This window comes from Oncorhynchus tshawytscha, linkage group LG09, assembly GCF_018296145.1.
Source record: "Oncorhynchus tshawytscha isolate Ot180627B linkage group LG09, Otsh_v2.0, whole genome shotgun sequence".
Lineage (NCBI taxonomy): Eukaryota > Metazoa > Chordata > Actinopteri > Salmoniformes > Salmonidae > Oncorhynchus > Oncorhynchus tshawytscha.
In genome coordinates, this window is record NC_056437.1 from 46,203,094 (window position 1) to 46,275,182 (window position 72,089).

The 72,089-nt window shown below is 42.4% G+C and overlaps 2 protein-coding genes and 1 long non-coding RNA gene across 7 annotated transcripts in view; 1 reads left to right on the forward strand and 2 right to left on the reverse strand.

Moving 5' to 3' along the window:
- The window catches only part of LOC112258045 (smoothelin-like protein 2), a 16,254-nt gene extending 7,968 nt beyond the window's left edge, over positions 1 to 8,286 (reverse strand). For 4 of the 5 annotated variants that reach the window (XM_042326959.1, XM_042326961.1, XM_042326960.1 and 1 more), the window contains exons 1-2: positions 8,097 to 8,285; positions 7,153 to 8,015 (exon numbers count right to left, since the gene is read on the reverse strand). In XM_042326959.1, coding sequence (XP_042182893.1) covers positions 7,153 to 7,650 — 498 coding nt within the window. In that variant the 5' untranslated portion in view covers positions 7,651 to 8,015; positions 8,097 to 8,285. Of the gene's footprint in view, positions 1 to 7,152; positions 8,016 to 8,096 lie in introns of all 5 variants that reach the window. The other variant, XM_042326962.1, reaches the window with a different exon arrangement.
- Positions 8,287 to 29,877: 21,591 nt separating this feature from the next.
- Positions 29,878 to 59,165, reverse strand: LOC112258046 (ceramide synthase-like). The gene is made up of 5 exons (XM_024432113.2): positions 58,577 to 59,165; positions 45,153 to 45,239; positions 37,272 to 37,491; positions 32,559 to 32,654; positions 29,878 to 30,620 (listed from the first exon to the last, which is right to left on the reverse strand). Exons 1-5 carry the CDS (start codon positions 58,696 to 58,698, stop codon positions 30,300 to 30,302), a joined length of 846 nt encoding a protein of 281 aa, XP_024287881.1. The 5' UTR covers positions 58,699 to 59,165; the 3' UTR covers positions 29,878 to 30,299.
- Positions 59,166 to 67,607: 8,442 nt separating this feature from the next.
- LOC112259369 lies at positions 67,608 to 69,189 on the forward strand. Its single transcript, XR_002954832.2, has 2 exons — positions 67,608 to 68,056; positions 68,199 to 69,189. It is a non-coding gene; the product is annotated as an uncharacterized LOC112259369 (long non-coding RNA).
- Positions 69,190 to 72,089: the final 2,900 nt, after the last annotated feature.

Genomic DNA, 72,089 nt, shown 5'->3' on the forward strand with positions numbered 1-72,089 from the left:
AATCATTGTAGCTCTACATAAAGATGGCCTGGGCTATAAGAAAATTGCCAAGACCCTGAAACTGAGCTGCAGCACAGTGGCCAAGACCATACAGCGGTTTCATTGGACAGGTTCTACTCAGAACAGGCCTCGCCATGCTCGACCAAAGAAGTTGAGTGCACGTGCTCAGCGTCATATCCAGAGGTTGTCTTTGGGAAATAGACGTATGAGTGCTGCCAGCATTGCTGCAGAGGTTGAAGGGGTGGGGGGTCAGCCTGTCCGTGCTCATACCATACACCGTACAGTGCATCAAATTGGTCTGCATGGCTGTCGTCCCAGAAGGAAGCCTCTTCTAAAGATGATGCACAAGAAAGCCCACAAACAGTTTGCTGAAGACAAGCAGACTAAGGACATGGATTACTGGAACCATGTCCAGTGGTCTGATGAGACCAAGACAAACTTATTTGGTTCAGATGGTGTCAAGTGTGTGTGGCGGCAACCAGGTGAGGAGTACAAAGACAAGTGTGTCTGGCCTACAGTCAAGCACGGTGGTGGGAGTGTCATGGTCTGGTGCTGCATGAGCGCTGCTGGCACTGGGGTGCTACAGTTCATTGAGGGAACCATGATTGCCAACATGTACTGTGACATACTGAAGCAGAGCATGATCCCCTCCCTTCGGAGACTGGGCCACAGGGCAGTATTCCAACATGATAACGACCCCAAACACACCTCCAAGAAGACCACTGCCTTGCTAAAGAAGCTGAGGATAAAGGTGATGGACTGGCCAAGCATGTTTCCAGACCTAAACCCTATTGAGCATCTGTGGGGCATCCTCAAATGGAAGGAGGAGTGCAAGGTCTCTAACATCCACCAGCTCCGTGATGTCGTCATGGAGGAGTGGAAGAGGACTCCAGTGGCAACCTGTGAAGCTCTGGTGAACTCCATGCCCAAGAGGGTTAAGGCAGTGCTGGAAAATGATGGTGGCCACACAAAATATTGACACTTTGGGCCCAATTTGGACATTTTCACTTAGGGGTGTACTCACTTTTGTTGCCAGCGGTTTAGACATTAATAGCTGTGTGTTGAGTTATTTTGAGGGGACAGCAAATTTACACAGTTATACAAGCTGTACACTCACTACTTTACATTGTAGCAAAGTGTCATTTCTTCAGTGTTGTCACATGAAACGATATACTCAAATATTTTCAAAAATGTGTGGGTTGTACTCACTTTTGTGATATACTGTACCTACTGTATAACTGTCGCTCTCGATCTGTCTCCCCATCTGCTTCTTAACCTCTTTATCCCATACCCTCTCTCCGAATCTCTTTAACTCTCTCCCTCTCTCAGAAACAGGCGACACACAAACATAGTCAAACACAGTCATACACCCACATTCTAACATGTTATTTAGAGTCACAAGGAAATACAGGGTTAGGGTTTCAAGATGCGCACACACACACGTAGGAGCGCATTTCTATCAGACTGGCTCATTGAGTAGTCAGGTATGATAAGGGAACAGCCAGGTGATAACAGTGCTGTGGAATGTTGGCAGGGTGTGTGTTTTCAGAGGGGAACAGCTGGCAATCTGGCTCTGGGGGATATTGACAGGGAGTCGGAATTCTACTTTCCGTCTTGTCAGGACGCTCAATTCAGGACTGGGATTGGTTGGATGAAGCACTCCCTCGTCCTGAAGTGAAGAGATATGGAGACCCAAAATAGCTCCTTTAGGGCCTCCACATGGTACTTGCTGTGTGTTAGTGTGTGTACCCCTTGTAAGCCTAACTCTTTATTTGATTGTAGATCCAAATAACAAATTCAAGTGTGTCTGCTCAGTGAGTGATAACGATAGGGGTGGGAGTCAAATAAGATAACAATACATGTCAGATTATTACCTACCATTTTCCTATCATAACCCTACCAACCATTAATCCTATAATCGTTCTAATAACCAACCCTTCTCATACCCCAAGAGCAGTTGATATGAAATACAAACAATCCAGACCTGACCAGCTACAACCTAAAAGTACCTCTTATCTTCATACTACCAGATACAGTTCATTTGGAAAAAATTCAGACCGCTTGACATTTTCCACATTTTGTTACATTACAGCCTTATTCTAAAATTAAATTGATTTTAAAAAATGGGTTTCTCTTCATTAATATACACACAATACTCCACAAAGAAAAAACTGGTTTTAGAACAACAACAAAAATACAAACTGAAATATGACATTTCCGTATGTATTCAGACCCTTTACTCAGTACTTTGTTGAAGCCCCTGTGGCAGCGATTACAGCCGCAAGTTTTCTTGGTATGACGCAACAAGCTTGGTATACCTGTATTTGGGGAGTTTCTCCCATTCTTCTCTTCAGATCCTCTCAAGCTCTGTCAGGGTGGATGGGGAGCGTCGCTGCACAGCTATTTTCAGGTCTCTCCAGAGATGTTCGATCGGGTTCATGTCCTGGCTCTGGCTGGGCTACTCAAAGTTACTCATGCGTTGTCTTGGCTGTGTGCTTAGGGTCGTTGTCCGTTTGGAAGGTGAACCTTCGCCCCCAGTCTAAGGTGCTGAACCCTCCGGATCAGGTTTTCATCAAGAATCTCTTTGCATTTTGCTCCATTCATCTTTCCCTCGATCCTGACTAGTCTCCCAGTCCCTGCCGCTGAAAAACATCCCCACAACATGAAGCTACCACCACCATGTTTCACAGTAGGGATGGTGCCAGGTTTCCTCCAGACGTGACACTTAGAATTCAGGCAAAATAGTTAAATCTTGGTTTCATCAGACCATAGAATCTTGTTTCTCATGGTCTGAGAGTCCTTTAGGTACCTTTTGGCAAACTCGAATCTGGCTGTCATGTGCCTTTTACTGAGGAGTTGCTTCCGTCTGGCCACTCTACTATAAAGGCCTAATTGGTGGAGTATTGCAAAGATGGTTGTCCTTCTGGAAGGTTCTCCCATCTCCACAGAGGAACTCTGGAGCTCTGCCAGCGTGGACCATTGGGTTTTTGGTCATCTACCTAACTGTTATGGGATTTTTATGAATAATGACTAAATTATGTATACATCTAACTTAGAACTATAACTAAACAGAATACTATGTTACTGTATGGATGTATGAATCTTATTATAATCATAATACTGAATATAATGTGTGTAGTTTTAGTCAAGAACTAGAACAAGGACTTTCTGTTCCTTGTTAGAAATTAATGGAGCTATCGTCAGACCGGCTGGAATACTGTGTTCCTTACAGGACATTCTGTCTCTACCCAGGGAGGGGAGAGACCTTGGGCTTGTAGTAGATTGTTTAACAGGTAGCAGACAATGTGGGAAGGCTTGTGAACTATATTGCCATTGTATCTGAGAGGAGGAGAGACATTTATGACAAAATGTGAGGTATATAAACTAATGTACATGGTATTATGACCAGCGCTCTCGAGAATAAATGCTATTGGCTAATTTTGGTAGACTGGTCTCTGTCCATTTTATGCAAATAAGGATCTTACAAATTCTTAGAAACAGACAGTGATTTAAATTGAATTGGTTAATGAACCCATATAAGAATTGTTAAATTCCTTTAACACTAACCAAGGCCCCTTTCCCCCGATTGCTCAGTTGCCCGAGCGACCAGATCTAGGAAGAGTCTTGGTGGTTCCAAACTTCTGCCATTTAAGTATGATGGAGGCCACTGGTCTTGGGGACCTCCAATTTTGCAGAAATGCTTTGGTACCCTTCCCAAGATCTGTGCCTCGACATAATCCTGTCTCGGAGCTCTACGGACAATTCCTTCGACCTCATGTCTTGGTTTTTCTCTGACATGCACTGTCAACTGTAAGACCTTATATAGACAGGTGTGTGCCTTTCCAAATCATGTCCAATCAATTGAAATTACCACAGGTGGACTCCAATCAAGTTGCAGAAACATCTCAAGGATGATCAATGACAACAGGATGCACCTGAGCTCAATTTCGAATCTCATAGCAAAGGGTTATGTAAATAAGGTATCTGTTTTTATTTTTAATACATTTGCAAAAATGTCTAACAACCTGTTTTTGCTTTGTCATTATGAGGTATTGTGTGTAGATTGATGAGGAAAACAATACATTTAATACATTTTACAATAAGGCTGTAACGTAACAAAATGTGGAAAAAGTAAAGCGGTCTGAATACTTTCCGAATTAACTGTACATGCAGTGGTGTAAAGTACTTAAATAAAATACTTTAAAGTACTACTTAAGTAGTTTTTGGGGGGGTATCTGTACTTTACTATTTATGTTTTTGCCAACTTTTACATTACTACATTCCTGAAGAAAATAATGTACTTTTTACTCCATACATTTTTCCTGATACCCAAAAGTACTTGTTACATTTTGACAGGAAATTCTCAATTTCACACAATTCCCTACTGCCTCTGATCTGTCGGACTCACTAAACACAAATGCTTAATTTGTAAATTATGCCTGAGTGTTGGAGTGTTGCCCTGGAAGATAAATAAAATAAAATTGAGCCATCTGGTTTGCTTAATATAAGAAATTTGAAATGGTTTATAGTTTTACTTTTGATACTTAAGTCCATTTTAGCAATTCCATTTACTTAGTATATTTAAAACCAAATATTTTTACTTTTACTCAAGTAGAATTTTAGTATTTCATTTTCTATTAAGGTATCTTCACTTTTACTCAAGTATGACATTTGAGTACTTTTTACACCACTGTGTACATGCTGACATTTCAGCAAACCTTGTAGTGGCAATCTCAGACCTCATTTTCTCATCCATTTATCTATCCCCCTCTCACATTCTTAGCATTGACCTTCACCTCCATCCAACCATGACAAAAACTACACAGCTGACTGTGGTGAGGTCACCTGTGTACAACTTTGTTAACCCATAACAAGGCTGACGTAAACACTCATCAACCTCACTATACGAGCATTATGGGAAATATATGGAGAGCGATGAGGGTGCTGGGAAAGGTGGAGTTGGGTTACTACTATGTCCGTCTCTTCTTCCAGTCTTTCTCTCTGGTCCCTCCCCCTCTCTCTCTGTTTCTATACATCCAGAGTTGCAACATGATGTAAGTTATGGGAAGTTATGTTAGCTGGGAATTTGTGGTGCTACTAAAATGTATACTGAAACAGACACACCCAAACCACCCCCAATCCAAACGTCCGGGACCAGGGCCACCAATCAGGCCTGCCCTGCCAAAAATACATGTGCCCTCTTGGGGGGACAGGAGGAGCGGAGAGAGGGGAATGGGTAAAAGGGTAAAAACACACAGACAGAAATAAATCTTTGGATTCAATGAGAGATTAGCAGTAGTACGTACACGTGTCCAGTTAGTTTAAGGTGGAGGGTACGAAATGTACACTTAAAACTAGCCATGAAAGAAAAATAGATACCCATACATAGACAGAATAAATAATAAAACTGTGAGAGCATTCAACAGTGTACGAGTATCTTCTTTCAATGGGAGGTACCAAAAGACAGACAGTGAGAGATCCTCTGGATGTCACACTCAAGGCCCCACTGGAAAAACCACCAGCAGAGATGCTCCATTGAATGTGCAGAGTTTGGGTGTCTGCAAAAATGTGTGTTATTTAAATAGTTATTTTCTGTGTATTTGAGTATTTTCAAATAATGTGGCCCGAATCAACTACTTCTATCGGAAGGATTTGAAAGTATTTTCATATCATTTCCTATAATTAGCCTACTATTTTAAATTATTTTTAAATACTTATTTCCAAATACATTATTTTGAATACCAAACCAATTTCTAGGATTGTATTTTAATCAGTGTATTTGATTATACTTTCAAAGTGTATCTCCAAATATATTCAACTACTTGTCAATTTTATTTTGTCTAAATACTAACTTACCCTAAATAATATTTGACCTCAGGTCTGGTGTGTGTGTGTGTGGATATTCATGTGTGTATACATAGACTGTTTGAATTAGTTGAATTAGTTGTTTTTTGGAGTGTCTCCAAATTTAAAAAGTGACATGTTTATATTATATCATTCAGGTAGAGAGGATGGGTAGCTTGCCCTTGTCCCATTACTGCCTAATGTAGTTACACGCAATTAGGGGTTCACAGTGAAGCTGCAGAAATGCTGTAAAACCTATTGGTTATTCTTAGATCATTTTCCCCTTGACATGGTCAAATAACTCCAAGTATAGATTGGTTAACTCTTTTTGTAAACTAAAGGCACGGATTGGCCTATAGGTGGCGTGCTATAAGCATTCTCACTTAAACCGTCAAATCCGCCACCCCGTTTGATTAAGAGAGGTGTAGCTGTGTCTGTACTGTAGGTGTCCTTCCTCATGCTAAACAAATGGTAAGGTGATTCCCTGCATTATACAACACAATTTTCAGTCACCTTTAATGGCCCATTGTGCTAGACCTATTTTAAAAAATATTTTTGGCAAGTGTGCTAAAAAAACAAAACTGTCCTACTTGTTTGAAGGACAAGTGGCTAAAAAAATGCACGCCAAGCCCTGTAGCTGATTCCACCATTGGCAACAACTGGCTACTAGAACTGAACTGATGGACATGGGGCGATGACATGTGGTATGTAAACCTTTTGTAAATGTCCTTAGAAGCTGTGTGAATATATTGTGATTAGTACATCTGTATAATCACATATTGTTGCCCTGTTATGTGGTCTGAACGTAGTGAAAAGTGGATATTTTATTCTGCAAAATGAGAAACCGGAAGTCCTGCCACTTGCACAGTCAGTGTATTACAGCTGTGAAAGTGTATTGAAGTATTTTGGAACGCTAATGTGGATTGTACCAATTAAGATTTATATCAGCATGGTAATGCTTTCACAGATTGCACATACAGGAAGATAGTTCCTACATGATAGAGTGCTTGCTTTGTTATCCAACTGATCTTGTGTCCTTTCGGTATCCTGTAAACCGAATATATTGCTGCTCACAGCTATATTTCATTAGTACCGCACTAAGACGAGAGCTTTAGAGTGAATGACCAGGGGTAACACTTTCCCCGGCTGGAGACAACAGATTTACAACTTAGCACTGTCTCAATCTCTCTTTCACACACACACGCACGAGCGAGAGGCTTTCAGTTCTCCCAGATGACATTCCCTTGCATTCTACCAAATTATACTAAAATGGGACAATATCTTCTCCAGCAACAAGGTAATACTCACATTAGACATGCTGGTATCCCCCATTGGCTCCCTGCTGGAGAGAGAGGCTGATGTAGAACTAGAGGCATCAGAACCAAGACCAGAAGAACCAGACTCCGACAGTCCAGAGGGGACCGTGGTGGAGGGGCTCCCCTGGCTTATGTTGACCGTCCCCTGGGACGAAGTCATGGGGATCCATCCCCTACTGGCCCTCTCCTCGAGGGCGCTTCTGTCCACCACTCTTCCCGTCAGACCCTCCATCAGGCAGGCCAGCACCTCCAGCTGGCTTCGGAGCTGCAGGTTCTCCTGCGTCAGCCGCTGAAGAGCCTCGGCCAGGGGTCCCTGTGCCCGGCATGCCTCGTCCACCCGCCGCTCCACACCCCGCTTGAAGGCGCTCACATCCACATGCACCTCGCGCACCGCCGCCGCCAGTGTGGCTTCGAAGTGGCCCAGTGCCTCGCACACCATCTTGTCACACACTTTGTCCCCGCCAGCCAACACAGGTATAGAAGTGTCCATGTCCCCACTAGCAACAGTAACCCCCAGATTACAGGAAATTAAGCGGTGGATAGGTTCAATGGACGGTGGCGCCAGCTCTTCCTGTTCTTTCCTCCTCTTCTCCTTCTCTCCCACAGGTTCTCCTGCCTGGACTGCTGAAAGGAGGTGATGAAGGGAGGGATAGATAGGTCTCCCTCTTTCTCTGCTGTTTAGTCCACAGAGAGGTCTTAAAAGGGAGAGTTTTAGGTGTTCTATAACCGTTTCCCAGCACAGTTAGAATGGTATTAAAGGAATGTGCATTAAGATGGCTGCTTAGGAATCTAAGCCATTTAAGCCCAATTAAACTCCATAGAGGACAAGAGCTGTTAATTATAGGCTCCGTGGCTCTGTTCAAAAAAGAGAGGAGATGCAAAATGATACCCTGCAAAATCAAGTTATCATTTGAGGAGGTAGACGTATCAACAAACCTTTCGGAGGGTACTGCTGAGTGAGAGGTCCAGTAGTGGAGCAGTCCAGTCCACACATGTGTATGTTTATATGAGTGTGTGTGTTTATGTGTTTGTGTGGAGTGCATCCACACACCTCTAATGTAATGTCATGAGACTTGCTCTACTGTGTGTGAGTGTGTTCTGTATGCTGTGCAGCTCTGCTTTAAACCAACAGCCTCGTGAGCAGGTACATTTTTGTATCAGGGGAATAAGGGGGAGGAGGGAGTAAGAGGGGAGGGTACAGACTTCATGCAGCACCCTGCCCTTCTTCACACTCTGCTTGAAAAAGTGTATGTGTCTGTGTGTGTGTGTGTGTGTCTGTAGGAAGGAGAGGGAAGTTTACATTGCCTTAATGTGCCCAATGTAAAATAAGGGAATGGCAAGCCTGAACAAGTGATTTCACATGACTGTGCCCTCAGAAAGCATTTACATACCATTGACTTTTTCCTCATAATAGTGTTTAACATGAATTTTGAATGACTACCTCATCTCTGTACCCCACACATATAATTATATGTAAGATCCCTCAGCCAAGCAGAGAATTTCAAACATAGATTCAACCACAAAGACCAGGGAGGTTTTCCAATGCTTTGCAAAGAAGGGCACCTATTGGTAAATGGGTAAAAAAAATCAGACACGGAATATCCCATTGAGCATGGTGAAGTTGTTATTTTTATTGTGTATCAATAGACCCAGTCACTACAAAGATACAGGCGTTCTTCCTAAATCAGTTGCCAGAGAGGAAGGAAACTGCTCAGGGATTTCACCATGAGGCCAATGGTGACTTTAAATGTTACATAGTTTTATGGCTGTGTTAGGAGAGAACTGAGATTGGATCAATAACATTGTAGCTGCTCCACAATTATAACCTAAATGACAGTGTTAAAAGAAGGAAGCGTGTACAGAATAAGCCAAAACATACGTCCTGCTGGCAATAAGGCACTAAAGTCAAAACTACAAACAATTTGGCTAAGAAATGAACTTTTTGTCTTGAATACAAAGTGTTATGTTTGGAGCAAATCCAATACAATACATTACTGAGTAATACAATCCATATTTTCAAGCATGGTGGTGGCTGCATGATGTTATGGGTATGCTTATCATCGGCAAGGACTAGGGAGTTTTTGGGGACTCAAAAAAAAAACTAATACAGCTAAGTAGAGGCAAAATCCTAGAGGAAAACCTGGTTCAGTCTGCTTTCCAACAGAGACTGGGGAGACAAAGACACCTTTCAGGAGGACAATAACCTAAAACACAAGGCCAAATACACACTGAAGTTGCTTACAAAAACGACAATGAACTTTCCTGAGTGGCCTAGTTAAAGTTTTTCATTAAATCTGCTTGAAAATCTATGGCAAGACTTGAAAATGGCTGTCTAGCAATGATCAACATTCAACTTGACAGAGCTTGAAGAATTAAAAAAAGTATAATGTGCAAATATTGTACAATCCAGCTGCCAAAGTTATTCTATAATGTATTGACTCAGGGTTGTAAATACTTATGTAAATGAGATATTTCTGTATTTCATTTTCAATAAATGTGCAGAAATTTTAACAACAAAAAATGACTGTCATTATGGGGTATTGCGTGTAGATGGGTGAGAGAAAAATATCAATTTCATCCAGGCAGGGATATGAATACTTTCTGAAGGCATGGAATAGCGAGCCTCCCATGATTCCTACTCTTATCTGATGGGGCACATAGACATAAGTCAGAAGGAGAGTGCAATCTCACCACTGGGAATGAACAGGCATCAGATATCACTGATCTCTGTAGGTTCAGCTTCACTGTGAAAGCAGAATGGGATGTTATGGAGACAAACGTTTTTTTTTTATAGCTATATCTAATGTTTCATATAGCCCCGATGTCTACCCACCAGGCCATGCCAAGTTTGCATATGATACAAACAAACGTGTATAGACATATCCCGCCGGTGCTTTAGGAGAATCACACAGTCAGGTAGATACACACTGGAGACACCAAAACACAGCTTCCTTTGATGTGCTGACAAACCGCTATAAAACATGTCTATCAATGACGGATTGATGTTGGTGTCTGTTCTGTCTCAGCCATTACATAACGGTTGCCATGAGAACTCAAGGTTAAGCTCCTCTGATATTATGAGTGAGATACACTACATGGCCAAAGGTATGTGGACACCTGCTCATCGAACATCTCATTGCACAATCATGGGCATTAATAGTTGGTCTCCCCTTTGCTGCTATAATTACCTCCACTCTTCTGGGAAGGCTTTCCACTAGATGTTGGAACACTGCTGCGGGGACTTGCTTCAGCCACAAGAGCATTAGTGATGTTGGGCGATGAATAGGAAAAATGCCAAGGGGATGAATACTTTTACAAGGCATTGTAATTGTCTATGTAGGCGGAGACTCTCAGGGGTGCGAGAGCTGCCTCTACTTCGGGAAGCTAATGCTAGCATGAAGGACACTTGGGGGGGGTAGAGTGGGCTCCCTCAGTGTTGTGAGCGAAATTAGTTGCTACACGAAGGGAAGGATTCTAGAAGCACAGATGCCTCTTCCCCATTGTGATTGGGGGAAGGGGAGTTTGTGCTCCACCTGAGAAGTGTCAGGCCAGGACATGGATTGAACTGTTGGCTACCCCTCTTCACAGGGGAATCAGCTGGGCAGGACCTCAATGCGGCTGCAGCAGAGGACCGCTTCCCCCACTGTCTGCCTCTGTCCTCAGTCTTGGACTGTGGGCTTGCAGCCTGCTGCTCGTGGTCGCTCAGTTAGCAATAACGCTAGTGAACTGCCACTCTCCCTGATCCAAAGAGTGAGTGGAGAACGGGTTGCCACGATATATGTGTCTGCCGTGCAGGTGGTGGCAAGGCTAGCCTAGACGCGATAGTTGACTTGGTTTTTGAGTCTCTTGGACTGGAAAACCTAGTATGTGGAGCCGGTAAAGTCGGTAAGTACAAAAACAGAGTGCAATGTAAATCGTGCAAGCTAGTGGTGAGCTAGTTGAGGTAGGCACAGTGAGCGTTTCGCCCAGCGTACGTTAACAGTGATGATGCAGCCAGCCTTGCCACATTAGCTAGCCTGTTACAGGCCATCTCGTGGACCAGATCACCGCATGGTGCTTAGTAGGAACAAAGCAATTTAATATTAGGCGAACTAAAAACGAGAGCCACGCTAACAATAGATAAATGGTGGTTAGCAAGCTAGCATTCGTCGTGACGGCTAGTAGCGTAGCTAGTTTCCCATGGGGTACGGGGGCCCGTGAGGCTTTTGTGTTAGCCACATTATCCCAAGAAAGTTGCACAAGTATTATTTTCGGTCTAGAGAGTCTCTTATGATCGTCGCATGATGCGGTGTAACCGGTCAGTTTAGCCAACGAAACGAGTACTAAATGAGAGAGTAAGCTGGAAATTCCCCCATAGGTGGGAGAGCTAGTAGCAGCCAGCATCGTCGAGCCGCCGGCGCAAGAGCGAGGGAGTTCGAGTGCCTGCCTCGAGCGGGGTAGCAGTGGCCATAATTCGTTGAACCGGGGAGTCAGATTGGGCCGCGGGCAAGCCACTGTTACCCTTCCTACATCCCTATAAAAAAAGGCCTGCTAACCCAGTAGTGCCTGTAGTGAATTAGCCTTGACAGACATAAGGTAGTTTATTACGTGCCACAAGGCTAATGGCTAGCTGGAGTGAGCACTGTGTATAAACGCTATAGCCATGGTGGGCTAGTGAAGGCGTTAGTTAGCTAGCAACCAGCACGTAGGCCAAGATTGTTAAAGCTAGCATGGTGCTTGGTTCCCCTTGGGCAAGGGTTGCGGGCTCCATGGCTCCATCAAAAAAAAATCAAATCAAATGTATTTATATAGCCCTTCGTACATCAGAGCAATGCAGGTGTAGAAGCACGGTGGCTAGGAAAAACTCCCTAGAAAGGCCAAAACCTAGGAAGAAACCTAGAGAGGAACCAGGCTATGTGGGGTGGCCAGTCCTCTTCTGGCTGTGCCGGGTGGAGATTATAACAGAACATGGCCAAGATGTTCAAATGTTCATAAATTACCAGCATGGTCGAATAATAATAAGGCAGTTGAAACTGGAGCAGCAGCACGGTCAGGTGGACTGGGGACAGCAAGGAGTCATCATGTCAGGTAGTCCTGGGGCATGGTCCTAGGGCTCAGGTGGAAACTGCCAGGTGGACTGGGGACAGCAAGGAGTCATCATGTCAGGTAGTCCTGGGGCATGGTCCTAGGGCTCAGGTCCTCCGAGAGAGAGAAAGAAAGAGAGAAGGAGAGAATTAGAGAACGCACACTTAGAGTCACACAGGACACCGAATAGGACAGGAGAAGTACTCCAGATATAACAAACTGACCCTAGCCCCTGACACATAAACTACTGCAGCATAAATACTGGAGGCTGAGACAGGAGGGGTCAGGAGACACTGTGGCCCCATCCGAGGACACCCCGGACAGGGCCAAACAGGAAGGATATAACCCCACCCACTTTGCCAAAGCACAGCCCCCACACCACTAGAGGGATATCTTCAACCACCAACTTACCATCCTGAGACAAGGCTGAGTATAGCCCACAAAGATCTCCGCCATGGCACAACCCAAGGGGGCGCCAACCCAGACAGGATGACCACATCAGTGAATCAACCCACTCAGGTGACGTACCCCTTCCAGGGACGGCATGAGAGAGCCCCAGCAAGCCAGTGACTCAGCCCCTGTAATAGGGTTAGAGGCAGAGAATCCCAGTGGAAAGAGGGGAACCGGCCAGGCAGAGACAGCAAGGGCGGTTCGTTGCTCCAGAGCCTTTCCGTTCACCTTCCCACTCCTGGGCCAGACTACACTCAATCATATGACCCACTGAAGAGATGAGTCTTCAGTAAAGATTAAAGGTTGAGACCGAGTTTGCGTCTCTGACATGGGTAGGCAGACCGTTCCATAAAAATTGAGCTCTATAGGAGAAAGCCCTACAAATTCTTATTTTCAATGACAGCCTAGGAACAGTAGGTGTGCACAATTTACATTGCACTCTGTTTTTACACCTACTGACTTCAGCGGCTCCACATACTAGGTTTTCCAGTCCAAGAGACTGCCTGTTCAGGGGCAGAATAACATACCTTGTCAGCTAGGGGGTTTGAACTTGCAACCTTCCGGTTACTAGTCCAACGCTCTAACCACTCCCCGTGTCAACTCCCATTTCTTGGTGTCAAGATTCGATTCTGTTAGGAATCATCTCCTCGACTCCTACGATTCAGTATCTTTGCAACGGAGGAAACTTTTCCAAATGTCGCAGCTTTCACAGCAGACAAAAAGAGCAAGTGAGGGAGAGAACCCTTTGAATTGAATGTAGAGATGGGAGGGGCACAGCCAGGCTTAGCTACTCTTCATAGTGCCAATGAATAGAAATTGAACATGTGCAATAAAATTGATTTCCTATAGCTTATTTAATGACTTTAAACCCGGCTGGCTGTTGATGTCCTAGGTCAGGGCTCTCCAACCCTGTTCCTGTAGGGTTTCACTCCAACCCTAGTTGTAACTAAGATGATTCAGTTTATCAAACATCTAATTATTTAATCAGATGCGCTAGATTAGAGTTGGAGGGAAAACCTGCAGGATGGTAGCTCTCCACAAACAGGATTGGAGAGCCCTGTCCTAGGCAATGGATTGCAATGCAGAATCCCCGCTAAACCTTTTGGAAATGGCAAGTTCACTTTCTCATCCATAATCACAGTCAACTGCAAATACGGTTCAGCGGCTCAAATCAGCATGATGTGGTGCATGTTACTAGGAAGGACGTCTACCATGGATGGATCGCTAAAATAATTATGATCACACTTCATCAATTTAAATAATATGGGGAGACCTATACATTTGGCAGCCAAGCACGAGTTATCAGTGTAGCCTATTATCGTCTAGACATGGCGTTGAAATATCTTCACGCTTGCAGTTTGGAAAAAACGAATCCCGTGTGAATCGTCCTGTGGAATAACTCACATGCTTGGAAAATAATGACAAAACCTAGTAATACCCGTCCCAATAGGGCTATAACATGGCAAAGAATAGGCTTATCAGTGTAGAGTGTGCCATGTCATCCCATGGGATCGTTCAAGGCTGCACACAGCAGAAATATCACTGAGCAAGAGTCGAATCCCTTCGACTCCAATCACAGGAGTTGGAATTGACTCCAAAATCATGGAGTCGTGCACCACTATTGACACGCACCGAGACATAACATAAACTTACATCACATAGGTGTCGTTCCACCTCAAAATGCACAAGGAAAAGGATTCACACCCACCATCTTGGATTGTGCGGAAATTGTTTTTGTAGTTAGAAACAAAATAGATAAGCATTCCTGAAACATTATTTTGTTATCTGAGAAGTTAAGATAATTGATTGCACCCAAATTGGCCATTTTAATGTATAAGATTCATATAATCAATAAATATAGTTAACTTACATCCGATTTGGACCATAATTCTTCTAAACAAGGAGTAAGACATTAAGAATCCAATATAAATGGTCAAAAGCCACCCATGGACCCTCCACTCCAATCCCACCCCAACAACCAGTACACAGTATTAGTTCTTTGTCTAACAAGTAGTTTGGAGCTGCGTCTTGGAGTATTGCTTCTTTTTTTAAATGTATTTTACCTTTATTTAACCAGGTAGGCTAGTTGAGAACAAGTTCTCATTTGCAACTGCGACCTGGCCAAGATAAAGCATAGCAGGTCAACATATACAACAACACAGAGTTACACATGGAATAAACAAAACATAGAGTCAATAATACAGTAGAGAAAAAAAATCTATATACAGTAGAGGTCGACCGATTATGATTTTTCAATGCTGATACCGATTATTGGGGATCCCAAAAAAAAGCTGATTAAATGTTTTTGTAATAATGACAATTACAACAATACTGAATGAACACTTATTTTACCATAATATAATACATCAATAAAATCAAGTTAGCCTCAAATAAATAATGAAACATATTCAATTTGGTTTAAATAATGCAAAAACAGTGTTGGAGAAGAAAGTAAAAATGCAATGTGCCATGTAAAAAAGCTAACGTTTAAGTTCCTTGCTCAGAACATGAGAACATATGAAAGCTGGTGGTTCCTTTTAACATGAGTCTTTAATATTCCCAGGTAAGAAGTTTTAGGTTGTAGTTGTTGTAGGAATTATAGGACTATTTCTCTCTATACCATTTGTATTTCATATACCTTTGACTATTAGATGTTCTGAAAGGCACTTTAGTATTGCCAGTGTAACAGTATAGCTTCCGTCCCTCTCCTTCTCCCTACCTGGGCTTGAACCAGGAACACATCGACAACAGCCACCCTCGAAGCATCGTTACCCATCACTCCACAAAAGCCGCGGTCCTTGCAGAGCAAGGGGAACAACCACTCCAAGTCTCAGAGCGAGTGACGTCAACGATTTAAACGCTATTAGCGCGCACCCCGCTAACTAGCTAGCAATTTCACATCGGTTACACCAGCCTAATCTCGGGAGTTGATAGGCTTGAAGTCAAACAGTGCAATGCTTGAAGCATTGCGAAGAGCTGCTGGCAAACGCACAAAAGTGCTGTTTGAATGAATGCTTACGAGCCTGCTGCTACCTACCATCGCTCAGTCAGACTGCTCTATCAAATATCAAATCAGACTTAATTATAACATAAAAACACACAGAAATACGAGCCTTTGGTCATTAATATGGTCGAATCCAGAAACTATCATTTTGAAAACAAAACATTTATTCTTTCAGTGAAATACGGAACCGTTACGTATTTTATCTAACGGGTGGCATCCCTAAGTCTCAATATTGCGGTTGCAATATTCTCTTGCACGGGACGCAAGAGACGTGACACAATTTCCCTAATCATAAGAAATTCATGTTAGCAGGCAATATTAACTAAATATGCATGCTTCAAAATATATACTTGTGTATTGATTTTAAAGAAAGGCATTGATGTTTATGGATAGATTTGGTGCAACGATAGTGCTAAATCATCACCTGTTTGGCGAAGTAGGCTGTGATTCGATGAGAAATTAACAGGCACCGCATCGATAATATGCAAAGCAGGACACGCTAGATGAACTAGGAATATCATCAACCATGTGTAGTTAACTAATGAGTATGTGAAGATGTATTGTTTTTTATAAGTTTAATGCTAGCTAGCAACTTACCTTGGCTTCTTGCTGCCCTTGCGTAACAGGCAGTCAGCCTGCCACGCAGGCTCCTCGTGGAGTGCAATGTAAGGTAGGTGGTTAGAGCGTTGGACTGGTAACCGGAAGGTTGCAAAAACGAATCCCCGCGCTGACAAGGTAAAAATCTGTCGTTCTGCCCCTGAACAAGGCAGTAAACCCACCGTTCCTAGGACGTCATTGAAAATAAGAATGTGTTCTTAACCGATTTGCCTAGTAAAATAAAGGCATAATTTTTTTTAACCTTAAATTTTTTAATATTTTTTTTATCGTCCAAATCAGTGTTCAAAAATACCGATTTCCGATTGTTATGAAAACTTGAAATCGGCCCTAATTAATCGGCCATTCAGATTAAATCGGTCGACCTCAGTGAGAGTGCAAATGAGGTAAGATAAGGGAGTTAAGGCAATAAATAGGCCATGGTGGCGAAATAATTACAACATAGCAATTAAACACTGGAATGGTAGATGTGCAGAAGATGAATGTACAAGTAGAGATACTGGAGGGCAAAGGAACAAGATAAATAAATAAATAAATACAGTATGGGGATGAGGTAGTTGGATGGGCTGTTTACAGATTGGCTTGGTACAGGTGCAGTGTTCTGTGAGCTGCTCTGACAACTGACGCTATTAAGGGAAATAGAAGTCTCCAGCTTCAGTGATTTTTGCAGTTCGTTCCAGTCATTGGCAGCAGAGAACTGGAAGGAAAGGCGGCCAAAGGATGAATTGACTTTGAGGGTGACCAGTGAGATATACCTGCTGGGAGCGCATGCTACGAGTGGGTGCTGCTATGGTGACCAGTGAGCTGAGATAAGGCGGAGCTTTACCTAGCAGAGACTTGTAGATGACCTGGAGCCAGTGGGTTTGGCCACGAGAGTGAAGCGAGAGCCAGCCAATGAGAGCGTACAGGTCGCAGTGGTGGGTAGTATATGGGGCTTTGGTCCTTGTAATGTATTCCCTGTGAATCTGGTGATGGTTCACCCTTTTATCAATTTTGCTGGTCTCTTGTGTTTTTTAAATGGATCACATCCTTTTCTTTACAACTTTGGGTTGAAAACAAACAGCAGTTCTAATGGTTTCAATGTTATGGTCTCTAATAGTATTCAATGGTAAAAGACTCAACACACTGTATAGTGCTTTGCAATGGTAATTGTTTTGGTTTACTGGTAAATGGCACTAATCACACTACATAATGTTTTCTAATAATTGTATTGAAAAACATAGACTGATATGCAATGGTATATAATTGTATTTTTTTATTAGGGTTGTTACAACATTTGGAACATTTGTCACTAGCCCAATTCTTTCAAAGTTTTGCAACATTTGCCCAATTCTATCATGTCTTGCACCATTTGTATAGCCCTCTCATAGAGACGTCACTTGTTGGACTATTCATGGAGAGTTGGGTTGAAGCATTAGGCTGCTAAGAGAAGGACAAACTAAATTGCTTTCATGAAGGACTAGCTTGACTTGTGAGGATAAGCACACAATTTATTTTCATTGTGAGCGAAAGCGATTGGTTTTCTATCCAATGGTGTGTGTGTGCTTCCTGCGCAAAATTGATAAAAGGGGGTGGCAGTAGCAGGAACAGCTGCATTTAGTGGGCAAAACCTGGTACTTTCACACTAATTTATAATCATAAATAATGCAAGCGACTTCACTGGCTAATTTCTCTGAACAGAGGGGGAAAAAAGACATCAGATACATCACATTGTATGAAGAAGCAATACTTTAAGCCTCCACTCCATACTAATTGTCAGAGAACTGATGATACCATATACTGTTTTTTGAGTTGGGATTGGCTTGGGGTGGGGGGGTCCGTGGGTGGCTTTTGACCATTTTATTGGATTTCTCACATCTTTGTCAAAATAGGAAGAAGTTTGGTCCAAATCAGATGTTGGGTACTATATTTGTGGAATATTATGTGAATCCTATGAGTTTAAAAAAAGGGCCAATTTGGGTGCAATCAATTAGCTTAATTTCTGAGACACCAAGCTAAATTATATATACAAGTGTAGACCTGACCGTGAAAGGCTTACTTACAAGCCCTTAACTAAAAGTGCAGTTCAAGACAAGTTAATCAAATATTTACCAAATTAACAAAAGTAAAAAATAATAAAAATGAACAATAACGAGGCTACATACAGGGGGTACCGAGTCAGTGTGCGGGGGTACAGGTTAGCTGAGGTAATATGTACATGTTGGTAGGGGTGAACTGACTATGCATAGATAATAAACAGCGAGTAGCAGCAGTGTACAAAACAAATGGACTGGGGGGGTCAATGTAAATAGTCCGGTGGCCATTTGATTAATTGTTCAGCAGTCTAATGGCTTGGGTTAGAAGCTGTTAAGGAGCTTTTTGGTCCTAGACTTGGCACTCCGGTACTGCTTGCCGTGCAGTAGCAGAGAAAACAGTCTGACTTGGGTGACTGGAGTCTGACAATTTTATGGCCTTTCCTCTGACACCACCTATTACATAGGTCCTGGATGGCAGGAAGCTTGGCCCCAGTGATGCCGTATGCATTATCTCTCGCTCTCTCCCATTACAGGTTTATGATGGACGTAAATACCGAAACTCCTTTCCCCACTTTGCCAAAATGAAAGTTGAGAATCCCTTTGTTACCACAGAGAAAGACTTTGTAGTACGGTAACCTAAAAAGGCTGAATAATGCAACAACATTTATGCATTCTAAAAAGTTGAAATTGTCCATTGGTATTTAAAGAACAATCCTGTCAAATGTGTTAATAATTTGTGACGCAACTAAAGATGGTAGGACAACATAACTGTTTCTCTTAATGTATCTATTTCCCAGTTGTCAGGGTCACAACTCTAGGGGAACGTATATGATTAAATATGAAACTATTTGTGAGAAGATGAAATGTGATGTTAGTCTTCTAAATGAGAAAATACTTTTTCATGTAAAGTTTATCCAGTTAGTGGCCACGCCCCCGTGAGCACAGACATTATACCCAAATGTCATGAAACACTCCTTTCCACAGAGTTAATAAAATGACTCATGACAAAATGTACATTTATTCAAGAGAATGCAGGGACAAGGTCTCCACATTGGAATGGCTACCACTCCACAGACCAAGCAGACTAAGGCATGAGCCGGATGTTGCAAAATGGTTGAAACTACAACTCTAACAAAGGACAAGACCAGAGAACGTGGATATCATCCCCACGCTGTTATGGTTAAGAAATCTACAAACTAAAGACCAATTATTCAGTCTGCAGCTGTTGAAATACTTTAGTCTGTTCTTAGATCGAATGCGTTTACCAATGGTACTCTGAAAGATCCATTCCCTATCGAACGACCAAATTATTACACCTGACACATTCATTATAACAAGCTACAACTACGAAAGACTGATCTCTGGTGGACATCCAGAGACTTTCTGTTGACAATATATCCAGCAGATGGACCAGCGACCACAGAGAGACAACAAAGGCATACACTCGTAAATATGTAAATTGCAATTTATATTCGAATGAGTGGCTGTGCATGTTCAAAGAATTAGCATTTCCATGAGTGTAGTCAACTGTATGTCCGTGGGTCCACTCTGAGTTTTCCGCTTTTGAGCTGTCCCCACCTTTTGTCTACCAAGCCCTCATATCGGTTTCGTCAACTATGGACTTTTTTGTGTCATGTTAGTAACCAATGTATGACCTACTGTGTTTTATGTAATTCTATGATTGATTAGTTAGTAAATAAATAATTAAGCCAATTTGTATATAGCTGATTCATGATTTATATTAGGGTTCGTGCATAAATCCAAGGGTTTGCGACGTTCAGGAATGAGACTGATGAGGTAATAATACATTAATAGAAGACTGTAATCGATAAGATATGAACATATTTGAAGAGTTAATTCGGGAAAGAGACTCTTTAAACTCTAAATATTCCCGTGGTGCCCCGACTTCCTAGTTAATTAAAGTTTACATGATTAGTTTAATCACATAAGGAATAATTAGAGAAAATGTATTTGATAATATAAGTTCACATTTAATGATAGTCAAATTACAACACTGTAGCACAACATCTGTAGCGCCTTAAGGTCAGATGCCGAGCAGGTGCCATACCAGGCGGTGATGCTCGCGATGGTGCAGCTGTAGAACTTTGATGGGGGACCCATGCCAAATCTTTTCAGTCTCCTGACAGGGAAAAGGTTTTGTCGTGCACTCTTCACGACTATCTTGGTGTGTTTGGACCATGATAGCTCGTTGGTGATGTGGACACCAAGGAACTTGAACATCTCGACCCACTCCACTACAGCCCCGTTGATGTTAATGGGGGCCAGTTCAGCCCGCTTTTTCCTGTGGTCCACGATCAGCTCCTTTGTCTTGCTCACATGGAGGGAGAAGTTGTTGTCCTGGCACCACATAGTTTAACCTGACTGTGAGAACGAACAGAGCCAGTCCCAAAACGCTCTTTTCCCCTCCCCCTTGGCCCTGACCCTTCAATGTTTGCAGATATGTAAGGTGGAAGCAATATGGTGTAAGCTTCACCACTACACTGCGCATACCCTCCAGACATGCAAATATCAATGAGTATTTTTTTCTCTATATCAAGGGGAAGCTGCTAAGTGGCATTTTAAGAAGATTCAACTAGATAAGTATAAACCCAGTAGCCATCAATAGGGTCACACTGACAGAGACATATGAGGCACATGATAACAAGGGCTTCTTCCTGGCCCAAATAGAGCTGCCTTATGGGCTCCACCTGCTCCCACAACTGTACAGGACATAGAAATAGCCTCTCCCATTGCATGGGTAATAAGAATCTGCTCTATCAAACACCGATACTCATCCGATGAATGGTAGTTTGACTGAAGATCCATGCGCGACACAAGTAAATCATCCATTGATGGCAATTGGAGACCTGCGCCAAAATGTGGAGATCTGAACATCTCTTTAAAAAAAAATGTAAGCAATTTATTGCTGGGGGACGACGACTCATAATACAGGAACAGAGTAAATGTAATGCCGTCAAACATATGGAAAGTATGTGTTTGATACCATTCCACTCAAGCCATTACCACAAGCCCGTCTTCCCCAATTAAAGCGTCACCAACCTCCTGTGGTTCAGTCCCACTCAGGTGCCTCATTGTGTTGAGTGTGATTGCCCTCTGTTGGTCTTGGAGAGAACATTATGCTTTAATTTGCTGTGGCAGCCTGGTCTCATATCAATTTGTGTGGTTTTTGTTGTTACTCTAGGAGATATCCGACTATAGAAGTTGGCTATAAAAGCACAAACAGATCTTCGTACCAGGCTAGGAACGTGGGAGGAAAGAAACATCAATTAATTGAGATGAACCTTAAGTGGTATTCTCTCCTTCACCTCCACTTATATAAAAAGACAGGCTAGGTGGAAACTATACAACAAATGATGCCTGCCGGAAACTAGCTTTCACTTGTCCAGCTTTCACTGGTCTCTGTTTCACTTGTCCAGTGAAACAGAGACCAGGGGTGCATTCAATTAGGTCAGGGGTGGGAAAACTACAGCTCGGATGCGGGCCCGCAAGCCCATTTAATACATGGGAGATTGGAGTGGGGGGGTTATTATTTTGGGACTCCAGGCCACACTTGAACCTCTATAATTTCTACATACTTTCTATATAGTTTTAATGGACCTATATATTTTCAATTCAAATAACTGCCCTTTTTTTCTGGCCTGCAAATAAATTTCTGGCCTGCAAAAAAAATCAGTCCCCAAAGAATCTGTGCAGCCCTCCGTTTAATTTTTACATCCCGACGTGGGCTTCAAGCCAAAATAATTTCCCACCTCTGGGAAGGTTCAACATTAGCTACTTGCTTGAGGGTTTGTACTGAATGGCATGTTTTCCCAAAACTGTGCACCACGTTCATCAACAGCTTTTGAAGAATGTTTGCTCCCATTGGGTGGGTGTAGCCTGATCAAAATGTGTGTGAACATGTATGGTGTGCTCATGAAGCACACCATACACAATCACCCTCTGGGCCACCATAATCACACCGTTCTTCAAAATAGTTGTCCAGTACAGTACCTTTTCCGTTAAATTAAACGTTGAACAACGTTCTGTCGTACCGAACGCACCTCTGGGTGGTGTTCATTGGGACACACCATAGCAAAACGGGAAACGAAAGTTCTTAGACAACTTCAGATTGAAAACAGGGAGGTACTCTCTGTTTTCCGTGATTCCCTCTGAGAATGTTCTTCGATTTCATGCCTACTGCAGACAGTGTTCTCAGAAAATTGAGGCAGAGGCATGTACAGCAATTAACACAGATTCTGGTTTAAAAGGATTCATCAAATCAGTTTTATTTGTCTTTATGGGGTGTCTTTTACAAGTTGCAACAAAATAATTCCTCTCAATCAATGTTTAGGTTAGTTAAAGAGCCCATTCGTTTCTCAGATAAGAAATTCCTCAAAAAGGGCACACTACAAACAAAACAAAAACGTAATATATATATGTATATATCAAAATCAGATATATAAATATATATGAAAAAATCTGATAATGTTATCAGAAATAACAGGAGGCAGGGAGTGTTGAAGGTAGTGAATAAGCTGCATTTAGTAAATTACACAGCCAAAAGGTGACATGAGGTGACAGACACTATTGTGAGGATGGAAGTCCGATTCGGGACAGAAAACGTTAACAGTACACCGTGTACTGTCATAGAGAGTCTAAATCCACAAAAAAACAAAGCACAGCAAACAAATTCGGAACTTGAATATATAAAAACTTTAACCAAACCGTGATGATGGAAGAGAGAAGCACATTGGAAGACCCCCCAAAGGAGTTGACAAACACCCTTTGTCTTAAAAAAATATAAGGCCTCCCGAGTGGCGGAGCGGTCTAAGGCACTGCATCGCAGTGCTTGAGGCGTCACTACAGACTCGGATTTGATCCCAGGCTGTGTCACAACCGTCCGTAACTGGGAGTCCCATTGTGCGATGCCCTATTAGCCCAGCGTCGTCCGAGTTAGGGGAGGGTTTAGCCACGGGGGGCTTTACTTGGCTCATCGCGCTCTAGGGACTCCTTGTGGCGGGCCGGGCGCCTACAGGCTGACTTTGGTCGTCAGTTGAACTGTTTCCTACGACACATTGGTGCAGCTGGCTTCCGGGTTAAGCAGGCGCATGTTAAAAAGAGCGGTTTGGGGTCATGTTTCAGAGGATGCATGACTCGACCTTTGCCTCTCTCTCTCTCGAGCCCGTTGGAGAGTTGCAGCGATGAAACAAGATCGTAATTGGAGATCACGAAATTGGGGAGGAAAACGGGGTAAAAAATAAAGTATGGGGGATTTTTGAAAAGAAGACGTGTACAGTAGTATTGTACAAAGAGGACAGAGGAAATGCATGCAACGGATAAAATGCATATTTAAAATAAAAAACATGTTTTATCAGCCCAGTTATAGAAATGTAACCCAATTCAGTTTTAACTTGAATCCAGTGGCCAGCCAGTCAGTGGGACATACCCTCGACACCTACCAGGCCCCTGTGAGTCCCTTGATAAGAGGGACCGGCCCTGTGTGGATATGTGTGAAATCAAAGCAGTAAAACTACTGGAAAAGTAAGCCTAGGGGGCACTGCCCCCAGACCCCAGCTAAATGTTCCACCTATGCACAGCCATGAATCCTGATCACACTGATAATGCACAACTCACGCTTCACTGTGCCGAAGCTCCTTCATAGACTGGATATGGATGGGTGCTGACCTGGGATAAGGGTTGTGTTAGTGGGAAGGGGAGACACTGCCCCATGCAGTCTGGGGGGGAGGGGGGGTGTGACTAAAGTGCCTGACAATCTTTGGTCTACCAACCCTACAGGTTGCAATACCACAAGCCATGTCAAAATGCATTTGGAAGAAAGCAAAGAAGAAAACAATGGCACAAGCAGGAGAAAACCACATGCCATTCCAGGTATTTTCATATTTCAGAATCCATTGTTTTCATCGTAACTCCGTTTCACAATTTTTAAAACAAATCTAAGTTATACAGTTATATGTTAACATCTTCATCAAACCCTGAGCAAAGAGAGGAGCCTCCAAGAAGGCCGAACATAAGACTTCATATATTATAACAAAACAAATCTGTCCGGATTAAGAATTAAAATAAAGATGATTAACAGGATATGTGTTTTGCATGCAGACCCTTCAACCCTATGCATGATTTGAAGGCTCTGGATTGGATGTCAGGGTAGGGGGCGGGGGATTGCACTTTAGCGACACGTCAAGGTGCCCTGAGTGTCAAAGTGTATGAGACTACTAGCTCTTTATTATCCGCCTCATACCTCACGACGACGTCGACCTTGCAACAGACTAAGGGAAATTTCAAAGGTATACCATGTCAAAATGTCTCTGAAATGTCAATGTCAACCATATAAGGTTCCCAAAAGTGGTTGTCCTGTATTGTGAGGTGATTGGTTGCGGCGGTCCTGCATCATGAGGACATTTGTGGCATGGACTTGTGAGGGCACGCAGATTCTGCTCTGGTCCAATAATAATAATAATACATTTTACTTGGGGTACACATTTCAAGATAGTCAAGGACATCTTGCATTAAAAGTAGGCCTACATAAAATCAAGTGCAGTACATAAAATAGGGCTCTGGTCGAATGTAGTGCACTATATAGGGAATAGGGTGCCAGTTGGGAAGTAACCCATGTGAACAGATGGAGAGTCTGTCCTTTAGGCGTGTCACTGTGAGCAGTACATCCAGAGAGCCTTTTTAAAGCCATGATGGCTTGATTGGCCTTGTTAGGAAATGGCCCTGCAGCCTAATTAACCCTGCGTTCCCTGGACTCTTGAGCTGCTGGGTGGAGAGACTGGACACCTGATGCCAGCAACGGCTCATCTAGATCAGTGGTTCCCAAACTCTGGGGCGGCATAATTTTTTAAAGGAACACAGTCCATCTTTAAAAACTCTTGAGAGCTGTAATAGTAGAATGCTCAAGGTGCAATTGTGAAATTGGGTAGTGCATCATCAGGTCCTCTTGTCATGTTAGTCATTGCATACCTTAAAGAGCTATTTACATCTTGTTATAAATGTCCAGATCAACTAGCCCATGTCAGCTAACATTTTTTTAGCTCATAGATATTGTTGTAATTTTTTTGTCACTCAATATCACATGAATACACATTAGATATGGCAAAATGTATGGAACTGCAAAAACATTTGTATTAAAACTGAACAATTTTCTTTGCACCCCATGACAAAAAAAATAATTTAAATAAATAAATAAATTACAATTCTTTTTAAAATTTAATAATATATATATTTTTTGGGCAGAATTGCAGGAAATAACCTTTAAACCTGCATTCTCTCCACCAACAAGAGAGGTGTGAACAGTTTGTCATGAACAGTGCTTGTGCCCATAGAAATAGATGTGGCGCATACGTGGGATGTTCCCCAATGCTGGTAAACGTAAAGTAAGGGTACGAAGAGTGAGTGAGAAAGATGGAGACAGGAAGGGAGAGAGAGAAATAGGGAGGACAAGAGAGTGAGAGCGCTCAATTAGAAGGCCTGGGAAGTTTCTGTTTGGAGATCTGTGGTCGCATCAGTCAGACAGACAGACAAAAGACAGGAGTCGGGGCATATTGATAAAGCTGGACCCTTTGCCTCCGTCTCGGGGTCCGGGCCAAACCAGACAAACAAGCCCATCGTTTAAAAGCAGCAGCACTCAGCTTCCCTTCCTCCCTTCCCCAGCCTTCTGCCTGCTCTGCTCTTGCTCAAGCGCCGCCCCGGAAGCACAGTGGCCTGGTTTGGTCCTTTCCCGGACTGGAGTGTTTCTCAGCAGAAAATGGCTGAGTCCCCACAATGCAGGGGTCTACAGAGTACAGCAGTGTCACCACAATACAACCGTCCGCTAGAGAGGAGAGCAGATTCCCTACAATGCCGCAGTTTCCTAAAGAGAGCAGAGTCCCCACAATGCATCAGTCACCAACAGAGAGCAGTCCCCACAATGCAGTAGTCTCCTACAGAGGACAGCAGAATCCCCAAAATGCAACCTAACATGCAGACAGAACTTCAGCGGACAGGGCCACGTTGACAAAACTGATGCAAAGGTGCATCCTGGGGCCCAATACTTATTAAAATAGCCTCTAAGACCAGATAACGTTGATTAAATACATGATGATTTGCTCAAGCTAAAATGTGGTCAGGGCATGTAGGTTTGAAAGAAAAAGTTGTTTTGGTCCTCACACAAACACTTCCCTCCATTCTCAAATGTATCCAATTGCCAAGGGCAGCCTTCTTAAGTCTGGTCAGTGTTAAAACTAGAAGAATGTGTTGAGTTTCAGCAGAAATAGTGTGTGTGTACGTGATATTAATGTACCTCTCACGGCTTCAAACTTTTCAAAGTGCTAACAGAATCTATAGAAGCTTCTCATTATCAAGGTTGTATTTCATTAAAAAAATGTGCATATGGTAATGCATTCTCTAAAAACAAACATATTTAGTTATTATTATCCTGTATTTACAGCTATGTGATTGGTGCTCCATGCTAGCAGCACTGATGCCAACAAGCGTCAGTTCCTCCTTGCCACTATAAAACACATGCCGTGGATGGGCACTCTGGCTAAAATAACCAGCACTTCAATTTACTAGTAAATTAGTAATAATTATCTACAAGTTAACAGTGTTTAATTTATACAGAACTATTGCCTTCATATTTGAAGGCTACGGACGAGTAAAAGACAACATAAAACTCTGGGAAAGTATTCAAGGTATTATTGGTTTGTGGACAATATGATAAGATGTATCACATTTAAAGTAACTGGCCAGTGTCCAGATTTCTATGAAATATGACCTAGAATTAATTACAATGACTGGAATTGTTTCTTCTCCCAAAAAATGTAATTATGTTAAAAAGCATATTTTCTGTTTTGGAATGGTGTGGGCGTACCTAAACAGCCGAATGGTGTGGGCGTCGACCAGTCAAAAAATATTAATGCGTCATCCTCTTTGTGGAAACAGCTAGCATTTTTTAAACTCTCTGTAGAGCTGGGCGATATGGACAAAAACCCATATCATGATAATGTAAAAAAAAATATTTAAAAAAATAAAATAAAATTTAAAAAAAATCACAAAAACATGCTCCAATGATAATTCTGCACTAAATTATAGAAATAAAAATTGGGAGGTGCTAGAACTGGGCGATATGGACAAAAAGTAGTATTGCAATAAATGTAACAATATTGCTCGATAACAAATACAATTATCTTTTTTTTTTTTTTTTTTTAAATGGACATACTTTACATTAGCGGCAGGGCTCTCGATAATTTATTTTTCAGTGCCAAGTAACACTTGGCAGCCTGACTCAAAACGTAAGCCATTTCATCTAACATATCCAGGAAATGCATGAGATATCTTGATTTGTAACCTATTAAAATATGATCCAATATTAGGTGTATTTTTGACGACATCTTTGTGCAGATTGGCCTAAAGGCTATATTATTCACCACCTGAGGAAGTGGGAACTCAAAACAGCTAGATTGCTAACTCTAAATAGGATATTGTTGCTATATAGGATAAATAATTAGCCTACATGGCTATCAGTAAACGTAGGCGAATGTCCTACAGAAACTTTCCACCGCTAGGCCTAGGCTACATGATGTAGGCATATTAACTGCAAATGGCGGGCTCTGCTCATCTCCGCTGCATCGAAACCATACTAACTACAGCCTAATCCGGTTGTAAAGTGTTTCCATGAACTCAATTGAGGTGAAAAATACATGATACTCACAGAAAGCTGTGTCTCCTCTCTAACTAGAACAAAAGTAGTTGCTTTGAAAACGGTATCCCCCCCAATAGCATTTTGAGCAACGGCCATATGCTTGTGCTTCTCAGAATGCATCTCTCCTCCGCCGTGTGCAGTGGGTGTCAGCAGCCAACAGTGAAACAGGGACAAGCAGGAATCAACATAATGCATAGGCTATTACTGTTGACCAAATAATGGTTTTAGGACAAACTACAGAAACATTGTATAGCAAAATCACAGAAAATTCCTGATGTATGCAAAATGCTTCGGTAAGGGGAAGGTAATGTCGGTAATTTTCTGCTTATCGTCCCAGCTCTAGATACAATTTTGAGGTGTTTTTTTCCCTCCAATTTATGCTTTGGCCACAAATACAACTATAGGATGAGTCAACATTTGGGTACGAGTTAACAGAATATGAACTTTTAAAAAGTGATATTTTCACTGGACAGTTACTTTAAAAAAAAACTGGGGTTGTTTCCTGCTTGCTGACCTGTTCTAAGGAGCCAACCAAGTCGGGGAAAACTCATAATTAATCCCCAGAAAAGGCAATCATGAGTAAAATTAGAATACATTAAATGAGTGTATCGCCACCATCAAGCATTTCTTATTCTATTCGACAATCTTCTGTTTGAAAATAGAGTATAATTTTGGAGCAGGGCCGCATGCAGCTGTGTAATCATCCTGCTCCAGCATCATGCTAGGAACATTACTGTATTTTTTATCTAAACATCAGGTTAATCTCTACTACATGGGGTTTTAAATTGTCCTCGCCATTTTCAACCCCGTCTGTTTTATTGCTCCAACTGGCACCTAGTGGGCCGGTCCCTGGAGGACACAATGTGACCTTAAAAGGGATGCCCATTGGTATACAAGCCCCTCCCATGTGGCCCCCAGACCCCCTGTTGCCAGAGGGCAGCATTGACCTAAAATAATCACCCCACCACTCCCACCCCACAAACTTGACGTCGAGTGACCGTAAAGTCTTGTCTCCACCCATTAAAAGCAGCTTCAGCTGTTGCAATGGAGTCGAACCCGGGACTAAACGAGCAATCCCATTCCTTCTAATGCTGCTACAGCGCTCCCAGAGAAGTCTTGTGTATGTAAACATACGGACAAAGCTTTTGCTAAGCCACCCCCTTTAGGTAGGGAGGACACAGCACATAATATAGAGAGAGGCTCCTAGCTTGTGATGCCCCACCCTGTGTGACACTGAGGGGCGTGGGTTTAGAGAATTCATGTAAACAGACGCAGCAGGGCAGCACACAGAACCCTGTTGGGCCGTAAACAACAAAGGAGGAAGACGAGCGCGCTGCAGGCACACCGATTGGCCAGCCGCGGCAGCCATGGAGAACTGTGAATGAGGAAACGGGACAATGGGGAGGCGCTGAGGTGGATAAAGGAGGGTGGAGTTCCACAATCCAATCACATTAAATGGGTTTTTGTGTAGCTATGCTGGTGCAAAGAGCTTGGTGCAAACATTTCTTTCTCATTTTCTCCTTCAAATGTAGATGAGGTGACACCCGTACCTATCTTAGTTTGTAAACACCCCATCCCATTCCACCCCTCCACCCACCACCCAGCCTTGTCACCATTACTATCTCCATGCCAAGTCCCCTTTCCCGCTTCTCCTCCTCTCCCGCCGGCGGTCTTTTAAAGATAAGGACTGGGTGGATGGACAAACACTTCATAAAATGTGAATCTTCAGGACTTGACATAAAAACCATTGACAAAACAAAATAAATCAACAAATTCTACATACACATTCATCTACACTAACTGATCTTCCAATCAGCAGAGCAAGTAATAGATGAAGTGGAGGGGCCGGGAGTGTATCAGCCCCCCCCGAAAATAGCCAGGACCTCCATTCTCGGTCTTCTTCATATCTTTTAGGGAAACTCCAGTGTAGCACTACAAATATAACCCCTGTCCAATCACTCTAATCCAAGCACACGAGCACTCAACAACAAAAAAAAATTGAGTATAGCTTGGACTGGGCATGGAGCGATCAGTAGTATCGAAGCAAAAGGGAAACATGGGGGTGGGGGCTCAGGGGAAGGAGGAGCAGTAGCAGTACTAGTGGAATCATAGTAGTAACGGTAGTAGTTTTGTGGAGACTGTGGTATGTAGCCGAAGTGCTTCTGCAGTAGAAGTAGTAAGTAGTAGTCGATGGTGGTTCATTTTTGTGTGACTCGAGAGCATATAGAGTAGAGAGAACCGAGAAAGAACAGAGAGAGAGCGATGGTGACGGAGTGAGCTCTCCAGCTCTAATCGTTTCCCTTGGGTTGGTTGTCCGTGAGGGAGGGGGGGCTAGGTGGGGGCAGGGGGGAGGAGTGACACTGGCGCTGGTAGAGCCGCCAGCCCTTGCGGCAGAGCAGCACGAACCAGTAGACCTGCGGCGCCAGGATACACAGGCTGCCCAGGTTGACCGACAGTGTCAGGTGGAAGGGCACGCCGTAGACGGGGATGCCGTAGTGACGGCCGTAGACCCAGTACATGTAGGGAAAGAGGGCGATTCGACACAGGAAGAAGCTGAGCAACACCATGCCCCCATTGGCCTTATGGATCCAGCAGTCCTGCAGACCCAGCTGTGAGAAACGATAGGAGAGGAGGATGGAGGGAGAGATGTGTTGGGAGAATATTGAAAGGAGACAAAGAGAGAGAAAAAAGGTCATTATATGGTCAAACAGTCTTGAAATTCTAAGTGAGCAAAACTGGACTGGAATCCCTGGACCTGTTTGAATACTTTGAAAATACATTCTTCCTTCCATGATGTAATCACTGATCTGAAGACTGGACTGGTGAAAGCTATGAAGTGGTACCCATGCATCATGGTAGATCTGTTGATAGATACACTATTACAGGAAGCGAAGGAGGCATTCTAACAGTGCCCATGTGTGGTCTTGTGTGTTTTGACAGTGGCTCTGCAGTACCCGTCCAGTCCACCAGAGGACACTAAGCAAGAGAGCAGAGAGTGGCCCTACTGAATGAAGAGTCAGAAGTCAGCAGAAAGTGAGCTGGAGACCAAGCAGGCTCACTGCTCTTTTAGTGAAACATATACCAGGAGTGAGTATCTGTATGGATACAAGTACATACAGGTACCTGCCAAAATAAAGGAAACATCAACATAAAGCGTCTTAATAGGGCGTGGCCACCATGAGCCGCCAAAGCTGCCAGATCAGCTTCAACACACCTTGGCATAGATTCTACAAGTGTCTGGAACTTTATTGGAGGGATGCAACATCATTCTTCCACAAGAAATTCCATAATTTGGTGTTTTGTTGATGGAACACGCAGGTCTCAGGAACTGCCAAATCTCAATTGGGTGGAGATCCGATGACAGACACACAGAGGCCGAGACACAGACACAGGCCGAGACACAGAGACAGAGACGCACACACACACACACCGAGACAGACAGACAGACGCACACACAGACACCGAGACAGACAGACAGACGCACACACAGACACCGAGACAGACAGACAGACGACACACACAGACACCGAGACAGACAGACAGACGCACACACAGACACCGAGACAGACAGACGCACACACAGACACCGAGACAGACAGACACACACACAGACACCGAGACAGACAGACGCGAGACACACAGACACCAGAGACAGACAGACGCACAGACACAGACAGACACACACTGAGACAGACAGACACACGCCAGAGACAGACAGACAGACAGACAGACACACGCCGAGACAGACAGACAGACAGACACACGCCGAGACAGACAGACAGACAGACGCCGAGACAGACAGACAGACGCGAGACAGACGAGACAGACGCCGAGACAGACAGACGCCGACAGACAGACAGATGCCGAGACAGACAGACACACAGACGCCGAGACAGACAGACGCCGAGACAGACACACAGACCCACCCTTTGAACCCTCTATGCTCCTTTGAGACCTCTCTTCCAAAGTCACTTAGATCACTTCTAGCCATGATAGCCAAAATAATGAGCAACTAGGCATTTTTATACATGACCCTAAGCATAAACAATTGCCTCCATGGATATGGTCCGATTCTGGCAAAGCTACTTTGAAGCAAGGTAAGACATGTCTCATAATATGTAGTAAAAGGTTCAAGTTTCAAACTAAGTAGCTTTATGTTTTCAAAAGGCATACTGCCTCCAGCTCATTGCACAGTGGTGCGTGACGCACTGATGAAGCCCGCCATCCGATTTTACACTCCAAGCCTCTGTATGTGTGTGATAAACAAGATTCATAACAAATATACTGTACACGCGCCAATTTCATTTCACAACATCATGCAAATTTACCTACAGACCGATAGACTGGTATTACCATCAATGAACAGGCTAAAAAGCATTATTTCGCAATGTGATTATTTTCTTCTCCCGGGCAATTGGCCGGTGTAGATTTGTTTTATTAGTCTGTAATAGCCGGCTTTTGGCCAATGAAAACCTCGGTGTGTATACATGGTTGTTATAAGTGGGGATTAGGGTGTTCTAATGTGTGTGTGCGTGCATCTCTCTCACCTGGATGAGGATCTTCCCTAAGGAGACGAAGGGCGTGCTGAGCTCTGTGAGGAACAGGCAGCCGATGAAGTAATCGCCCTGGTCCCTCCTGAAGAACTGAAAGGCACAGGGAGGGAGACGGCACACAGTTACAAAAATCTGAAACAAGACCATGCACACACAGAAATACACACACACCCCCACCCAAAATGGTCCTCGGTACTATAGGACTTGTAGGCAAATCGACTTTCCCTAGGGCTGCACATACAAAAACAAGTCAGGACACAGCTCAATAACACCAACAGGGCTAGAAACTAACTTGGCCAACAGAGGTCAAACCAGGCCCAGGGTCATGTTCATCAGGCAACAAACAGAAGAAAATGGACTGAAACTGGGAGGAACTACCTGGACTTTTCCAACAAGAAACACTCACATTTCGTAGCAAAAGGTTTCCGTTGCATGCAACAATGAACAAGACCCAGACTTATGCCATAAGACCAGACGTTAACCTCTTGAGACTAGGGGGCGGTATTTTGATGTTTGGATGAAAAACATACCCAAATGAAACTGCCTATTTCTCTTTTTCTAGCTGGGTGTCCTTAGATTTTTGCATGTGCGAGCAGCTTGGAGCAGACCTTTTCTCTCTCTCTCTCCCCTATTGAAAAAGCTACCGTCCGGTTGAAATATTATCGATTATTTATTGTAAAAACAACCTGAGGATTGATTTTAAAAAAAAGTTTGACATGTTTCTACGAACTTTACGGATACTATTTGGAATTTTTGTCTGCCCGTCGTGACCTGCACGAGCCTGTGGATTACGGAACAAAACCTGCCAACCAAATGGAAGTTTTTGGATATAAAAATAACCTTTATGGAACAAAACAAACATTTATTGTGTAACTGGGAGTCTCGTGAGTGCAAACATCCAAAGATCAAATGGTAAGCGATTCATTTTTTTGCTTTTCTGACTTTCGTGACCAATCTACTTTGCTGCTAGCGGTTTGTAATGTTTTGTCTGCTGAGAGAGCTGTCCTAACAAACAATTGTTTTGCTTTCGCTGCAAAGATTTTTTTAAATCTGACACGCCAGGTGGATTAACAACAAGCTACGCTGTGTTTTGGTATATTGCACTTGTGATTTCATGAAAATTAAATATTTTTAGAAATTGAATTTGAATTTGGCGCTCTGCAATTCAGCGGATGTTGACGAAAATGATCCCGCTAAAGGGATCGGTGCGCTAAGAAGTTTAAGGTAAGGGAATAGATCACAATGAGTAAATTAGTAAATGTATGGAGGAGCATTGATGGAAGCTGCAGACAGGGAGGATGCCAAACAGAGGGCTCTGTGTGTGTTATGTGATGATGAATAAACCAGTAGTGTGTGGGGCCGAGACACCAGTTCTGCCATCTGCCCAATGGAAGAATGACCTGCAGCACAAACTGCTGCCATGTAACACTACACCTACCTACCCCCTGTACCTGCCTGCTGGACCCAGTGTGTGTGTGTGTGTGTGTGTGTGTGTGTTACCTGACTGTGTGGGAGGGAAACGAAGCAGGGAGCAAGGGAGGAGTAGGAGAAGGGGAGGAGAAGAGGATCACAGCAGCTGGAGCCTGAATAATGGAGGTGTAGGGTATGGTGATCTCATATCACCATTGAAAGCCACTGAAAACTAAGATGCCAGGTTTACAATGCACTTGACCTTCTCTCTACATAAAATGGACACAATTTCTTATTTTACCTTTATTTAACTAGGCAAGTCAGTTATGAACAAATTCTTATTTTCAATGACAGCCTAGGAACAGTGGGTTAACTGCCTTGCTCAGGGGCAAGAACAACCTATTTTTACCTTGTCAGCTCAGGGATTCGATCTTGCAACCGTTCGGTTACTAATCCAACACTCTAACCACTAGGCTACCTGCCACTAATACGACATGTGTGTGTGTGAGAGAGAGAAAGAGAGAGAAAGAAAGAGAGAGAGAGAAAAAAAAGAAAGAGTGAGTGATGGAGCAAGCTAGCGAGATCTCAGGGTTTTCTTTAGCGGGCAATTGCCGGTTTTAGGCCCCCAAAAATAAAGTGAAAAGCCTATAAATAAAACTGTTGCTGGAAAAACAAATCCCATTGCAAACTAATGCTTTTTAGTAATTGATGAAAATACCAGTTGATGTAAATGCATTTGACCTTCAGGCTTATCGGTATATAGGTTAATTTGCATAATTTTGTGGAATTACTTTAGACTGTATTTTCGTTAGCCATCATGCATCTTATTTATTAACTAACAACTATCACACGCACACAGCATTCAGAGACTATTTTGAGTGGGATTTCTCCTGCAGCTGGAATAAAACATGTGCTTTTAAAAGCCAATTAATTGCACAACAAATCTAAATACAACCACGTGCTGAAAACTGTTTTGGTGCAACATTTTTCAAAATAGCTATTATTTTTTATTTCTCAACTGGTAATTAAAGCTAGCCTCCCATTCAAGCGCAGGCAACAGGCTATCAGCACATCACCCACCACTTTACAATGGGGGCTGGAGGCAGTATGCATTTTGAAAACATAGTTAATTTTTTGAAATCAGAATGTTTTATTTAATACTATGAGGAATGTCTTACTCTGCTTCAAAGTAACCTATTGGCAAAATCTGACTATGGGAGCAATTATTACTTCATTGGCAGAGCGTGAGTTTCAAGTTTGGGGAAGCTTAGAATTTATCCTACCAATCTGTGCGAGTTGTGCATTTCTCAAAATCATTGTCACGTGGTCAATCATAAAATTTGGAACTACCGATAATGTGAGATCACCAGCCTCTGCCATAGGGACACATTGATACCTGATCCATTGGCGGCTAAAGAAAGATTTTTCAAATAGTATACTTTGAATTATAGTTTTAACATCACTCACATTAGATGTTAACCCATACGAGTCTAAGTCCCTGAGGTTCTACTAAGCTATATGGAATTGTTTTAAGGTTATACCAAGGATCATTAAACTAATTGATTTAGAATTTTAAGACCCCTTGAAGTATATATATTTTTAAAAAGTACAAAAATGATTAGATAAATTATTTTTGGCCTTACTGCTATTAGCCCATACAAATGCATTGAATAATAGATTCACTACATGGAACATCATATAGTACCAACAAAAATATCAAAAAGTTGTTTTGAAGTGTTTTTTCTATGTATCTGAGAGATATATGAACAGGAAACATATAAACACACTTGTTTTCTTCACACATGTATTTAACCCCATTAAGACATGTCTTCTGACACTTGTGGAGAAAACCATCATGTTTGTGAGAATCTCATCTTTCCATGGAGGGATCACATTAGTCGTTTAGGCCAAACCGTTTGGACGCTACAGACGATTTTGTAAGAAGGCTGATTTTCGGGATGTTTCATGGTCTGACGAACACCCCTCTAGCTCTGTCACCTTTCACCGCAGATGCGGAAGTGCGACATAGAAAAACAAAGATCTCTAGCTTACATTTACGGATTCTCATGGGGATTTTTGTATTATGCTAATTAGATGTCCACGCTCCCCCAACATTATCAGGACAGAGAAAAACAGACATGCTCATTGCTCACATGGAGCAATCCAAACGAAAGACAAATCTCGTAAATGATGGTTCTGAAATAAACCAAAGCTTGTTTTTCACAAGTGTAGCAAGTTGTAAACTCTGCAAACAATGTTTCCACTCCGAGAATGAGAACAGTAAAATACTAATTAATACATGCATTAACAGAAATGAATGTAACCAAATGACTGACATATGTAAATGTAGAATTGATCAAAATAAATAAACGGGTAAACAATTCACACAACGAAACAATGAATGCGACAGAATTGGCAGGAGACAGCAGAGCCATTCTGGAGAGAGATTCGCCACACACCCCTCCCCTTCTTCTTGTCTCAACATTTAAAATTCTACTCAAGACATTATCTTCAGCTACATTATCTTTGCCCAGCGGGATAATGATTGTATTCTTTTTGAAGGAAATGTTTGAAAATGATGTTTTATTGGCTGCTTCATTACATGAGTTGAATATTCTGTTAAGGTGCATTACCATAATGTAATTGTGATTTCTGTCATGCTGAGCACCATGGGTGGACGCCTTAATGGGTTATACACCCAATGCATATGGGTCCGGTTAATTTCTCAAATGGCCAGTAAATGAACATTTTCCCGGTCATATTACCATAATTGTCCAGCGCAACATTTTCCATGGGTATGTGTTCTCTCTCGATGGTCATGATACACTCATCTGTCGTTATGTGGATATTAGCTAGTGTTCTTGACCGAAAATGCAGTCAACGGGGAAGACAATGTAATGAAAACTAGAAGGAGAAGCAAATATCAGCTAGCCAGGCTACACACAGGTCTCTTTCACACGCTCTCTGACCCGTTTCATTTTCAAAGCACTTTCCAAATAGAGTTAGTGCCATCTCTCTCTCAGTGCCATCCTCCTTCCCCTTTATCCACCCCCCTCACTGTCAGGCAGCAGAATGGTCAGCAGGGAATCTCACCCCCCTCCTCTCCGTTCTCTTGCACGAGAGTGATGGGCAGCATAATGGTCAGAAGGGTCATATCACTCTCCCCTCCTCTCCCTAATCAGTGACAGGCAGCAGAATGGTCAGCAGGGACTCCAAAACCTGACAAGTTTTCCTGGTCAATAAGTAATGTGCCATCTCGGCACAAACAAAGGTAGTGTGTGTGTGTGTGTTACTGACCAGGGTGACGGGCAGCAGGATGGTGAGCAGCGCGATGTGGTGGAGCACCAGCAGGAACTCACGGCGGACAAACGAGTTGATCGTGGTCAACGAGTGCTCCTTATACTCCTCGTGACCCTTGACCCGGAAGCGGTAGTAGTGGCTGAGGTACATGGCGTAGATATCGTATGTCATGTAGGGCACGCCGTACCAGATGACAAAGTAGGTGGCCAGCCAGTACCTGAGGGAAAGGGAGGGTTCATTATTTCACACCATTATGCAATGAAAACAAGAGTTTCTTATTTGACGAGTTCAGTGAGTAGCTAAGTGGGCCATGGGTTCAATTCATTCCCACAGGGATGACACACATATAGAGCGCATTCATTGTACTGTAAATCACTTGGAATAGTGTCAAGTGTTTGTGGAATACATTTTATAACATTACTTCTAGCTAAACCTGGGAATTAAAAAATGTGGAGAGGGTGAAACGCATGACACACATACTTTCTCTCCCCCCCCCCAATTAGCCCAGTTGATTACAGCACATTAGTTGTCACACGTGTGTTGTAATGTTACAGGCTGTCAGGCAAGTGGTAACTCATGCACGCTGGCTCTACACTGCGCTGTGGGAGTATTAAGCCCTGGTGGGGGGGTGGGGGAATTAGCAGAGCACTGATGCTGGGTTAGGTCAGAAGGTAGCCAGGGCATTGCACTGACTGCAGCTGGGCCAGGGTTGGAGGCTGCCCTGAGTCAGTGTAGTCTGACCTAACCCGGCATCAGTGCTGTGCATCAGACTATTAGCATTAGTGTAAATATAATGCCAAGTAGCACTGGTTATGCTATGCTAGGCACTGGCTGAGACAGGACAAGGACGCTAATCGAAAACGATGCTGTTAAAAGTCAACTGCCGCTGAGAACCAACTTCTCCTGGTTTAAAACTGCCTGTGTGACATCGATGAGTCAGAAGTGTAAATAGACCACTGCTCCACTCGGAAGGCCCTAAGGCACTGAATCGCAGGGCTAGCTGGGTCACTAGAAATTCTGGGTTAGAGTCCAGGCTCTGTCGCAGCTGGCCGCGACCGGGAGACCCAGCGTCGTCTGGGTTAGGGGAGGGTTTGATCGGCAGGAATGTCCTTGTCCCATCGCGCACTAGCAACTCCTGTGGCGGGCCGGGCGCAGTGCACGCTGACACGGTCGTCAGGTGTACGGCGTTTCCTCCATACATTGGATAATTTTGTAAGGGAGTTCGTCATGAGTTACTGGATGGTTGGGTATGAATTACTTATGAATTACTTCTGAATAAGGCCCAATTTCCCAGAAACAACACATTGTGGTCCGCCCCCAGCTGTCATGTGAACACTTGTCGTCAAGTCTGCAACGCACGCACATTTCACTCAGCAAATAGGAGTGAAAATGGGCTTCCATAAAGATGGTACAAACTTCCAATGCATTTCAACAATATGGAAAGATGGCCAGGAATGGTTTACATCCAACACGTAGACAGCTTGCTTTCAAAAACATTTAAACTCAAACTGGCTAGCTAACGTTAGCCAACTCAATTCAGCTCTGACAGAGATATTAGTTAGCTAGCATTCGGGGGCTTCGTCTGTTCACCCAAAACAACATACGTGTTCTCAAAGGTTTGTGTATTTTCTTGTGCAAAAATAAATGAAGGATAGTACTTGTCTACTACAAATATAGCTATGGCTCTGCCAGCAAATAGCAAACTGTGTCAGCAAGCATTCAGCAAAGTACACAGCTGGTTGCATAGTCATGGTGTCAGCGTCACCGGCCTGAATCTATTCTGTAGTTAGTCCCTCTATTAGCATAAATTACTTACAAACTAGAGACAGTAATTTCTCACTATATGTTCATTGAGTGACAATATTTTATTTCATTTAATTTTATTCCATTCACAGGCTACATACAAAACATGGTGAATTGTTTAAATTTTTTATTCAGCAAGTTCTGCTTCAGAGAAATGGGGAGACACTTGAATCAGGTTGGTCACAGTTGACTAGTTTCAGGAAACTAGGCGTATGTCGCATGCCACTACTTCACAGGAGCAGCATTTGAATTTAAACATGCATTTTATTAGCAAAATATTTTTTTGTGTGCAAAAATGCCTTCTAGAACATGTGCCTTAATAACAAACTTGTATTCCATCCATAAATACAATTGTTAAATTACAAGCCTAGTTGGTTTAGCCATGAAAAAAGACAACCTTCCCACTAGCCATGATTGGCTGAGATAATGTTCCACTGTGCAAATGGACTACTCCTTGGACCGAGTGAGTAATGCCATGCTGGCACGTGTCTCTTGTGAAATCAGGATCTCTGATTGGCTATGTTCAAACGTGTATTTATAGTTGGCTTCCATGACTGTATGGGTCAGATATAGGAGCTGAAGTCGACCAGTATCTGTGAAGAGAGGGTCCTGGAACTGATCTATGCTGCAATGCCCATTAGGTGTAGGAAAACTCCTCAGAAGGGCCAAAAGTTGTTCACTGTGTGTATTTATTTCTTGTGTCAGTATTTCATTTTAAATGTATTTCTTTTGTATTTTTTATATATATTTTAAACTCTACATTGTTGGAAAAGGACCCGTACATAAGCATTTCACAGTTAAGATTTGTTTACACTGCAGGCTTAACACAAAAACCAGTTTGGTTTTCAAATCCATTTTGGACTACAGACTATCCAAATAGCAAGTTACAAGTCTCCAAATCGGATGTGTGTGTGATCAAACAGCAGCCATTTGCTGACATGGCTACGCTAGTTGTCATGGTAATGACGGGTGTGCACGCAGTGGTGTTGGCTGATTCGTGGTGGTGCTCGTGGTTCACTCAGAAGTTATATAGCAAGCTAAGGTGACAATGCCTGCTGTAGAAATTTTCCAGTTGCTTTGCATGTTCAAAATCATAGTATAAGAACACAAAGACTCATAAGGATAAGCTGATCCAACTTTCAAATGAATGAATCCTTTTTGGATCAGCCACAGCAGTCAACTTGCTAGCTAGATAGCGGTTTAACACGTTCACTAATTTGTTTGCAAACAATTAACAAGCTAGTTAGCTACTACATGTTCTTGTCAAAGTCGTTAGCAAGCAATATGCCAAATAAGTCTAAAAAACACTTGAGGGCAAATGATTCTGATTTGACCGTTCAGACAAGTCACATGGCCAGGGATGATATGTATCCAACTTCAAACAAACTATAAATGTAGTTTGAAATGTCACATTCAATGTGCTCATTGGCTGTCCAGACTGCAGGAAAAATAACCAATTCGAATATGCAAATAAATAGGATTCAAGTCACTTCAAACTGACAATGTGAACAAGGCTTTAGTTTACACCTGTTGTTTATGAAGCATGCAACACATGACATTTGATAAGGTGATTACTAATAAGACAGTACATCACAAGTGTTTAGTAATATGACCCTTCAATAAATGTCACTCATCAACTCTTCCTCTTTTTTCTACAGATGGCCTGAAGAGACCCTGTGTATTCTTCAAACATGTCAGGGAGCCAACTTTTGGCTACCCAGACTATTTGCATTAAACTCATTTTTTGTTTTTTGACTAAAATGCACACTCACTACCCACACACACATGCATTCAGAAAGTATTAAGACACGCCCACATCCACAGCTCCTCTGTTTATCATCTATCCTGATTTCCTAGTCACTTTTTATCCCTACTTTTATCCCTATGTACAGTTGAAGTCGGAAGTGTACATACGCCAAATACATTTAAACTCAGTCCACTACCTAGACCTTAAGCCATTTTGCCACAACTTTGGAAGTATGCTTGGGGTTATTGTCCATTTGGAAGACCCATTTGCGACCAAGCTTCAACTTCCTGACTGATGTCCTGAGATGTTGCTTCAATATATCCACATAATTTCCCCACCTCATGATGCCATCTATTTTGTGAAGTGCACCATTCCCTCCTGCAGCAAAGCACCCCCACAACATGATGCTGCCACCCCCATGCTTTCAGGGTGTCGATATAGGACTAACTTTACTGTGGATATAGATACTTTTGTACCTGTTCCCTCCAACATCTTCACAAGGTCCTTTGCTGTTGTTCTGGGATTGATTCGCACCAAAGTATTTCATCTCTAGGAGACAGAATGCGTCTCCTTCCTGAGCGGTATCACCACTGCGTGGTCCCATGGTGTTTATATTTGCGTACTATTGTTTGTACAGATGAACGCGGTACCTTCAGGCATTTGGAAATTGCTCCCAAGGATGAATTAGACTTGTGGAGGTCTAAAAAAATAAATTGAGGTGTTGGCTGATTTCTTTTGATTTTCCCATGATGTTAAGCAAAGAGGCACTGAGTTTGAAGGTAGGCCTTGAAATACATCCATATGTACACCTCCAATTGACTCAAATAATGTCAATTAGCCTACCAGAAGCTTCTAAAGCCATGTCGTCATTTTCTGGAATTTTCCAAGCTGTTTAAAAGGCACAGTCAACTTAGCGTATGTAAACTTCTGACCCACTGGAATTGTTATAGATTATTTCACTTAAAATTCAATGTGTCTGTAAACAATTGTTGGAAAAATTACTTGTGTCATGCACAAAATAGACGTCCTAACCGACTTGCCAAAACTATAGTTTGTTAACAAGAAATTTGTGGAGTAGTTGTAGACGACTTTTAATGACTCCAACATGTATGTAAACTTCCGACTTCAACTGTACAGTGCCCTCAAATTATTCATACCCCATTCTAAAATGGATTACATGTTGTTTTCCATCAATCGACACATAATACCACATCTACCAATAGATGTCCTCCTTTGCGAGGTATTCTCTGCTCGACTTAGGGACCTTACAGACAATTGTATGTGTGGGTAAAGAGATGAAGTTCATATTAAAACACCATTATTGCACAGAGTGAGTCCATGCAATTTGCGACTTGTTAAGCAATTTCTACTCCTGAACTTAATTTGCCATAAAGGGATTGAATACTTATTGACTCAAGACATTTAATATTTTTTTTGTTGTCAATATTTAAAAAAACATTAAACCACTTCAACAATTTGGGGTATTTATTGTGTGTAGGCCAGTGACACAAAATCTGTAATTAACCAATTTTAAATTCAGGCTAACACAATTGTAGGAAAAGTCCAGGGATGTGAATACATTCTAAAGGCACTGTACCTCACACATACTATACTGACACTCCAACACACACACACACACACACCGTCTATTATCTATCTTGACTGCCTGGTCACTTTTACCCCTACTTACATGTACATATTACCTCAACTACCTCGAACCCCTGCACATTGTCTCTGTACTGGTACTCCTTGTATATACCCTTGTTATTGTTATTTTATTGTGTGATCATTTATTTAGCAAATGTTTCTTACTTAACTCTGCATTGTTGGAAAAGGGCTTGTAAGCAAACATTTCACTGTAAAGTCTACACCTTGTGTATTCGGCACCTGTGACAAATAAAATTTGATAGTTTGATTAATTGATGTATTAATTCGGGTTCACAGTGTGGACCGAACAGAGGTCACCGTACCGAACGGTTTGGTACGAATGTGTACAGTTACAACTAATATTTGCACAATGTTATATTAGCATAACACTGCTTCCACATTATTATGTGATGTATGGTTTATTCTAAATAGAACTGTTACACTTTAAAGTTACCAAAACACTTAGTTTGGAATATCTACATAAGTTCAGCAATTGCACTAGTCTCAAATGACTCTTTAGGCTACTGACCGATGCAAAGCTTCCTCCTGAGTGGTATGAGAAGAGTGCCATCCTCCTGCATCTCACATCTGCTTGTAGTAATTGAACTCTGCCTGCTGGAACCAAGGGTTGAGGCAAACTCATATCCAGGATGGAGTGTCATGCACTTCACCTCCCTGCCGTGTAACTGCACCCTTCTATAACCTGTAATACATTACATAGATGGAAGGGACTTCATCACCCACTGGAGACTTGAAGACAGAACCACACCTAGAGAGCTGTGCATGTCAGTGTGTGCTTAGACAGCCAAATCCTTAAGAGTCGGCCAAATAGACTAATAGAATGCCATTCTAGTTCTGGTTAGACAGCTGAAGTTGTGCTCTACACACAACTGATTTTTATTTGCTTGGTAAGTGTAGGCATACTGGTCTATATTGACATCAATATGATAGTTGCAGCATAAAAATGTGTCTTTGTAACAAACACACGGATACATTTTTAGTTGATAAATGGATCTACACTAAAGCTGGGCGATTTTTGTGCAATGTCCACATGTAACCTACACCTGTAGAGAAACTAGTTCTGGGATTTGTCCCCCGGGAAAGATCTAACAGCGGACATAAGGAGAGATGAGACAAAACTAGCCAGTTATAGAACATTGTGATGTAGGAAAGCTGAGCTGACTCAAGACTGGGCATTCAACTCACAGTTGACACGGTTTCAATGGTAACATGTATTTGCATTTACATGTACATGACATGATGAAACGTTAAAACTAAGTTGCAAGCTAATTCTATAGCAAGGTGTTGTAGAACAAGTGTCTTATGAAACACATTCCAGACACTGGCTCCTGCCGTAACTGATTTGACAGAAATATCAGCTAGATAAGATAGCGTGGTGATATCTGTAGCTGGCTATGCTAGCTAGCTGCTGTCAGCTTGGCTAAACACAAGGTCAGTGCAGGCTTTAGCTGACACGTCATTCTCTAGATGGTCAGCTGAATACACAACCTGGTAATCCATCTGGCTCTGGGGACTTGTGAATGTTAACCTATTTAAAAAGGTCTTACTCCCATTGGCTACGGAGACATGATCACACAGTCATCTAGAACAGCTGGTGCTCTCGCGCATGGTTCAGTGTTGATTGCCTCGAAGCGAGCATAGAAAGCATTTAGCTCGTCTGGTAGGCTTGCGTCACATGGCAGCTCGCTGCTGGGTTTCCCTTTGTAATCCGTGATAGTTTGCAAGCCCTGCAACATCCAACGAGCGTCAGAGCCGGTGAAGTAGGATTCGATCTTACTCCAGTATTGACGCTTTACCTCTAATGGCGTCGGAAGTCATAGGCAGATTTCTTATTGGAGTCCCGCTCCTTGAATGCGGCAGCTCTAGCCTTTAGGTCAGTGCGGATACTTCCTGTAATCCATGGCTTATGGTTGGGATATGTACGTACAACGTCATCGATGCACTTATTAATGAAGCCGGTAACTAATGTGGTAAACTCTTCAATGCCATCAGATAGAACATATTCCAGTCTGTGCTAGCAACACAGTCCTGTAGTTTAGCACCATCTTTTTAATTGACCACTGGTACTTTCTGTTTAGGTTTTTTAGCTTCTAATCAGGAGGATAGATTTATGGTCAGATTTGCCAAATGGAGAACTTTGTATGAGCCTATGTGTGTGGATTAAATATGATCTAGGGTTTTGCCTCTAGTTGCACATGGCATGCTGGTAGAAATGAGGTTATCATTAGTTATTCTAACTCAGGCGAGCAGAACCTTGATACTTCCCTAATATTAGAGATTGCGCACCAGCTGTTAACAGACACATACCACCCAAGGTAGAGCCTGAGTGAGTTCACTCAACCACTGATAGGGGGCGGCAATTAAGCCCACTATAAGCTCTGTGGAAAACCGAGGTAATTTGTTCAGACCACAACTTACCGTTGTCATTAGGTATGAAGAAACGGCAAGATGATAAGAGAGGGAGGTCAGGGTGTGTTCATTAGGCACTTATCCAATAAGAAGCTCTTGCTTTTGTGGTCCTGATACTGCTTGCATGAAGCATTGCCGTCTAGCGTAAAAAAACAACTATGCAAACAGAAAGAAAACACAACTTCTTCGGCCGCACTGATTGGAGCACCCGAGTCGAGGAACTTGTCCCCGTCTGTTACTGGCTGACCTACCTGTCAGTCATGACGTCACCGCTGCATGCCAACACGACGATGACTCCTGCTGTGGTGGCCATGATGGCGTGGATGGAGGACACCAGCCTGAGAAGGATAAGAAATGTTTCAAAATAGAAAGTAAGACATTTTAGGAGAAGCTTTAGATTCACTGCAATTAACAGCTTGTTCATCAAATCAAATGTTATTGGTCAAATATACAGGGTTAGCAGATGTTAATGCAAGTGTAGCGAAATTATTATGCTTCTACTTCCGACAGTGCAGTAAAATCTAACAAGAAATCTCACAAATTCACAACGACTACATTATACACACAAATGTAAAGGGATGAATAAGAATATGTACATATAAATATATGGATGAGCGATGGCCGTACGGCATAGGCAAGATGGTATAGAATACAGTATATACGAGATGAGTAATGTAGGATATATAGACATTACTAAAGTGGCGTTATTTAAAGTGACTAGTGATTCCTTTATTAAATCCGTTTATTAAAGTGGCTAGAGACTTGAGTCAGTATGTTGGCAGCAGCCACTCAATGTTGGTGATGGCTGTTTAACAGTCTGATGACCTTGAGAATGAAAAAGAGCTTCTGTCTCTTGGTCCCAGCTTTGATGCAACTGTAATGACCTCGCCTTCTGGATGATATCAGGGTGAACAGGCAGTGGCTCGGGTGGTTGTTGACCTTTTGGCCTTCCTGCTGTAGGTGTCCTGGAGGGCAGGTAGTTTGCCCCGGGTGATGCATTGTGCAGACAGCACTACCCTAAAGAGAGCCTTGCGGTTGAATGTTGTGCGGTTGCCGTACCAGGCTGTGATACAGCCCGACAGTATGTCCTTAATTGTGCATCTGTAAAAGTTGAGAGTTGACAGCCTCCTGAGGATGAAGAGGCACTGTAGCGCTCCCTTCACCACACTGTCTGAGTGGGTGGACCATTTCAGTTAGTCTGTGATCTACTGTCCCGTCAATGTGAATGTGTGGGGGGAGCTCCCTCTGCCCTTGCCGGAAGTCCACGATCATCTCCCTATTTTGTTGATGTTGAGCGAGAGGTTATTTTCCTGACACCACACTCCGAGGGTCCTCTGAGCTCCTAGGATAGGGCAGTGTGCAGGCGATTGCGTCATCTGTCGACCTATTGGGGCAGTAAGCAAATTGGAGTGGGTCTAGGGTATCAGGTAGGGTGGAGGTGATATGATATGATCCTTGACTAGTCTTTCAAAGCACTTCATGATGATAGAGGTGAGTGCTACGGGGCGATAGTCATTTAGTTCAGCTACCTTGGCCACCATTGTTCTTGTTCCCAAGAAAGCTATCTTGAAGCATGTTGGGACAGAAGACTGGGACAGGGATTGATTGAATATATCTGCAAACACACCAGCCAGCCGGTCTGCGCATGCTCTGAGGACGCGGCTAGGGATGCTGTCTGGGCCGGCAGCCTTGCGAGGGTTAACACGTTTAAATGTTTTACTCACGTTGGCCACGGAGGAGGAGAGCCCACAGGCTTTGGTAGCGGGCCGTGTCAGTTGCACTTTACTGTCCTCAACGCGAGCAAGTTGCTTCATTTGTCTGGGAGCAAGATGTCAGTGACAGGGCTGGTTTTCCTTTTTGTAATCTGTGATTGACTATAGACCCTGCCACATACGTCGCGTGTTTGAGCCGCTGAATTGCGACTCTACTTTGTCTCTATACTGATGCTTTGCTTGTTTGATTTCCTTGCGGAGGGAATAACTACACTGTTTGTATTCGGTCATGTTTCCAGTCGCCTTGCCACTATTAAAAGCAGTGGTTAGGGTTTTCAGTTTAGCGCAAATTCTTGCAATCAATCCACAGTTTCTGGTTAGGGAAGGTTTCAAAAGTCAGTGGGAACAACATCTCCAATGCACTTGATATTAAACCCAATCATAGAGTCAGCGTATACGTCAATGTTATTGTCTGAGGCTACCCGGAACATCTCCCAGTCAACTTGAATCTTGAAGCGTGGAATCCGATTGGTCAGACCAGCATTGGATAGACCTGAGTACGGGTGTTTCCTGTTTTAGGTTCTGCCTATAGGATGGGGGCAACAAAACGGAGTCATGGTCAGATCTGCTGAAGGGAGGGCGGGGGAAGGTATGTATGCATCGCGAAAGTTAGAGTAGCAATGGTCCAGAATGCTACCCACTCGTGTCAAGCATTTGATATGCTGATAGAATTTAGGAAGCCTTGTTCTCAGATTAGTGTTGGTAAAATCCTGAGCTACAATAAAAGCTGCCTCAGGACACAGTTGAAGTCGGAAGCTTACATACACTTAGGTTGGAGTCATTAAAACTTGTTTTCTAACCACTCCACAAGTTTCTTGTTGACAAACTATAGTTTTGGCTTGTCGGTTAGGACCTACTTTGAGCATGACAAGCAATTTTTCCTACAATTGTTTACAGACAGATTATTTCACTGTATCACAATTCCAGTGGGTCAAAAGTTTACACACACAAAGTTGACTGTGCCTTTAAATAGCTTGGAAAATTCCAGAAAATGATGTCATGGCTTTAGAAGCTTCTAATAGGATAATTGACATCATTTGAGTCAATTGGAGGTGTATGTGTGGATGTATTTCAAGGACTATCTTCAAACTCAGTGCCTCTTTGCTTGACATGGGAAAACCAAAAGGAAATCAGCCAAAACCTCAGAATTTCTTTTTTTAGACCTCCACAAGTCTGATTCATCCTTGGGAGCAATTTCCAAGTACCACGTTCATCTGTACAAACAATAATACGCAAGTATAAACACATGGGACCACACAGTCGTCATACCGCTCAGGAAGGAGACGCATTCGGTCTCCTAGAGATGAACATACTTTGGTGCGAAAGGTGCAAATCAATCCCAGAACAACAGCACAACCTTGTGAAGATGCTGGAGGAAACGGGTACAAAACGTATCTAAATCCACAGTAAAACGAGTCCTATATCAACATAACCTGAAAGGCCGCTCAGCAAGGAAGAAGCCACTGCTCCAAAACTGCCATAAACAAGCCAGACTACAGTTTGCAAATGCACATGGGGACAAATATCATACTTTTTGGAGAAATGTCTTCTGGTCTGATGAAACAAAAATGTAACTGTTTGGCCATAATGACCATCGTTATGTTTGGAGGAAAAAAGGGGAGGCTTGCAAGCCGAAGAACACCATCCCAACTGTGAAGCACGGGGGTGGCAGCATCATGTTGTGGGGGTGCTTTGCTGCAGGAGGGACTGGTGCACTTCACAAAATAGATGGCATCAGGAGGCAGGAAAATTACATGGATATATTGAAGCAACATCTCAAGACATCAGTCAGGATGTTAAAGCTTGGTCTTCCAAATGGACAATTACCCCAATCATACTTCCAAAGTTGTGGCAAAATGGCTTAAGGACAACAAAGTCAAGGTATTGGAGTGGCCATCACAAAGCCCTGACCTCAATCCCATAGAAAATGTGTGGGCAGAACTGAAAAGGCGTGTGTGAGCAAGGAGGACTACAAACCTGACTCAGTTACACCAGCTCTGTCAGGAGTAATGGGCCAAAATTCACCCAACTTATTGTGGGAAGCTTGTGGAAGGCTACTTGAAACATTTGACCCAAGTTAAACAATTTAAAGGCAATGCTACCAAATACTAATTGAGTGTATGTAAACTTCTGACCCCCCTAGGAATGTGGTGAAATAAATAAAAGCTGAAATAAATCTATTATTCTGACATTTCACATTCTTAAAATAAAGTGGTGATCCTAACTGACCTAAGAGAGAATTTTTACTAAGATTAAATGTCAGGAAATGTGAAAAACTTCCGACTTCAACTGTATATGGTTTCCAGTTTACATAGAGTCCAGTGAAGTTCTTTCAGGACTGTTGAGGTATCTGAGGGGGGGAAGAGAGATATACACGGCTGTGACTATAATCAAAAAGAATTCTCTTGGGAGAAAATACGGTCGGCATTTGATTGTAAGGAATTCTAGATCAGTTGAACAAAAGGACTTGAGGTCCTGTTTGTTATGATTACACCATGCGTCGTTAATCATAAGCAATACACCCCCGCCCTTCTTCTTACCAGAGAGATGTTTGTTTGTCAGCGCGATGCATGAAGAACCGGGTGGCTGTACCGACTCTGACAACATATCCCGAGTGGGCCATGTTTCCATGAAACAGAGAATGTTAAAATCTGATGTGTCTCTGGAAGGCAACTCGTGCCCTAATTTCGTCCACCTTGTCGTCGAGAGATTGGACATTGGTAAGTAATATGTTCTGAAGCGGTGACTGGTGTGCTCGCCTTCTAAGTCTGACCAGTAGGCCGCTCCATCTGCCTCTCTTGCGCCGACCGCGTTGTTTTGGGTTGGCCTCTGGGATCAGATCCCATGTCCAGGGTGGAGGTCCGAACAAAGGATCCGCTTCGGGAAAGTTGTATTCCTGGTCATAATGTTGGTAAGCTGACGTATCTTTTATATCCAATAGTTCTTCCTGGCTGTATGCAATAACACTTGAGATTTTCTGGGCTAACAGTGTTAGAAATAATATATTAAAAAACAAATTACTGCATAGTTTCCTTGAAGCGAGGCGACCATCTCTGTCGGCGCCAGCTTGTCATCTCATGAATACAAGTTGAAGTAGAAATATGTTAATAAACAGAAACAGTATTTACAGTACTTACAGGCAATAGTCAAATGAAAAGCTATCAACTTTGCCAATGTATGTTAGATTCCGATGAGAGACGAGCAAATAATAGGGAGAACAGCATCCTCATACCCTCCGTTTTCTAAAGTAGGAATGTCACTACACAAGTTGCAAATGGACAGAGTATAATTTTTCTTCAGGGAAATGAAGGATGCAAGCATTTTACCCAGGGTAGCCTACTCCAAATCCTGCCTCACAAGCAATTGTGGCAGGCTAACAGATAAGCACCCATTTCATCAGTTTGCTGTTCCATTTGGTATTTCCTTTGGTCTGCAAACTTCTATTAACTATATTTCTGAGAGGTGCGATTCACATATAAGAGAATGGAATTCTCCCTTTCATTCGGGGGCCTGCCTTTTATTGAAAACATTTGCACCCAATATCTGTAATGTGGGATGTTATGCAAATTGTCAGCGATTGGATCATCTCCACAGAAGTTGCAATAATACCCAATTCTGCGTTTTTCCACACAGGAAAGGAATATAAAATGTTTAAGAACAGATTTATTTTCTTTTTTATAGTCAGCATTTTGAAAATACATATTTCTGAAAGCTATGGAACCGCTGCTTTAACCAGGGTTGGAGTTAAAAATAATAATAATAATAACAGTAAGTCAATTCAGATAAGGGCAGGGGGATACCTAGTCAGTTGTGCAACTGAATGCATTCAACTGAAATGTGTCTTCAGTTGGAATTCAGGAAGTGAACTGAAATTCCAATTAATCGTAAGAGGCATTTACTTTTCAATGACTTCTGAATAAACTGAAAAGGAGAAGCTATATATTTCAAACGTTTTTCCAATTTTTAAAATCGTACATTTAAATGAATTGCTGAATTGGGTGACCTTAATTCGAATAGACCCCAACCCTGTCTCTCTATTGACAATGCTAAACCAGCACATCGTTTCTTAGAGGACAACGATTGGACCGGTTACTTTCTAGACCGTCCAACTGCCCCCCTATTGGAGCAGCTCTAGACTTAATCCTTATAGTGAAGGAAATAAAATGCTCGTAAAACATAGCGACATTCAGTTTGGACTCCAGACCAATTCAATGGGAACATAACGGGCAGGTGTGACTGACAGGCACTGCAGAGGCTTGATATGAATCGCCCATCACAAATCTAACCACCATTCATTCTGCACAAATTCAAGGATCAAAACACCAAATAATTCTATTTCATATGGGCTGCGACCAAAATTGCACCACTATTGGCCCTGGTAAAAAGTAGTACACTAAAGGGAATAGGGTGCCATTTCAGACAAAACAAAGGAGTTCGCCTTTAAAATGTGGACAAAGGGTTTGTTCAACCAGGCACTCAACTTCCAGCTTAGTTTGACAGATCTTGGCATCTCTGGCAATATGCAGCTTGAAATCACATTCCTTCACCCTTACCCACAGCCACTCGCTATTCACGCCTTTAATGAATCGCTCAATTTCCAAATTATTAAAGGTGATTGTATTTAGCAGTACAGTAGTCTCACTCCAGGCTAGGTCAAAAGAGGGAGAAGGCACACAGAGCCATTTCCTGTTGAGACCTGCTGCTCCGGAGGCTCGCACCCTTCTCCACAGACCTTCGTTTCATATTGCAGCTTTAATAGGCCTATCATTTCTTTCCTATGGACAATAAAGTATCTATCCATCTATCTAGTATTTATTAGTGTTGTCACAATACCAGAATTTTGACTTCGATACCATGGCAAAAAAATAAGGCATATTAGCCTAAGTCACAGAATGGCACTTGACCCAGCCAGAAACTCAGCTACAGCTCTGTTTAATCATTGGCCATCTTTTGAGCTCAATATCATTCGATTTTTTTTTTAATTACGTCAACATTTTTCAAAGACAGCAATGTATTCATTAATAATCCATTTGACTTTGGTAAAAGCAATCTAACTGCCTAAATGGTAATCCTTTATTTGAATGGTAACGCTATTGATTGCCCAAATTCAGTGTTCAGATAACAGTTTCAATACAGCCCATTCCTGAATCTCTCTGCAATTATCAGTGGTTTGGGAGAATGTCCTTTTAAGGTAGCCACAATTTCATCATATGATTTCTCCATGTTTTTCAGGCGTTACTAGGCTGCGCAGTAGATTGAATGTTTTTCCTCCCATAACGGTAAAAAATGTTGGCACAACGACTTCTGCTATAATTTCATTTGCCAACACAAAGTACTCAAAACATTCTGTGTAAGAACTCCATTGTTCCACAGATTCATCAAATGTTCCTATATTTCCAACCAAGGCAGACATTTTTGGTTTATTTTTCTTTCTCACACTTTTCAGACGGTCCCTTACTCCTAGACCCCTTTTTTGTTCGTTTAATTTAACTCATGATGACTTCACTTTCTTCCGCAGCGAAACTCTTCCTATCCATTGAGGCTCTCGTTGCTGTGACATCAAAAGCTAGCTAGCATCACTTGACTGGCTAGCTCCACGTTTTGTTTGCGTATTTCTACAGCGGAAAAAAACTCAGACTTTGACAAAGATAATGAGCCCAAAAGTGAGAACGTTTCTTCCTCGTCGGCAGTTTTGTTGTGTGGCACACTGTATAACTTATACAACTAATATATGGACAGGACATGAGACGGGAGTAGAAATTAACGTGGGCATTGTTTAATGTGTTTAACAGTTAGAACATTCCATGCATTTCAACGTAGGTAAGCAAGGGGGGTTTACAGGTGCCCTAAAGGGACAAAACTAGAATATCAATACACAACAAAGGGATACATCTGTTCCTGATTCATTTTTTTTAATGGGGCATGCTTATTTAAGATGGTGAGGAAAGCACTTAAAGAATAACCAGGCATCCTCTACTCTACTGGAAGATGATTTAACAAAAGAGCATTTGTGAAAAAAGCACAATCATTGCACGACTGTACCTAACCTTAAACACCAATGCCTTTCTTAAAATCAATACACAGAAGTATATATTTTTAAACCTGCTTATATAGCTAAAAGAAATCCAGGTTAGCAGGCAATATTATCCAGGTGAAATTGTGTCACTTCTCTTCCGTTCATTGCACGCAGAGTCAGGGTATATGCAACAGTCTGGGCAGCCTGGCTCATTGCGAACTAATTTGTCCGAATTTTACGTAATTATGACATAACATTGAAGGTTGTGCAATGTAACAGGAATATTTAGACTTAGGGATGCCACCCGTTAGATAAAATACCGAACAGTTCTGTATTTCACTGAAATAATAAACGTTTTGTTTTCGAAATGATAGTTTCCGGATTCGACCATATTAATTAATGACCAAAGGCTAGTATTTCTGTGTGTTATGTTATAATGAAGTCTGATTTGATAGAGCAGTCTGACTGAGCGATGGTAGGCAGCAGCAGGCCCGTAATCATTCATTCAAACAGCACTTACGTGCGTTTTGACAGCAGCTCTTCGCAAGCACAGCGTTGTTGATGACTTCAAGCCTATCAACTCCTGAGATTAGGCTGGTATAACCGATGTGAAATGGCTTGCTAATTAGCGGGGTGAGCGCTAATAGCGTTTCAAACGTCACTCGCTCTGAGACTTGGAGTAGTTGTTCCCCTTGATCTGCATGGGTAACGCTGCTTCGAGGGTGGCTGTTGTCGACGTGTTCCTGGTTCGAGCCCAGGTAGGAGTGAGGAGAGGGATGGAAGCTATGCTGTTACACTGGCAATACTAAAGTGCCTATAAGAACATCCAATAGTCAAAGGTATATGAAATACAAAATGGTAAAAAGAGAAATAGTAAAAAAAAAAGTTTAAAAAAAGTAATAATTGATACATATTAGGGCTGGGCATTGACAGGGACCTCAAGATACGAAATTATCACGATACCATAGAATCGCAATACGTATATGTATTGTTATTCAATACTGCGATTTGATCTTCCATTGGTCTTGCTGCAGACAGGAGGGTAATACAGTTGTCCTCCACAGCTAAATGTTCATGTCTATTTTTAGGTATTTATACCTATTGTATATTATACTATTTTTGTAATTGTTGTCTTTGATTAAAAAAGCCCAGTCTGATAATTCAATACAAGCGAATAAACACCAATCAACTGGGACTGCTGGCTGAGCATTCCTTTCTTTAAAAAAACAATGCAAGGGAGTTAAGAAGTACGATCACATCTGTTACAAGAGCATAAGAAAATTAGTTTTGATCAGTCATGGAAATAAAAGCGCTGAAAACATGTTGGCTCACTATTTTAAAAAGGAAGCTGGAGAACCAGCTAGATTATGAAAAATGCAAGAGATTTGGTACAGCTACAGCTGACTAGCACTAGCTAACGCTACCAAGCAACAACAAAAATGGATTATTTTTACAAATCAATACGGAGTCAAAGTATCAATATAATATCATCCAAAATAATAGTGTGATATGCAACTATCGATTTCTTCCCCCATCACTACCACATATAGTTTAATGAATACGTCTTAACTGTATGTTTCATTGGATACAAGTGTTCACAAAAGAACCATGTTATTAGAACTATATTATTCCTGCATTGGCCAATAGCCACATATTGTGGAGCACGAGCTCCAAGTGTGTAATAATGTTTAGATTGTATAAATAGTAGTACAAAAGGACCTATAATGGAGCAAGCAGGTTGTATCTATGGTAACTAAGTGCAGCAAAACACTTTTTTCCCATACTCTACCTTAAAAGATTCAATGCGCCACAAGACCTGATGAACATTAACACCGGCTACATATGCCCCACCCTGGAATATGCCGCAGCTCATGGACCCAGGCCTAGTCTGGTGACCCGGAGCATATTCAGAAGAGAGCATGCATGCCGCATCATCCTAGGAGGATACTCCAGTTATACTGAGGCACTACTGACCCTGTCCCTACCCAGGCTTCTTGAAAAGGAGGACACAGCTCTGCAAACTTAGCTGTCAGCCTCCTCAACTCTCCATTCAGAGACTATCTACCCCCTGACCGAAACACAGCAACAGGTAGGAACACCCGCAGCCAAAATCAACTGACAATCCAAAAGTCAACAATACAGAAGGTCACCTATCCCATACCCCTGTTCATTAATTAGTCACTAAGATCGCTGGACCTCGATTAATAATTGTATCATTTCTATACATTTTTGTATTTTGTCAACCTCTTAAATCATCCATATTTTGTATGTGCAATGATTTCAGTTTGTATTGACTGCTATGAGTGTATCATTATTTTTACTTTACTGAACACACTCACATGACCAAATGTATGTGGGTACCCCTACACCATTGCTGACAGGTGTATAAAAATCTAGCACACAGCCCTGCAATTTCCATAGACAAACATTGGCAGTAGAATGGCCTTACTAAGCCCAGTGACTTTCAACATGGCACCGTCACTGGAAGCCATCTTTCCAACAAGTCAGTTCGTCAAATTTCTGCCCTGCTAGAGCTGCCTGGTCAAGTGTAAGTGCTGTCATTGTGAAGTGGAAATGACTGAGCAACAACGGCTCAACTGCGAAGTGGTAGGCCACACAAGCTCACAGAAATGGGACCACTGAGTGCTGAAGCGTGAAGAAATCATCTGTCCTCGGTTACAACACTAGCTAACAAGTTCCCAACGGCCTCTGGAAGCAACAAGCCCATGAATTTGGAATGAGATGTTCGACGAGAAGGTGTCCACATACTTTAGGTCAGTATCTATCCATCTTTAACTGTATGTTTCATTGGATAAGCATGTTGACAAAATGACCATATTATAATTCATATGAAGCCTATATTATTATGTTAAGCATGGCTACGAACAGGGTGGCTACATAGGTGATCTTATGTTCTTCCCATGATGGAAAGACCTGGGCTTATCCTGCCTGAACACACCAATAGGAGGCGGCCTTCACATCAGTCCCACACACATGGTGCACTGCAGGTGGAGATAAGGTCATTTCCATGTAACGGGACCCATGAGCACCAACATATGAAAATGGGTTTCAAATTAAAGCTAAGAGTCTATATAGAATGTCTACATCTCCATTAACTTATTTTTTTAAAACATTTTTTGTTGCATTACAAAGTGGGATTGAACAATTTAATTGTATTTTTTTGTCATCGATCTACACAAAATACTCCCTAATGTACATAATCTAACTTTTGACAAATTAATACTAATTTAATAACTCAAATAGTAGTTGCATAAGTATTCACCCATTTTGCTTAGGCAAGGCTAAATTAGTTCTGAAATAAACTTTGTCATAACAAATCACATAACTGTGTGAAATAATAGGACTTTTTTGTTGTTGTCCCCCATACATACAACAACTGTAAGGTCCCCCAGTCAAGTACTGAATTTAAAGCACATATTCAACTACAAAAGGCCAGGGAGCTTTTCGAAAGCCTCAAAGAGGGGCAGTGATCAGTAGATGGGTAACAATAACAAATCAGACATGGACTATATCTTTAAGCATGGTCAAGTTAATAATTACATTGTGGATTATGTATTAAGCCACCCAGACACATCAAAGATGCTGTAGTCCTTCTGAACTGAGCTACAGGACAGGAACAAAACTGCTTATGGATGTCACCATGAGGTCATTGGTGATATAAAAATGTCTAGAATTCAATGGCTGTGATGTGAGAAAGCTGAGGATGGATCAACAACATTGTAAAAAAAAATGGTTTGGCATACATTTTAAGTGAAATCAAATCAAATAAATCAAATCAAATTTTATTTGTCACATACACATGGTTAGCAGATGTTAATGCGAGTGTAGCGAAATGCTTGTGCTTCTAGTTCCGACAATGCAGTAATAACGAGCAAGTAATCTAACTAACAATTCCAAAAAAAAACTACTGTCTTATACACAGTGTAAGGGGATAAAGAATATGTACATAAGGATATATGAATGAGTGATGGTACAGAGCAGCATAGGCAAGATACAGTAGATGATATCGAGTACAGTATATACATATGAGATAAGTATGTAAACCAAGTGGCATAGTTAAAGTGGCTAGTGATACATGTATTACATAAGGATGCAGTCGATGATATAGAGTACAGTATCAACGTATGCATATGAGATGAACAATGTAGGGTAAGTAACATTATATAAGGTAGCATTGTTTAAAGTGGCTAGTGATATATTTACATCATTTCCCATCAATTCCCATGATTAAAGTGGCTGGAGTAGAGTCAGTGTCATTGACAGTGTGTTCAGTCTCACCACAATGAAATTGTCCACAAAACACCACTTTACCCATGTGACACAAACCCCGACGAATGCTGTTCACAATGGTCTTGAGGGGAGTTGAGGTAAATGAGAATAAAACTGTTTATTGTTCATTACAAATGTCAATACCATTGTTCTACTTAACAATATAGAGGGGATATATACTACATGACCTTCTGGGAAAGCTTTCCACTAGATTTTGGAACATTGCTGCAGGGACTTGCTTCCATTCAGCCATGAGCCTTAGTGAGGTCAGGCACTGAGGTTGGGCGATTAGACCTTGCTCGCAGTGTTCGCGGTGTTCCAATTCATCGCAAAGGTGTTCGATTGGGTTGAGGTCAAGGCTCTGTGCAGGCCAGTCAAGTTCAAGTCTAGCAGGGCAGAAATTTGACGAACTGACTTGTTGGAAAGGTGGCATCCTATGACTGTACCACGTTGAAAGTCACTAGGCTCTTCAGTAAGGCCATCATACTGACAATGCTTGCATGGCTGTGTGCTCAATTTTATACACCTGTCAGCAACAGGTGTGTCTGAAATAGACAAATCCAATCATTTGAAGGGGTGTCCACATACTTTCATATATATAGTGTATGTAGAACGAGAAATGGTCTGGTCTAATCTTGTTATAGAATCTGTATTTTTTTAAATGCCACTGCTTAAAATACCGCCAGAAGGAGAAAAGCTCGAGCAGCACACTGCAGCTTTTCCAGATGCTCACTGACCCACTGGCACTTTAACGGGCAGGTAAAACAAATACAACACATACAGTAGCAGGCCAAGAGATCGTAAAAGAAACGTATATGAATTAACTATTAATTAGGTTGCTGATGGGCATTCAACATGATAACATTAGTTGTATTGTAACCTAGTCTACGTTATTGCAGCCAGATAATGTCCGATAGCTTCTCGCTATCGGGATATGTGACATAATCAAACTGGTGAGGCATTCAAGGCTGACTTGACAGGGTTACTGAGCGAGCTATTTAGCTATGTATCCCCCGAGGCATCAACACATGCGTTTAAGAAATGCATTTTCCGTTAGATGAGCATTAGCGAATTAATAGGAGCGTGATTAAGGCCAAGCGATCGGCTCAGTATACTGTAGTTCAGCACTTTACATTGCATAACTCAGCCACCACAGCGATCGAGTTTGAAGGGGAATTATCAACTAGCTAGAGAGTGACAAGCTACAAATGAGCATCGAACTCACCCCTGCGCATGTGATTGTGTAATTTTGACCAAGACGCAGCAATATTCCCATGGTATTACTATGTTGTAATTCACAGGGCTAGCCACCACCGTTATGATAACGCAGCCTACAATAACATTATCGTGTACGACAATGGCCATGACGACATATCAAATGTACAAAAGCATAATTTCTAATCTATCTTTCAGCACTGTTTGAAATAGCAACTGTGGCTAATTCGGTTAAAACCCAAGGCAAGCTCGAGACTCAGCAATTTGTATCAGCTTGCATGGCCGTACTAGCTAGCATAGCCTCCTAGGGCCAGCTACTGCTTGACCAGCTATGTCCAGGAATAAACGTTTACCATCTGGAAAAAATAAAAATAATAATTACCTCTCGCTGACCAGTACAACGTCTGCATCGGTCCACTGTTTGAAAATGGACGGGAGTACCTTCCGAAAGACGAAGAAGAGTCCAGGAAAAACTACGACGCCGCAAGCCAGCACTTGCAACATCCTTGCGTTTCTCCCACTATCGACCTATCTATTATTATAATATGGGTCGAGGGCTGCAAGATGTATTTTACACACCGCGTTTTACACCGGCGACTGGGATTCGCCGTGTTTGCTAGACAGCATTAGTGCTCACGCCACAAGATCCAGTCACCGGTGACCGCTGCGTTTTTTCCCTTGCCTCAGCAACACCACACTGTACACACAACCTAGCTAGCGAAGGTACCCGGTGATTGATTGGTCTTCACTCCTGGCGCAAAGCCGGTAACGTTAGACAGCACGCTAACTACATGCCGCGGAATACAATTTAATATCGAGGTTTGGGAATATTCTACCAGAAAAAAAACTGGGGAAAAAATAATACATATGTGAATTAAACCGAGGCAAGGTTTGACCTACGCGTCGGTTTCTCCGAGTTTGGGGTACCTTGCTATATGCGAACTATCAACGACTCGACAAGCGCTCTCTTATCAAAGATGTGTATAACTTAACCAAGACAGACCACAGCCTGTCGTTTCAAATGAGTCATGGTGGGCAGAACAAGCAAGGAGGTGGGCAGAGTCAAGCACGAGCTAGCAAGATCCTATTGGCGCGTTTTAGCTGTATTTGCATATTTCCGATAGGGAACGCCTTCTCCATGCGCGTGTGCAATATATCAATTCCTTTTGCACTTCTAAACAACGCCATTAAAAAAAAAACTTCAGCAAAAGGTAAAGTCTAGAAAACTTAGTCCACTGTTTGTAACAAATTATAGTTTTGGGATCAGAAAACTGTATTGAGATCAATGACAAAATGTGCTATGTCAGCCAAAATCCATCTTGTTCCATCTTCTCCCACTACTGGCCACTGGACTTCCTCTCACTAACATGTTTGGTAGTGTGTGGAAACGCCAAGCGGATGCTTCACATTTACACATCCGCTGAAATATCTGTCTAATTGTTCTATCTGTGCTCTTATTCATGACGGTGCAGAGACCCTACAAACAATGTGGACAAGGCGCATTCCGCAAGACAGCGCCATCTAGGCAGTAGCTGACCTGTGCTGCCCTTACAGGCATAGTTCACCCTGATCATTTTTAATTTACTGTAATTTTCTGTTTTAGAAGCCTACTCTTACTGTACACATAATTAGGCTATGCACTGTTGAAAATGATTCATTTTTGCAAAAACACGCTATTTAAAGAGGACAAGTACAAGAGGACATGTGCATTAGAGTGTCTAGTTTGAGAAACAGACACCTCACAAGTCCTCAACTGGCAGCTTCATTAAATAGTACCCGCAATACACCAGCCTCAACGTCAACAGTGAAGAGGCGACTCTGGGATGCTGGCCTTCTTTTGCCCACGTTAATCTTTTATTTTTATAGGCCAGTCTGAGATATGGCTTTTTCTTTGGAACTCTGCCTAGAAATCCAGCATCCCGAGTCGCCTCTTCACCGTTGATGTTGAGACTGGTGTTTTGTGGGTACTATTTAATGAAGCTGCCAGTTGAGGACTTGTGAGGTATCTGTTTCTCAAACTAGGCACTCTAATGTACTTGTCCTCTTGCTCAGTTGTGCACCGGGGCATCCCACTCCTCTTTCTATTCTGGTTCGAGACAGTTTGCACTGTTCTGTGAAGGGAGCAGTACACAGTGTTGTACGAGATCAGTTTCTTGGCAATTTCTTGCATGGAATAGCCTTCATTTCTCAGAACAATAGACTGACGAGTTTCAGAAGAAAGACCTTTATTTCTGTCCATTTTGAGCCTGTAATCGAACCCATAAATGCTGATGCTTCATATATTCAACTAGTCTAAAGAAGGCCAGTTTTATTGCTTCTTTAATCAGAACAACATTTTTCAGCTGTGTTAGCATAATTGCAAAATAGTTTTCTAATGATCAACTAGCCTTTTAAAATGATACACTTGGATTAGCTAACAAAACGTACCATTGGAACATAGGAGTGATGGTTGCTGAAAATGGGCCTCTGTACTAGAGGTTGACCGATTATGATTTTTCAACGCCGATACCGATATCGATTATTAGAGGACCAAAAAAAGCCGATGTCGATTAATCTGCCGATTTTGTTTGTTTGTTTGTTGTTTTTTTGTAATAATGACAATTTCAACAATACTGAATGAACACTTATTTTAACTTAATATAATACATCAATAAAATCTATTCGGCCTCAAATAAATAATGAAACATGTTCAATTTGGTTTAAATAATGCAAAAACGAAGTGTTGGAGAATAAAGTAAAAGTTCAATATGTGCCATGTAAGTAAGCTAACGTTTAAGTTCCTTGCTCAAAACATGAGAACATATGAAAGCTGGTGGTTCCTTTTAACATGAGTCATCAATATTCCCAGGTAAGAAGTTTTAGGTTACAGTTATTATAGGACTTATAGGACTATTTCTCTCTATACCATTTGTATTTTATATACCTTTGACTATTGGATGTTCTTTTAGGCACTTTAGTATTGCCAGTGTAACAGTAAAGCTTCCGTCTCTCTCATCGCCCCTACCTGGGCTCGAACAAGGTACACATCGACAACTGCCACCCTCGAAGCAGCGTTACCCATGCAGATCAAGGGGAACAACTACTCCAAGTCACCCGTTAACTAGCTTGCCATTTCACATCGGTTACACCAGCTTAATCTCGGGAGTTGATAGGCTTGAAGTCATAAACAGCTCAATGCTTGAAGCATTGCGAAGAGCTGCTGGCATAACGCACGAAAGTGCTGTTTGAATGAATGCGTACGAGCCTGCTGGTGCCTACCATCGCTCAGTCAGACTGCTCTATCAAATCATATACTTAATTACAACATAATAACACACAGAAATATGAGCCTTAGGTCATTAATATAGTCAAATCCGTAAACTATCATCTCAAAAACAAAACGTTTATTCTTTCAGTGAAATGCAGAACCATTCCGTATTTGATCTAACGGGTGGCATCCATAAGTCTAAATATTTCTGTTACATTGCACAACCTTCAATGTTATGTCATAATTACGTAGAATTCTGGCAAATTAGTTCGCAGCGAGCCAGGCGGCCCAAACTGTTGCATATACCCTGACTCTGCGTGCAATGAACGCAAGAGAAGTGACACAATTCACCTGGTTAATATTGCCTGCTAACCTGGATTTCTTTTAGCTAAATATGCAGGTTTAAAAATATATACTTCTGTGTATTGATTTTAAGAAAGGCATTGATGTTAATGGTTAGGTACAGTCGTGCAATGATTGTGCTTTTTTCGCAAATCTGCTTTTGTTAAATCATCCCCCGTTTGGCGAAGTTGGCTGTCTTTGTTAGGAAGAAATAGTCTTCACACAGTTCGCAACGAGCCAGGCGGCCCAAACTGCTGCATATACCCTGACTCTGATGAACCAGGATGAACCAGACTTGTGGAGGTCTACAATTTGTTTTCTGAGGCCTTGGATGATTTCTTTAGATTTTCCCATGATGTCAAGCAGAGGCACTGAGTTTGAAGGTAGGCATTGAGATACATCCACAGGTACACCTCCAATTGACTCACATGATGTCAATTAGCCTATCAGTAGCTTCTAAAGCCATGACATAATTTTCTGGAATTTTCCAAGCTGTTTGAAGGCACAGTCAACTTAGCGTATGTAAACTTCTGACCCACTGGAATTGTGATTACAGTGAACTATAAGTGAAATAATTTGTCTGTAAACAATTGTTGGAAAAATATTACTTGTGTCATGCACAAAGTAGATGCCCTAACCAACTTGCCAAAACTATAGTTTGTTAACAAGAAATTTGTGGAGTGTTTGAAAAACGAGTTTTAATGACTCCAACATAAGTGTATGTAAACTTCTTACCTCAACTGTATCTTACATTACACATATCACATGTATATACTGTATTTTATACCATCTATTGCACCTTGCCTTTGCTGCTCGGCCATTGCTCATCCATATACTTAAATGTACATATTCTCTTTCACCCCTTTAGATTTGTGTCTATTAGGTAGTTGTTGGGGAATTGTTAGATTACTTGTTAGAAATTACTGCACTGTCAGAATTAGAAGCACAAGCACTTCCCTACACTCGCATTAACATCTGCTAACCGTGTGTAAGTGACCAATAAAATTTGATTTGATTTGAATGCATGCGATGGAGGGCAGTAGTGAGTGGGGTGGGGACAGGGCAGGGTTGCGTTAGTTGCGTTCCGGCTGTGGCGCTCACTGAGTGGTGATGGGCCCGTGGTGTGACCCACAGGTCACCCAGTGCTGCTGAGTCCACACAGGATCCCCTTTGTTCTCCAGTCTGCAGTGCTTGGGATGTCACAGCCCCTAATCCTGCCCCTGCCCCTGCCCCACTCGCTCCCCAGGCCAGCATTGTTCACTTACTCCAACTGAGTTCACACGCACGTACGCACATGCACGCACACACACACACACATACACACACACACACACACACACACACACACACACACACACACACACACACACACTCACACAGTCGTGGTGTGATCATAACAACATACATATCCTGAGGCTGCATTTATTGTAGCTGTGGATTTTAACAAAGCTAATCTGAAAACAAGGCTCTCTAAATTTTATCAGCATATTGAATGTGCGACCCGGCTGGCAGCATTCTGGATCATTGCTTCTTTAACTTCCGTGATGAATATAAAACCCTCCCTCGCCCTCCTTTTGGCAAATCTGACCACGACGCCATTTTGTTGCTCCCAGCCTATGGACAGAAACTAAAACAGGAAACGCCCGTGCTCAGGTTTGTTCAACTCTGGTCCTTCCAATCTGATTCCACGCTTCAAGATTGCTTCGATCACATGGACTGTGATATGTTCCGGATAGCCTCAGACAACAACACTGATGTATACACTGATTCGGTGAGTGAGTTTATTAGCAAATGCATCGATGATGTTGTACCCACTGTGACTATTAAAACCTTCCCCAACCAGAAACCGTGGATTGATACAGCATTCGCGCAAAACTGAAAGCGCGAACCACTGCTTTCAATCATGGCAAGGCGACCAGAAACATGACTGAATACAAACAATGTAGCTATTGCCTCTGCAAGGCAACTAAACAAGCTAAGCGTCAGTATGGAGACGAAGGAGAGTCGCAATTCAACGGCTCAGACACGAGACATATGTGGCAGGGTCTACAGTCAATCACAGATTACAAAAAGAAAACCAGTCCCGTCACGGACACCGACGTCTTGCTCCCAGACAAACTAAACAACTTCTTTGCTCGCTTTGAGGACAATACAGTGCCACTGACACGGCCTGCTACCAAAACCTGCGGGCTATCCTTCACTGTAGCCAACATCAGTAAAACATTTAAATGATGGGCCAGCAAGGTTGCTGGCCCAGACGGCATCCCTAGCCGCATCCTCAGAGCATATGCAGACCAGCTGGCTGGTGTGTTTACGGACATATTCAATCAATCCCTATCCCAGTCTGCTGTTCCCACATGCTTCAAGAGGGCCACCATTGTTCCTGTTCCCAAGAAAGTTAAGGTAACTGAGCTTAACAACTATCGCCTCGTAGCACTCACTTCTGTCATCGTGAAGTGCTTTGAGAGACTAGTCAAGGATCATATCACTTCCACCCTACCTGACACCCTAGACTCGCTCCAATTTGCTTACCGCCCCAATAGGTCCACAGATGACGCAATCAAAATCACACTGCACACTGCCCTAACCCATCTGGACAAGAGGAATACCTATGTAAGAATACTGTTCATCGATTACAGCTCAGCATTTAACACCATAGTACCTTCCAAACTCAACAACATCTCCACCCCGCTGATCCTCAACACTGGGTCCCCTCAAGGGTGCGTTCTCAGCCCTCTCCTGTACTCCCTGTTCACCCATGACTGTGTGGCCATGCACGCCTCCAACTCAATCATCAAGTTTGCAGACGACACTATAGTGGTAGGCTTGATCACCAACAACGACGAGACGGCCTACAGGGAGGAGGTGAGGGCCCTCAGAGTGTGGTGTCAGGAAAATAACCTCACACTCAATGTCAACAAAACAAAGGAGATGATCTTGGACTTCAGGAAACAGCAGAGGAAGCACCCCCCTATCCACATCAACGGGACAGTAGTGGAGAAGGTGGAAAGTTTTTAGTTCCTCTGTGTACACATCACGGACAAACTGAAATGGTCCACACACACAGACAGCGTGGTGAAGAAGGTGCAACAGCTCTTCATCCTCAGGAGGCTGAAGAACTTTGGCTTGTCACCGAAAACACTCACAAACGTTTACAGATGCACAATCGAGAGCGTCCTGTCGGGCTGTATCACCGCCTGGTACGGCAACTGCTGTAAGGCTCTCCAGAGGGTAGTGAGGTCTGCACAACGCATGCCCTCCAGGACACCTACACCACCCGATGTCACAGGAAGGCCAAAAAGATCAAAGGACAACAACCACCCGAGCCACTGCCTGTTCACCCTGCTATCATCCAGAAGGCGAGGTCAGTACAGGTGCGTCAAAGCTGGAGAGACTGAAAAATAGCTTCTATCTCAAGGTCATCAGGCTGTTAAACAGCCATCACTAATATTGAGTGGCTGCTGCCAACATACTGATTCAAATCTCTAGCCACATTAATAATAAAAAATTGGATGTAATACATGTATCACTAGTCACTTTAAATAATGCCACTTTATATAATGTTTACATACCCTACATTACTCATCTCATATGTATATACTGTGCTCTATACCATCTACTGCATCTTACCTATGCCGCACGGCCATCGCTCGTCCATATATTTTTATGTACATATTCTTATTCATTCCTTTACACTTGTATAAGGTAGTTGTTGTGAAATTGTTAGATTACTTGTTAGATATAACTGCACGGTCAGAACTAGAAGCACAAGCATTTTGCTACACTTGCATTAACATCTGCTAACCATGTGTATGTGACCAATAAAATATGATTTGATTTTGACACAGACACACACACACACACACACACAATCCAAGCATGCACACACACACAAACAGGCATATACACACAGATGAGGGCTATTTCTCTCTCTCTTTCCAATTTCATTTAATTACATTTCAATATAAGGGGCCTTATTGGCATGGGAAACATATGTTATATTTAAAGTACAAAAGGGTAAGTAAATAAACATAAATAGGGGTTGTATTTAAAATTGTTGCCCTATTCTTGTGGCAACAGGTCACAAATCTTGCTGCTGTGATTGCACACTGTGGTATTTCACCCAATAGATATGGGAGTTTATCAAAATGTATTTGTTTTCAAGTTCTTTGTGGGTCTGTGTAATCTGAGGGAAATAATTATGTGTCTCTAATGTAGCCATACATTTGGCAGGAGGTTAGGAAGTGCAGCTCAGTTTCCACCTCATTTTGTGGGCACATAGTCTTTCTCTTGAGAGCCAGGTCTGCCCATGGCAGCCTTTCTCAATAGCAAGACTTTGCTCACTGAGTCTGTACATAGTCAAAGCTTTACTTAATTTTAGGTCAGTCACAGTGGTCAGGTATTCTGCCAGTGTTTCTCTCTGTTTAGGGCCAAATAGCATTCTAGTTTGCTCAGTTTTTTGTTAATTCTTTCCATGTGTCAAGTAATTATAGTTTCTCATGATTTGGTTGGGTCTAATTGTGTTGCTGTCCTGGGGCTCTGTGGGGTCTGTTTGTGAACAGAACCCCAGGACTAGCTTGCTTAGAGGACTCTTCTCCAAGTTCTTCTCTCTGTAGGTGATGACTTTATTATGGAAGGTTTGTGAATCACTTCCTTTTTTTTTTTTATTGAACCTGTATTAACTAGGCAATCCAGTAAAAAACAAATTCTTATTTTACCATGACCATGACCTACCCCAACCCGGATAGCGCTGGGCCAATTGTGGACTCCCAATCACGGCCGGTTGTGGTACAGCCCGGGTCGAACCAGGGTCTGTAGGGACACCTGTAGCACTGAGATGCAGCACCTTAGACCTCTGTGCCACTCAGGGGCTGTTTAATTAAATGTCTCTTTTCTGGATTTTTATCATTAATGGGTATCGGCCTAATTCTGCTCTGCGTGCATTATTTGGTGTTCCACGTTGTACACTGAGGATATTTTAGCAGAATTCTTCATTCAGTCTCAAAGGTTCTACAGCCTCAACATCCTGCCCAAAACATCACTAGGGCTAAGCTGCCTGCCATCCTGGACTTCTACACCAGGCGGTATCAGAGGAAGGCCCTAAAAATTGTCAAAGACCCCAGCCACCCCGTCATAGACTGTTCTCTCTACTACCGCATGGCAAGCGGTACCAGAGCGCCAAGTCTTGGACCAAAAGGCTTCTCAACAGTTTTTACCCCCAAGTCCTAAGACTCCTGAACAAGTAATCAAATTGCTACCCGGACTGTTTGCATTGTCGTCGTCCCCCCAACCTCTCTTTTACGCTGCTGCTACTCTCTGTTTATCTTATATGCATTCTCACTTTAACTATACATTAATGTACATACTACCTCAATTAGCCCGACTAACTGGTGCCCCCGCACATTGGCTACCTGGACTATCTGCATTGTGTCCTGCCACCCACCACCTACCTCAATTAGCCCTGTATATAGCCTCACTACTGTTATTTTTCACTGTCTTTTTACTGTTGTTTTTATTTCTTTACTTATCAATTGTTCACCTAATACCTTTTTATTTAAACTTAAAAATCGCACTGTTGGTTATGGCCTGTAAGTAAGCATTTTACTGTAAGGTAAACCTGTTGTATTCTGCACACATGACAAATAAACTTTGATTTTATTTGAATTTGGTGTTTGTCCCATTTTGTGAATTTTTGGTTGGTGAGCGGACCCCAGACCTCACAACCATGAAAGGCAATGGGTTCTTTAACTGATTTAAGTATTTTTAGCCAGATCCTAATAGGCTCTATGCATTATAGCGCCTCCCACATTCTATTTTACTTCCTACCGGGTTGCTGACTTCCGGAGCGATTTACGCTATTGTTTTTACCATTAGCTAGCTAACAGTCGTCGATGCATTTCTGACTGAAATAGTTTGCAATGCCTACGTTCAAATTACAGCCCCGCGAAGGACGTGCTAATGAACATTGTTCAGTGCCTCTGTGTTCAGGTTCTTCAAAATGTAATGGTAGTGTGAGCTTCCGTAGTTTCCCAGTTGATGTAGAGCTCAGGAAGCGGTGGTTGGCGGCAGAACGTCGTGACAACTTTACTGGCACCAAACGCGCGAAGGTGTGTAGTACACATTTCGTCAAGAGTGACTTTGTCCATCTTTAGATTTGCAAACTACACCCACCTGATTGACTTCTGGCACTTGATTGAGCGGGCAGCAGAGACCAAGTTTATAAGAGTCACAAGCACCAATCCATCTGAAACAAGTATTACTTGAATAAAACCAGTAAGGGACAACTTCATTAAATGCAGTACTTAATATAGAATATTATTTGCTCTTACTGTAACTGTTCAACATTATTAACTTGTTGTGCTATGGACTGAATGTAAGGACTTTATTGTACTTAAACTGTTTTCTTTATGTTCAGACCCTGCCATCAATCGACTAGTTCTTCTTGTTTATTACTCATCTGTCGCTGGGTCTGAAGCAGAAGGATTTGGCCCATCGCTTCAGGATCCAGCAATAGACAGTGAAACAGATTATCATCTTCCTCCACTGTCTGCTTGGATCAGCACGGATATGGATCCCCAAGGAAATATCAACGTGCAGCTGCCACCTGAGTTCAAGGACTATCCAGACACCCAGGTAGTGATCGACTGCACTGAACTCCGCTGCCAGACACCATCTTCACTGCTACTGCAGAGTGAGGTGTTTTCTTCCTACAAGTCACACTGTACCTTTTAAGGGCATGTTGGGAATGTCACCACATGGAGCTGTCACTTATGTGTCATCGTTGTATGCTGGATCTGTGAGTGACAAGGAGATATTCAAGTAGTCTGGAATTATTTCCTTACTCACCCCTGACATCAGCGTTATGGTGGAAAAGGGCTTTCTAGTAGATTATATTGTTCCGTGCAAGGTCTACCAGCCAGCCTTTCTGTCAAGACACACACAGATACCAGCGCATGAGGTTAGGAAGACCCAATCCATTGCCAGGCTGAGAGTGCATGTTGAATGAATGATCCACAGAGTAAAGGAGCATAAGCTGTTTGACACAGTCATCCCCCTGACCATCTCAGGCAGCATCAACCAATTATTTGCAGTGGCGTGCCTGTTGGTCAACTATCAAAATGGACCTTGGGTCAGAGCATAGGCCAAGCCAGTGTAAATGTACGTGTTTATTTGCTAGCAGCAAAATAATAATTTGTTTATCTATGACATGTATCAATAATTTGTATTGTAGCGAATATCTGTTTGTGTGGAGCTTGTATTGGCTTTAATTAGGCAGAGTTTAGGGGTGGGGGAAAGAAATAATTTAAACACAGAATAGCCAGAATGCAAGATTGAATAAAATATTAGAGGTGTAATTGATTAACTGAACTGTTGAACATTTGCTGAAATACATTTTTTAAAACAAATCTATTCTACTGTAGTTTTCTTCACAAGAACATCAAAACTTATTTTTCATGATACCACTAAACTTGGCACACATTCAGGTGCGAGAGAGACACTTCTGAAAGTGGTCCCAGGGTCCTTAGCTTAGTGATGAGCTTCGTGGCTACTATGGTGTTGAACGCTGAGCTGTAGTAAATGAACAGCATTCTCAAAATAGGTGTTCCTTTTGTCCAAGTGGGAAAGGGCAGTGTGGAGTGCAATTGAGATTGCGTCATCTGTGGATCTGTTGGGGCGGTATGTGAATTGGAGTGGGTCTAGGGTATCCTTGAGGATGCTGTTGATGCGAGCCATGACCAGACTTTCAAAGCACTTCATGGCTACTGACGTGACTGCTACAGGGCAGTAATCATTTAGGCAAGTTACCTTCACTTCGTTGGGCACAGGGACTATGGTTGTCTGCTTAAAAAACATGGAGGTATTACAGACTCAGTCAGGGAGAAGTTGAAAATATTAGTGACGACACTTGCCAGTTGGTCCGCGCATGATTTGAGTACACATCCTGGTAATCCATCTGTCCCTGCGGCTTTGTGAATGTTGACCTGTTTAAAGGTCTTTCTCACACTGGTGACCGAGAGCATTATCACACAGTCATCCAGAACAGCTGGTGCTCTCATGCAAGCTTCAGTGTTGCTTGCCTCGAAGTGAGCATGAAAGGCATTTAGCTCGTCTGGTAGGCTCGCGTCACTGGGCAACTCGCGTCTGGGTTTTCCTTTCTAGTCCGTAATAGTTTTCAAGCCCTGCCACATCCAACGAGCATCACAGCCGGTGTAGTAAGATTCAATCTTAATCCTGTATTGACACTTTGCTTGTTTTATGGTTTGTCTGAGGGCATAGCGGGATTTCTTATAGGCGTCCGGATTAGTGTCGTGCACCTTGAAAGCGTTAGCTCTAGCCTTTAGCTCGATGCAGATGTTGCCTGTAATCCATGGCTTCTGGTTGGGATGAGAACGTATGGTCAGTGTGGGGATGACGTCGTTGATGCACTTATTTATGAAGCCGATGACTGGGGTGGTATACTCCTCAAAACCATTGGATGAATCCTGGAACATATTCCTGTCTGTGCTAGCAAAACAGTCCTGTAGCATAGCATCCGTGTCATCTGAGCACTTCCGTATTGAGCGAGTCACTGGTACTTCCTGCTTTAGTTTTTGCTTGTAAGCAGGAATCAGGAGGATAGAATTATGGTCAGATTTGCCAATGGAGGGCAGGGAGAGCACCAGCTGTTATTGACACACAGACACACAGCCCCAACCCTTGTCTTACCAGACGTAGCTTCTCTGTTCTGCCGGTGCATTGAAAATCCTTCCAGCTCTATATTATCCGTTTCGTCGTTCAGCCTCAACTCGGTGAAACATAAGCTATTACAGTTCTTAATGTTCTGATGGTAGGATAATTGTAATCGTAGGTCATCAATTTTATTTTCCAATGATTGCATGTTAACAAGTAGAATTGATGGCAGTTGGAGTTTAGTCGCTCGTTACGGATTCTCAAAAGGCAGCCCAATCTGCGTCCTCTTTTCCTCCATCTTTTCTTCATGCAAATATATCTGGGCCTGTTCCCGGGAGAGCAGTATTTCTTTCTCGTCTGAAATGTTAAAGGAAAAAGCTTATTCCAGTTCGTGGAGAGTAAACCTAGTTCTGATGTCCATAAGTTATTTTCGGTCATAAGAGATGGTAGAAGCAACATTATATACAAAATAAGTTTAAAAAATAATTTATAAACAAATGCAAAAAAAATGAAAAAATATCACAATTGGTTATGGATTGTAAAATGCATACAGTTGAAGTCGGAAGTTTAGATACACATTAGCCAAATACATTTAAACTCAGTTTTTCACAATTCCTGACATTTAATCTGAGTAAAAATTCATTGTTTTAGGTCAGTTAGGATCACCACTTTAATTTAAGAATGTGAAATGTCAGAATAATAGAAGAGTGATTTATTTCAGCATTTATTTCTTTCATCACATTCCCAGTGGTTTAGAAGTTTACATACACTCAATTAGTATTTGGTAGCATTGCCTTTAAATTGTTTAACTTGGGTCAAATGTTTCAAGTAGCCTTCCACAAGCTTCCCACAATAAGTTGGGTGAATTTTGGCCAGAGCTGGTGTAACTGAGTCAGGTTTTGTAGGCCTCCTTGCTCGCACACGAGTTTTCAGTTCTGCCCACAAATTGTCTATAGGATTGAGATCAGGGCTTTGTGATGGCCACTCCAATACCTTGACTTTGTTGTCCTTAAGCCATTTTGCCACAACTTTGGAAGTATGCTTGGGGTTATTGTCCATTTGGAAGACCCATTTGCGACCAAGCTTTAACTTCCTGACTGATGTCTTGAGATGTTGCTTCAATATATCCACATAATTTTCCCGCCTCATGATGCCATCTATTTTGTGAAGTGTACCAGTCCCTCCTGCAGCAAAGCACCCCCACAACATGATGCTGCCACCCCCGTGCTTCACGGTTGGGATGGTGTTCTGTCTTGCAAGCCTCCCACTTTTTCCTCCAAACATAATGATGGTCACACTGGCTTTTTTTATGGCCATTTTGTAGCAGTGGCTTCTTCCTTGCTGAGCGGCCTTTCAGGTTATGTCGATATAGGACTCGTTTTACTGTGGATATATATATTTGTGTACCTGTTTCCTCCAGCATCTTCACAAGGTCCTTTGCTGCTGTTCTGGGATTGATTTGCAGTTTTCGCACCAAAGTACATTCTTCTCTAGGAGACTAAACACATCTCCTTCCTGAGTGGCATGACGGCTGCGTGGTCCCCTGGTGTTTATACTTGCGTATTATTGTTTATACAGATGAACGGGGTACCTTCAGGCGTTTGGAAATTGCTCCCAAGGATGAACCAGACTTGTG

What these genes read in the sequence shown, in the direction of transcription:
- LOC112258046 (XM_024432113.2), bottom strand. Translation starts at nt 58,698, where the DNA reads ATGTTGCAAGTGCTGGCTTGCGGCGTCGTAGTTTTTCCTGGACTCTTC. An exon ending in TCCTGCTGCCCGTCACCCTG is followed by an intron (nt 32,655 to 37,271) that starts GTCAGTAACACA and finishes TGTGCCTTTCAG; the next exon opens with TTCTTCAGGAGGGACCAGGG. An exon ending in TAGGGAAGATCCTCATCCAG is followed by an intron (nt 30,621 to 32,558) that starts GTGAGAGAGATG and finishes CGTTTCTCACAG; the next exon opens with CTGGGTCTGCAGGACTGCTG.